At 39.0% G+C, this 72,089-nt stretch overlaps 1 protein-coding gene across 4 annotated transcripts; it reads left to right on the forward strand.

Moving 5' to 3' along the window:
* Nucleotides 1-18,605: 18,605 nt before the first annotated feature.
* On the forward strand, nt 18,606-54,862 carry Plscr4 (phospholipid scramblase 4). 4 transcript variants are annotated; one of them, XM_031344231.1, is made up of 10 exons: nt 18,879-19,175; nt 26,006-26,194; nt 31,005-31,032; nt 32,192-32,302; nt 41,917-42,147; nt 45,534-45,576; nt 46,620-46,846; nt 50,881-51,042; nt 52,258-52,416; nt 53,063-54,862. In XM_031344231.1, exons 4-10 carry the CDS (start codon nt 32,267-32,269, stop codon nt 53,108-53,110), a joined length of 906 nt encoding a protein of 301 aa, XP_031200091.1. In that variant the 5' UTR covers nt 18,879-19,175; nt 26,006-26,194; nt 31,005-31,032; nt 32,192-32,266; the 3' UTR covers nt 53,111-54,862. The 4 variants fall into 4 exon arrangements, with proteins under 4 accessions (XP_031200088.1, XP_031200091.1, XP_031200089.1 ...); XM_031344229.1 differs by having other exon boundaries at nt 41,924-42,147; nt 53,063-53,110; XM_031344230.1 differs by lacking the exon at nt 18,879-19,175 and adding an exon at nt 19,224-19,294 and having other exon boundaries at nt 41,924-42,147; nt 53,063-53,110.
* The last annotated feature ends 17,227 nt before the right edge of the window (nt 54,863-72,089 follow it).

Here is a 72,089-nt window from a genome sequence, read left to right on the forward strand (position 1 = left end):
TTTTGATGGAATTGTATTGAATATGTAAATTACTTTTGCTAGAATGGTCATTGTTATTATTTTAATTCTACCAATTCATGAGCATGGGAGATCTTTACATTTTCTGGTATCTTCTTTAATATTTCTTCAAAGACTTCAAGTTTTTATCATATAACACATTTACTAGCTTGGTTAGAGTTACTTCTAGGATATTTTATATTATTTGAAGTTCTTGTAAAACAGGTTGTTTCCCTAATTTCTTTCTCACTCCCTTTGTTATTTGTATTTAGGAGGGCTACTGATTTTTGTGATTTAATTTTGTATCTAGCTGCTTTGCAGAAAGTGTTTTTCAGCTGTAGGAGTTCCCCATTAGAATTTTTAGCATCTCTTGTACATATCAGAGGCAAGTAAGGATACTTTGACTTCTTCCTTTCCAAATTATATACTCTTGATCTTCTTCACTTGTTTTATTGTTTTAGCTATCAAAGACTTCAAGTACTATATTGAATAGACAAGACGAGTGTGGATAACCTTTGTCTTATTTCTAATTTTAGTGGAACTGCTTTGAGTTCTCTCCACTTAATTAAATGTTGGTTTAAGCTTGCTGTAAACTGCCATTATTATATTTAGGTATGTCCCTTGCATCTAATCTCTCCAGGGCTTTTTTATCATAAACAGGTACTAGATTTTGTCAAAGACCTTTTCTGTATCTAATGAGATGATCATGTGGGGTTTTGTCTTAGGTTTGTTTATATGGTAGATTGCATTGACTGATTTTCATATATTAATTTATCCTTGCATCTCTGGAATAAAGCCAACTTGATCATCTTTTCTATGTGTTCTTGGATTTGGTTTCCAAGTATTCTATTGAGTACTTTTTTATCAATACTCATCAAAGAAATCAGTATCAAAGAGAATCTGTAATTCTCTTTGTTTGGGTCTCTTTGTGGTTCAGGTATCAGGGTAGCCGTGACTTTATAAGATTGGGCAATGTTTTTTCTGTTTCTATTTTGTAGAATAATTTGAGTAGTATTGGTATTAATTCTTTTTTAAAAGTCTTATAGAATTCTTCATTAAAAACACATGATCCTGGACATTTTTGTTTTGGGAGAATTTTAATTACAGTTTCTGTTTCACTAGGGGTTATAAGTCTATTTAAATTGTTTATCTGATTTTGATTCATCTTTTTTGAGTAGTATCTATTATAACCATCTCTTTTAGATTTTCCAATTTGATGAAGTACACATATTTAAAGTATGACTTAATTCTTTGATTTTTTCCTTGGTATTTTTTGTTATATCCCTGTTTTCTGATTTTGTTTATTTGGATATTATTCCTTTGCCTTTAGTTTAGATAAGGATTCATCTGTCTTGTTAATTTTCTTAAAAGAACCACATCTTTGTTTTATTAATTCTGTGTGTTGTTCCCTTTGTTTGTATTTTAATGATTTCAGCCTTCAGTTTGATATTTTTGTCATCCACTCTTCTTGGTTGTGCTTACTTCTTTGGTTCTAGAGCTTCTCTTTCTTTCTTTCTTTCTTTCTTTCTTTCTTTCTTTCTTTCTTTCTTTCTTTCTTTCTTTCTTTCTTTCTTTTCCTAGACAGGGTTTCTCTGTATAGCTCTGGCTGTCCTGGAACTCACTCTGTAAACCAGGCTGGCTTCTGCCTCCCAAGTGTTGGGATGTTCTAGACCTTTTAAGTATGCTGTTATGTTGCTAATATAAAATCTCTCCAGGAAGAGATTTCTGCAGGAAGTTAAATCGATTCTCTGGTATCTGTTGAGACTTGCTTTTGTCTGAGTATGCAGTTAATTTTGGAGACAGTTCCATGAGGTGAACATGAAAATTAGTCAATATAACTGTGGTGGTTTGAATATGCTTGGCTCAGGGAATGGCACTACTTCGAGGTGTGGCCTGGTTAGAGTAGGTGTGACCTTGTTGAAGTAGGTGTGGCTTTGTTGGAGCACTTGTGTCAATGTGGGTGTGGGCTTTAAGACCCTCATTTTACCTGTCTGGAAGCTAGTCTTCAAGCTGCCTTAGGAAAAAGAGGTGGAATTCTTAGTTCCTCCAGTCTGATGTCTGTCTGGAATCTGCCATGCTTCTGCCTTGATGATAATGGACTAAACTTCTGAACCTGTAAGCTAGCCCCAATTAAATGTTGAAGCCCCTCTCAGGAGAATGAAATTAGCATCAAAATACAAGCAACCCCAGGGCTATTCACAACAGATAAAAGCCCTAAAGAGATTATGTATACAATGGGTATACCTAAACATAATAAAGACATTTACAGCAAGCACATATCATCATCAAATTTTGTGTTTGGGTAAAATGTGCCATAAATATGTTAGGTCCATTTGGCTTTTAATGTCTGTTAGCTCCAGTATTTCTCTGTTTAGATTTCTATGTCTGGCCTGACCATTGGTGAGCATCTCCCTATATTAGTGTGTGATGTTTAATATGTGATTTATACTGTAGTAATGTTTCTTTTACAAACTTGGGTGCCCTTGTATTTGTGTTTGGGGTTTGATATTAAGAATTCAAATGTCATCTTTGTGGATTTTTTTATTAGTATGTAGAGTCCTTCCCCATCTCTTTTGATTAGTTTTGGTTTGAAGTCTATGTCATTAGATATTAAAATGGCTTCACCAGCTTGCTTCTTCAGTCCATTTGCTTTAGATATCTTTTCCAACCCTTTACCCTGAGGTAACATTTATCCCTGATGGTGAGCTGTGTTCCATGTATGCAGCAGAAGGATAAATTCTGTTTTTGTACCCATTCTGTTAGTTTGTGGCTTTTTATTAGGGAGTTGAGCTCATTAATATTGAGAGACATCAATAACCAACGATTGTTGATTCCTATTATTTTGTTATTGTTCTTGTTGTTAGTGATGGTGGTGGTAGTGGTAGTGGTGATGGTGGTAGCCATGGTGGTGATGGTGTGTATCTGTGTGGGATTCCCTTCCTTTGATTTTGCTGGTCTAAGAATATTTGTTCTCTGAGTTTTCATGAGTGTAGTCAATCTTTTTGCATTGGAGTTTTCCATCTAGCACCTTCTGCAGGGCTGGGTTTATAGATAGATAGTTTTTAAATTTTACTTTATCATGGAATATCTGATTTTCTCCATCTATGGTGATTGAAAGTTTTACGAGGTGCAGTAGACTAGGTTAGCATCTGTGGTCTCTTAGAGTCTGTAACATATCTGTCCAGGGTCTTCTTCTGGCTTTTAGGGTCTCCATTAAGACCTTATTGCTTTGTCTTTATGTTACTTGGCCTTTTCCCCTTGCAGCGTTTCCCCTTGCAGTTGTTCTTTCTTTGTTCTGTATGTTTAAGATTTTGATTATTGTGTATAGACAGGACATTTTTTTGGCCCAATCTATCTGGTGTTCTGTATGCTTCTTGTATCTTTATAGGCATCTCCTTCTTTAGGTTACATAATTTTTCTTCTATAATTTTGTTGAAAATACTTCATGGTTTGGTCTTTTCATAGTGTCTCTAGTTTTCTGGATGTTTGTTTCGGGTGTCTTTTAGATTTAACATTTTCTTTGATGGCTATGTCCATTTCTTCTATTGTATACTCAACACCTGAGATTCTTTCTTTCATCTCCTGTATTCTGTTAGTGAACCTTACCTCTATGGATTCTGTTTGAATTCCTAAATGTTTTATTCCCAGAATTCCATCAGCTTGGATTTTCTTTATTGATTCTATTTCCATTTTATGTCTTAAAGAGTTTTATTTGTTTCCTTCCACTGTATTTTGCTGGTTGTCTTTAAGGGATTTATTCGTTTCTTCCAACTGCATTCAAATGAACTGTACTTAATGTACTGTACTTACTTGCCCATTCTCCCAACTCAATTGGCACTGCTGGTAAGTAGCCTCTCTTCTGTCTCATGATAGTTCTCATGTTGGGTGAGTTGGGTGTATCCTATCTCTGACTCATTCTGTCAACACTGATTCATCACTTTGTCTGCTCCACAATTAGAAATCACTTTGAAACATGGCTGCTTCCTTCTATAATCTATTTGGGATTAAAGGTGTATACTAAGGGTGTGTTTGTATTCTAGCCAGAGGGAATAAAGGTATATCATTCTAGCTGGATCACACAGACCTAGAAGGTCTTTGGATGTGATCCCTTGCCAGAGCACCCATGTTGCTGGATTAAAATTCCTCATCAGTTGGGGGCTGGGAAAAGGCAGCTAGGAGGGGAAGATGTATGGGGTCAACCAAAGATGGGAAAAGGAGGATCAGGGAAGACTGTCACAGGTATTCTGCTACAGAGTTGGGGATGAGTTTAGGGGATTGGAACATGGGAGACAGAGGGAGAAAGAACAGAATATCTGCAGGCAGCGGATCTGGCTTCCTGGCACGCACGACCTGTGGGCTAATACGGGATGTCTGCTAGAGTTAGGGGCTGGGTTAAAGTGTCTAATATATAGAAGAAGGTTTGGAGGGGATGGTTTGTGAGAACCTCAGGAGATATAGGGCAGTAGGGAGCTGTGGGGGGGATGAAGGCCGCTGCCAGTGCACGCTTTTGCAGTGCTAGGAATAAGACTAGGGGACTAGATATTGAGGGGAGAAGGAGGATGTTCAGATCTTCAGTTAGCTTACCTGTTTCCTTAGCCTGCTTAGCTGGTGTGTTCCCTACTGGGGTTGGTGGCTGGGGTAATGGCATGAGTTTGGGAAAGGAAAGTTGGAGGAAAAGAGGTTTTGGATCTGTTGAGAACAGAGTCAGAGAGGAAAGGAAAACTTCAGCAGGTTTTCCATTACAGAGCAGGAGATGAGATGGAGCATTCTTACTTGACTTTTTTTAACAATGATTTTTCAATATCATGATGTTAACAAACCACAGTTTTACTTAGATGATTGTCGAACCAAAAAGCCTGATTCCTGATGTTATAACCAACCTATACTTCAGTTCTTGATGGATCTGTCCTTAACTAGAATTCCTATTGCTTGAAATAAGAATCACTGAAACAATGACAAGCTCTTTGGGGTATTCTGTATTATATTAAGTTCATTACACACCTAGTATTCTCAACAGTCAAACTGATCTTGTCTGACAGCACTCCACCGTGTCTGCACCATGCCCCTCAGATGCTGAAAACATCAAAACCTAAAGAATATGAAGCATTTTTAAAGATGTAAATCTGTGTTACAAAATCCTCCCTTCTGGTTGACCTACTGGGCAATTCAAGACTTGCTCTACTGAGCACCATTCAGCTTGCAACAGAGTTAGGCAGACACAGCTTGATCTTCTCATCTCTGCCAGGATGGCACAAGACAAGCATTGTAAGCATTAGCTCCAGGGCTCTCTTTCCCTTAAAGAGGCAGCTTTTATGTTGAGGGTATTAACAAAGTTTCTGACTTTCATTTTGTCTTGTGATCACCAAAGGATATTTTGAAACAATGGGATGTATTATATTAATTTGAATTGCTCATTAAAAAAAATGAGAGAAAGAGCAGGAGAGCAATGTACTCTCTATAACTTCTCAACTGTGGGAAAACACGTTTTTTTTCTACTTTACAATTATCATTTTGCCCTAGCTTAATTGTCATTATCATTTGTAGACAAGCTCTTCTCATGATAAAAGAATCAGATGTCCTATATTAAATGTCTTGGTTTTCATGATCACGTTAAACTGTTGTAAGGTGAATAGGAACAATGTATATGTACAGTCACCTTCATAGCAACCCCATGGAGCTGTGTGGAAGCCCATTAAAGCTTCTGAATATTAGGAAGTTATATATTGAAAGGGAATTATTTGCTTTCTCTCTGGAAATTCTATTACTTATTTCTAGCTATAACACATTGAGATTCAAAGTTGCTTCTAAATAGTTCTTCTATATCTCATAGCAAGTGACTCACTTGTTTCCTTCCTAAGTTTTTATTTTTCTGGCCTCATTATTCTCACTGTAGCATTGTTTGAACTAAAACATTTGTTGATAGCTTCTTGCTTTAATATCCTTCTTTACAGCAGTTTCATATTCCACAGTTCTGTCTGCAGTGAGGGCCCAGAAACTAAATGATATTCCCAAACCACTCTTATCATTGTAGAGTGCATAACAAATAGGACTTTCTATACTGGGACAGTGGATCCTAGCTAATGTAGATTAACTTTGTACCAGCTTCTTCAGCAGCTACATTCAGTGACAGTGCCATGTTGAGTATAGTGGGTAATAACCATGATTTTTGATTATATGTTGTGTATTCTCATCAATGCTAACTTTTCATCTTTAAATTATGATTTTTCATGTTTTAGTGGACATTATATGATACAGTAGAAAATATAGCTCACTGTAAATCAGGCTTTGAGCTCACTGTTATAACAACCCTCTTGAATTAATACCAGAGTCACCAAACTACTTTATGACAATTGTCACAGTTAGGTTTATTATTTTTTTCTTGATAAAACTTAAGTTTACCTGCCTTGGCTTAATAAACTATTAATATGTCAATATAAGCTTATATCTGTTCAATCAGTAATTATTACTAATTTAAAAACATAAATGGAGCAGTTTTGTTAGTTCCTGTAATACTGTGAATTCTTAGATGAAGTTTATGACTGTTCTTTTAAGTTCTATATCCTGAGTTCTGTCAATGTAACTTCATTGAAAAACATTTTTATAGAATTGTAGGTGTGGGAGGAGATATACTGTGTTGGCTTTTCATGTTGTTGGTGTTCTTGGATGGGCCTTCTCCATGTGGACGTCTTTCATGGTTGTGTGTCTGATGATTCTAAGATGCCTCTGTTGTGTGGGAAATTAGTTTTGTTTTTGTTGTTTTCTGAGTGTACCGGCTGGTTTTGTGTCAACTTGACACAGGCTGGAATTATCACAGAGAAAGGAGCTTCAGGTAAGGAAATGCCTCCATGAGATCCAGCTATAAGGCATTTTCTCAATTAGTGATCAAGAGAGGAGGACCCCCTATGGGTGGTACCATCTCTGGGCTGGAAGTCTTGAGTTCTATAAGCAAGCAAGCTGAGCAAGCCAGGGAAGTAAGCCAGTAAGGAACATCCCTCCATGGCCTCTGCATCAGCTCCTACTTCCTGACCTGCTTGAGGTCCAGTCCTGACTTCCTTTAGTGATCAACAGCAGTGTAGAAAGTGTAAGCTGAATAAACCATTTCCTCCCCAACTTGCTTCTTGGTCATGATGTTTGTGCAGGAATAGAAACCTTGACTAAGACACTGAGCTTGACTGTTTTCACATCAGGTATGAGGAGTTGGTTGGTCAAACATTCAGATTCTCAATGAAGATTTGGGATTGGAGGACTTAGGAGTCATCTCACTTAGTAATAAGCCAGAAAATATACAAATGAAACTAATGGCTGGATATGTTTGAGCTAGTGTGTAGGCTGCGCTACCTGGCATGGTATGACTATATCAGAGCCCTAGGATACTGAACAAGGTATATAGCAGGAGTTGGAGATAGTATAGGCAGGCAAGGTTCCAGAAACTCATCACACTGGATCCATTCTCATATCTGAGTCCCAAGCTAGACTTGTAGATTCATTATGGTTCAGGCTGGCTGATGTTTCGACCACTCACCAAAGTGATTCAGCACAGAGATATGCAACTAAGGCCAAGCATGGAGTTTAGGGACTGTACAGGTGGGGCAGATCACACTGGGCCTATGCATAAATTGAAAAATTAGGTCCATTCCTGGATGTTAGGAAACAAGCAGGAGGAATGGGTCAGTGCATAGGATGTACTACCAGGGTAGGTCTGGAAATCAGGGTGACTGCAGGCGAGCCAGAGATTAGAGTTCACCAGACTGCACCTTGAAAAAGGATGAGGATCTGGAAAAAGCCTGGATCTTGGGTGTGGTGCATGCTGGCAAGCTCACCATCTGGGTTGATGTAGAGGATCCTGACTTAAGAATTGTAGGCAATGGCAATCAAGTTACAAAAGCCAGGCAACATATGCCATTCCAAGCCATCCCATGTTGCATTTTAATCAAATGGGTCAAAAAGAAATTAACAGCAACTTCAAAGTATTACTCTTCTGAAGGGGATGGAGGAAGGAGATAATAATAGCAAAAGAGATGACTTTTTTCTTTGGTACAGATTCTTAAATACAGAGTACATCTGTTAATCACAATATAACAGAAGATTAGATCCAGCATCCAACCACTGGCACAAAAATCTGGGACTGGTCAAAAAGGTTACATGCAGGAACAAAAATGTTTGCATATAGCAACATACTCATATATTTTAAAATTTCTATATTACAAATAATACTGAGTACAATATAATGCTGTGTAAATTCTTTTCCTATTGTATGATCGAGAGAAGACTAGCAGAGGTAATGAATGTCTGTACATATTGAGAAAGACTTTTTTAAATAAATATTTCTATTTTTCTTTTTTAAATGAAATAGAAACTTGTTTCCTGCCAGGCAGTGGTGGCACACACATCTAATCCCAGCACTTGGGAGGCAGAGGCAGGTGGATTTCGGAGTTTGAGGCCAGCCTGGTCTACAGAGTGAGTTCCAGGATGGCCAGGGCTATACAGAGAAACCCTATCTCGAAAGAAAAAAAAAAATAAAAGAAACTATTTTTCCTTACCAATATGTCCTGAATATGGCTTCCCCTCCCTCTACTCCTCCCAGTTCATCTCAATCAACCAATCCAAGCAAGTGACCCTGAATATCTCAAGCTGTTTTTATTTATACAATCCCTAGTCTGCTCACCTGAACAGTGTTATTGTTTTTTTTATTTAATCAGAATACCAGCAATAGAAAAGCCCCATATGTTTCCCAATAGTTTCCTATCCTCCTTCTCTCTCCCAGTGGGTCAATCACCCTCCAATCTGATTTTGTACTACAAAGCACAATTTCAGCAAGCCAAAAATAAAGGTCTAGCCAGGTAGGTCCTGTGAACATGAGCCTATAACTAGCTGGCAGCAAATGCAGTTACACACTTGTACAAGGTGATTAACCACTTGTGGGTATAAATCCATCTCTTTCTCTCTTTGAGAGAACAATTTTAAGTCAGTTTTCCCCCAGCCACCAAATACCACCTCTTTGTTATAATGCTTTTCTTTGATTACTGAGATGGACACACTGTACCAAGCAACTTTCCCTGATATGCACCCTCAATTCCTGATAGCGTCTTCCCAAGTACGATTTTTAAGTCTCTGTTGATGAGACACAGCTTCCCCAGAACAGTTATGTAAGCAGGACTCATTGCTCTCCACAACTGTCATAGGCTTACACAGTGTGATGATAGCTGTTTCTCTAGGGACATGATTGCATGCATGTCCCCAAATACTCAGGATTAATGGTCAACAGAGGTAGAGGAAGGTTTTTACATATCGAGAGTTTCGAGAAAATCATTAAGTCATCCACGAGGCTTTCGGAGAAAGCAAGGCGAGCTATAGCACATGGGATCCAGGTAACAGGCATGGGGTCACCAAATTCACCCACAGGTCCATACCAAGTGGGAAGAGGTTTCCATCGGCCTTGCCTTTTAGAGTCTCGTCAGCAAAGCACTCATACAGCGGCCCCTGTAGATACCCACCACTTCCTAACTGGCCAGTGTGCCAAGACTGTTCTAATCCTTCGAGTGTCAGCAATGAAGAAGTTGTCCTCTGTAGTCATTTTCTCTTTAATAGATGAGGGGTTTCTTTGAAATAGAAGGTCTGACATTATTAGGCCAATAATGCATAATTGTTCAAAAACTCTTTTAAGATCAAAAATGGTTTTTAAATCCCCATGTCTGTTTTCTCTAAACTCTAATATTATTATTTCACTCTAATTTAAACCATATTTATTATTAAGACAATGAATCAAATTTTAACTACAAAGAACAAATTATTCTCTTACTATTTTTTTTTTTTTTTAGCTTGAAAAAATCATAGTTTGATGGTTTGGTGGCTTCCGTGATATCACCCTCTTTTCTAAGCAAGATGTCTTATTTTAAGTGGGCATTCTTACTTGCCTCATTCCTTCATTTTGTTAACAGTTCAGGGCCATTGTATGTCAGCTCTCACACAAACATTTTCCAGGTTAATGGATGAACCAGGGCACGCTTGGTGGAACCTAACAGATATTCTTCCCACTAGAGCTTTTGGTGTCTCCAATAGGTATGGCTCACCCTATCTAAACTGATTGTCAAGAGCTCAAAGTCTCTTTTATATAAGCAAGAGAGCATATTCACTTAAAAAGGAATTAGATTACACTTAAACTCTATCTTTCATAACCAATCCTCCTATATTTAGGATTAGAGAAGTACCAAAGAAAGGCAAAGACAAGAGAAGAGAGAAAGGAGGGGAAAAGGGGAGAGGGGCATCTTGAAGTATGAATAAGTTTGTGTAAGAGTATGTAGTTACTATGTATATGACTCTGTGTTTACATAAATGATGCTATAGTGTATGAACTCAAGAAGTCAGTCTCATTAAATTAGTATATCATAGTAAAGACTCAAGGAAAGCTTATGGCAATAGTGTAGATTTAGGAGTTACTCTGCTTCAGATCTTGGTCCCATTGCCAGTGTGGCCACATTACTTTACTGTCTCAAGCCACACTGTCCTTATTCCTTGCCATGCTTCACCATGGCTACATCCCAGATAGTCTGTTTTAAGAATTCTTGTCTATTTTCTCCTCATTAGATCCCAGGGGCCAATCCGGGTATTATTCCACCCTAGGGAATAAATGAGTTTATCGGACTTACTTACAGAACAGGGGTGAGGGAGATCACATTGTAAAGTCTCACCCCAGGTAGATGATGGTCTCTCATAGCACCATAGATGGAACCCATTTCAGTAAACCTCCCTTGGCTATTTTCTCTGGTATCTCCTGAGAGCAATGAACAGTTTTCAAAAACTGGGTTATGTATGAATGTTTGGGAGTAATTGTAACCTCAGGAGAGTCCAGTGATCCTCTTCAAACCCTCCTTTTACTGAGAGGGTGTCAACAGTAAACAGCCTCATAATGAGATCTTCCATAGCCAGGCACAGCTGCTCCTCTGAAGAGAGTGGCTGTTTTGCTCAGAGAAATGTGATCTACAACATACCCTGTATTTATAACAGTGATTTATGCTTAAATTTTTATGTTCATATGAGTAAAACTATTGTGCAGATGTTTTAATCTTTTATTATTAGCATGTGAGTGTATATGTGTAGATGCTACATGTACATGTATACTGCACACATTTTTAATATTTTATTTATTATCATGGGAGTGTATAAGTATAGATGCATGTGTGGCATGTACCACAATGCACATATGGAGGTTAAAAAACAACTTTCAAGAGTCCATTCTCTCCTTCCACAGTAGGTTTACATGTTTGTGGCAATTAAACTCATCATCAGACTTGCACTAAAAGTTTTTTTTTAACCACTGACCCATTTCACCATCCCTGTGTCTGTACTCCTCACATGTGATACTTACAAAAAGTATCTTAGAATGAATATGCTGAAAACGCAATAATTTATGACTCCCAGCTTTGGGGCAAGAAAATCCAAGATTGGGGTGCAAGATCATATCCATCAATATTACCTTCCTCGAAACTCATCTTGGTGATCCCTACCCTACCACCCTCCCAACTTCATGTCCCCTATATCCTACTAATCCCCCAAGTCCAATTAATGCTGCTGTATGTTTGTGGATGTGGGATCATTCACAAGGAAATGCACAACCTATCACCAGCCATGTCCCCCCAAAAGTGACTCTTATTCCCTTAACAACCACCCATCATAAGTAGCTACTGTGCCAAGGGTGTTACTCTGGAGACCGTCTATAACTCATGGTGGACTTTAGACTGGCTTGAGATTGTTCAGGTCTGGTGCAGGTAACCACAGCTGCTGTGAGTTATATCAGCAACCACGTCCTCTCTAGAAGTCAACATCTCACTGGTCTCATCTTCATCGACCAGCTCTTACTTTCCTTTCACCTATTCTTCTGAAATGGTCCATGAACAAAAAAAAAAAAAAAAAAAAAAAAAAAAAAAAGAGGAAGACCCACATCCCAATATCTCAATCAAGGGGATAACTTCAACCACTCTTTCCCCACTAGGCCTCACTCCCAATAGCAGCAGGGCTAGGGAACACGCATATATTCTCAGCCTCTTGCATGGTGAGGTTTGGAGGGACAGAGAAAGGTTAGCAGCAATTTTCAGAGAGACTCCTGTGATACGTTCAGGAAATAGAAAACAGCAGATGAAAGGACTAGACTGAGATTTGAAGTCATGTCTCTTACAAGGGAGACAGAGTTTGGGATTTGAGAAATTATAAAGATGGAGAAGTTTGGTCTCACCTTCAGGCACATAGTAGACCTGCCTTACCAAAGTATATACAGAGGGCTCCAGAGTTAATGATTAGCCTATGATGACCTGATGACTAACTCTCTTTAGAGGCATAAGGTAGAAGTCAAAATCTTTATTATTCACAATATCTTGTACACAATAAAATTTTGCAGTGCATCCTAGTAAAAGAGGAACTTATGACTCTCTGCCAAAGATCAATTTCAGCCCACAGAAACAGAGGAAAAAATATTGGAATATAGCAGAAAACAAATGGTAAAATGATGTTCAAGAACTCAAAGAAATGGTGGTTCTAGTTTATTAGTGGTTACAAAATTCCATCAAGAGACATGAAGGAATCTTGACGCTATACAAATCCATTATTTTGCTATAGGCTTCCCAGCATATTAAAGTTCATATAATTTAACAGAGAAAAATGTAAATAAAGACTTGTTAGACAGTCAGTGAGTCTAACACATATTTAATTGGATTGACAGGAAAAAAGGAAAGAAAATATTTAAAGGACTAGGTTAAAGAAAAAGTAGCTAGAGGTGAGATTACCATTTTCTCTCTGGTGACTTCCTAAGGTGGGTCCAGCTGGGAGGCACAGGCCTCAGAAGTGGCAGGGTAGCTGGTGCAGGATCCTTTCTACCTCCATCTACACCTAGGAGGGACTACTAATCCACAGCACTCTCTGCCCCTTCCACACAAGTGGGAAAGTGGAGAGCTTGCCTCCAGGGAGTGTTCCAACCCAGGGACTGAATCCAAGGACTCAGGCCGGTCCAGTTGGGAGATATAGGCCTCAGAAGTGGCAGGGTAGCTGGTGCAGGATCCTTTTTCTACCTCTGTCTAGGAGGTACCTAGGAGAGACTGCTGATCCACAGCACTCTCTGCACCTTTCCCACAAGTGGAGAGCCTGTCTCCAGGGTTTGTTCTGACCCCAGGACTCAGGAAGGAGGACTGATCCACAGCCATCTGTGCCTGGGTTTTACCAGAGGAGAGCTGATCTCCAAGAATGCTGCCACAGGCTTACAGACCCACAGGAGGAACAAGCTACAGTCAGAGATAGGAAGAACATCTAACCCCAGAGATCAACAGATGGCAAAAGGCAAACACAAGAATCTTACCAACAGAAACCAAGACTACTTGACTTCATCAGAACTGGTACTCCCACCACAGCAAGCCCTCGATATCCCAAAACACCAGAAAAGCAAGATTTGGATCTAAAATCATATCTCACGATAGTGATAGAGGAATTTAAGATGAGCATGAATAACTCCCTTAAAGAAATACAGAAGAACACAGGAAAAGGTTCAAGCCCTTAAAGAGGAAACACAAATATCCCTTAAAGAATTACAGGAAAGCAAAACCAAACAGGTGAAGGAATGGAACAAAACCATCTAGGACCTAAAAATGGAAGTAGAAACAATTAAGAAATCACAAAGAGAGACAACTCTGGATATAGAAATCCTAGGAAAGAGGTCAGGAACCATAAATGAAAGCATCACCAACAGAATACAAGAGATAGAATAGAGAATCTCAGGTGCAGAAGATACTAGAGAAAAGACAGACAACAGTCAAAGAAAACACAAAACACAAAAAGTTCCTAACCCAAAACATCCAGGATATCCAGGACACAATAAGAAGACCAAACCTAAGGATAATAGGTACAGAAGATGGTGAAGACTTCTAACTTAAAGGGCCAATAAATATGTTCAACAAAATTATACAAGAAAACTTCCCTAACCTAAAGAAAGAGAAGCCCATGAACATACAAGAAGTCTACAGACCTCCAAATAGACTGGACCAGAAAAAAAATTCCACCCGCCACATAATAGTCAAAACACCAAATTCACAAAACAAAGAAAGAATATTAAAAGCAGTGAGGGAAAGAAAGTTCAAGTAACATATAAATGCAGACCTGTCAGAATCATACCAGACTTCTCGCCAGAGACTATGAAAACCAGAAGATCTTGGGTTAATGTCATACAGACCCTAAGAGAAGACAAATGCCAGCCCGGGCTACTATACCCAACAAAACTCTCAATTACCATAGGTGGAGAAATCGAAGTATTCCAAGACAAAACCAAGTTTACACAATATATTTCCACAAATCCAGCCCTTCAAAGGGTAATAAATCGAAAACTTCAATACAAGGTGGGAAACTACATCCTAGAAAAAGCAAAAAATAATCTTACAGCAAAACTAAAAGAAGATAGCCACATGAACAGAATTCCAACTCTAAGAACAAAAATAACAGAAAGCAACAATTACCTTTCCTTAATATCTATTAATATCAATGGGTTCAATTCCCCCAATAAAAAGACATAGACTGTCAGACTGGGTACATAAACAGGACCCAACATTTTGTTGCATACAGGAAACCCATCTTAGTGAAAAATACAGACACTACCTCAGAATAAAAGGCTGGAAAACAATTTTCCAAGCCAATGGTCCCAAGAAAAAAGCTGGAGTTGCCATTCTAATATCGAATAAAATTGACTTTCACCCTAAAGTGATCAAAAAAGATAATGAGGAACACATCATACTCATCAAAGTTATGATTTACCAAGATGAACTCTCAATTCTGAACCTCTATGCTCCAAATGCAAGGGCATCTACATTCATAAAAGAAATTTTTCTAAATCTCAAACCACACATTGCACCACACACAATAATAGATTTATTATTGCACCGCACACAATAATAGTGGGAGATTTCAACACCCCACTCTCTGCAATGGACAGATCATGGAAACAGAAACTAAACCAGGACACAGTGAGACTAACAGAAGCTATGAAACAGATGGATTTAACAGATATCTATAGAACTTTTTACCCTAAAACAAAAGCATATACCTTCTTCTCAGCACCTCATGGTATCTTCTCTAAAATTGACAATATAATTGGTCACAAATCAGGCCTCAACAGATACAAGAAAATTGAAATAATTCCTTGTATCCTATCAGATCACCATGGACTAAGGCTGCTCCTCAATAACACATAAACAATAGGATGCCCACATACATGTGGAAGCTTAACAACACTCTACTCAATGATAACTTGGTCAAGGAAGAAATAAAGAAAGAAATTAAAGACTTTCTAGAGCTTAATGAAAATGAAGCCACAACATACCCAAACTTATGGGACACAATGAAAACAGTCCTAAGAGGAAAACTCATAGCTTTAAGTGTCTCCAAAAAGAAACTCGAGAGAGCATACACCAGCAATTTGACAGCACACCTGAAGGCGCTAGAACAAAAAGAAGCAAATTCACCCAAGAGGAGTCAAAGGCAGGAAATAATCAAACTCAGGGCTGAAATCAACCAAATAAAAACAAAAAGAGCTATACAAAGAATCAACCAAACCAGGAGCTGGTTCTTTGAGAAAGTCAACAAAATAGATAAACCCTTAGCCAGACTAACTAGAGGGCACAGAGATAGTTTCCTCATTAACAAGATCAGAAATGATAAAGGAGACATAACAACAGACACTGAGGAAATCCAAAATATCATGAGATCCTACTACAAAAGTCTATCCTCAACAAAACTGGAAACCCTGGATAAAATGGACAATTTTCTAGACAGATACCAGGTACCAAAGTTAAATCAAGATCAGATCAAGGATCTAAACAGTCCCATGTCTGCTAGTGAAATAGAAACAGTCATTAATAGTCTTCCAACCAAACAAAGCCCAGGACCAGATGGGTTTAGTGCAGAGTTTTATCAAACCTTCAAAGAAGACCTAATACCAATACTCCTCAAACTATTCAACAAAATAGAAACTGAAGGCACTCTACCCAATTCTTTCTATGAAGCCACAATTGCTCTTATACCTAAACCACACAAAGACCTAACGAAGAAAGAAAACTTCAGACAAATTTCCCTTATGAATATCGATGCAAAAATATTCAATAAAATTCTTGCAAACTGAATCTAAGAACACATCAAAATGATCATCCATTATGATCAAGTAGGCTTCATCCCAAGGATGCAGGGATGGCTCAATATGCAGAAATCCATCAGTGTAATTTACTATATAAACAAACTCAAAGAAAAAAAACCATATGATCATCTCACTAGATGCTGGGAAAGCATTTGACAAAATCCAACATCCCTTCATGATAAAAGTCTTGGAAAGATCAGGAATTCAAGGCCCATACTTAAACATAGTAAAAGCAATATACAGCAAACCAGTAGCCAACATCAAACTAAATGGAGAGAAACTTGAAGCAATCCCACTAAAATCGGGGATTAGACAAGGCTGCCCACTTTCTCCCTACCTATTCAATATTGTACTTGAATTCCTAGGCAACCAATAGTCCTACCCAGCTATGATTCCTCTGAACCACAACAATGGCCAGTACAGGGAGATAACACTGAGATTACAACAGTAGCACACACACTTTGTTGACACACATCATCTCTCTATTGGATGTAAGGTCTACTCAGCAACACAGAAATCATGCCTGGTACTGGTAAACAAGCCAACTACCTGTAGCTAGTGAAGTCAGGGATCTTGAAAGCAAACCTATCACTTTACTCTAATAAAAGAATATCTGTTTACATTCTAAATATTTATCCTTATATTCACAGGTAAGTAAGTATAGGTCTTACCATGTCTTCCTTCTCTTCCTCCTCTTCCTCCTTCTCTCGCTCCCTCTCTCTCCATCCCTCCATTCCTCCTTCCTCCCCCCCCTTAGCACCCCCTGTACCAGTAGGGTCATGGGAGGAGTAAGTCATGGGAGAAGTAAGGGGTCCATGTAATGGTTATTTTATTATGTGCCATTTATTTAAATATGTGCCATTATTTTATTAGAATTAAGAATTACAGAGGAGAAAATCCTTTGGTAATATCTGTGAAGGATGTGTGTGTGTGTGTGTGTGTGTGTGTGTGTGTGTGTGTGTGAGTTAAGTTAACCTCTGGGCAAGCCTGTGGCCTGTGGGAAATCATCTTAATGAGGTTAACTGAGGTGGGAAGGCCTTCCCCTGTGGGTGGCACTATTCCCTAGGTTGGGTTGCATTAAAAAGGGAAAGCTATCTGAGCATCACTATGTACTCTTTATTCTCTGTTCTCTGATTGTCAGGGTGGCTTGACCTTGCTGTCTTGACTTTATTCATGGTGGACTATAACTTTGAACCATGTACCAGAAAAAGTCTTTTCTCTTTTAAATAGCATTTGCCAGAGTACTTTATCATAGCAACAGGAAAAGAAACTAATGGGAAGAGAGGTAAATAGAATATAAATGGAATAGAACATGAAACCAGAAAGGGGTGAGAGGGGGTGGCTCTTGAGGACAAAGGGGACCACAAGAAGAGAGAAGGCAGAGGGTATTGGGAACGGGGGAAGAGGAATGGAGAGTGTAGTTGGAAGAAGCATGGATAACAACAAAGTATATTGACATATATGTAAGATGCCACGATGTAATCCATTACTTTGTGTGTGTAAGTATCCACTTTAAAAGTCAACATAATATACAGAATAAAATATGTTAAGATTTTAGAAAGGCTGTGAAATCATCTTAAGGGTTGCGCCAGAAAAGAAAACCACACTTAGAGACTCAAGAGAGCTGAGAAATACAGATAAAAGCAAGCAAGCAAACAAACAAAACCAGTAAAGTACAAGAAATCACACACATGGGGCATTATAAATGCTACCTTATTTTTTTTTTTTCTCTAAGTTTTGGCAAGACCCAAGCAACTGATTGCTGACTTACTCTGTATTCTATATAGTTTCACAACTTGTGCGTTTGTGAACATTACAGTAAAAACGCAGGATTGTGGCAATGGACCGGAGGAAATTTTAATTTTACTGAACTGTTCCAATACTGATATTAAAACTGTTGTAAACACAATACCCCCCCCCCCCAGAATTTCAAAGAGATAGAGACTGGGAGCAGTAGGGATTCATAGAGAAAGCATGCACCAGGCCCCTACCCCCAAACCCCCAGGAGTTCAGGCTGGAGGGTCACCTGCTCTGGAAATGCAAAACCCTTGAATTTGGCTGTGGCTCATGGCTCCTGTGTGCCTGTGTGGTTCCTCTCCTACCAAGCAATGCTTCACAGACATGTTTTGATCTTGAATGTTTTTGGTATCTCTCATGTGGCCAGTATAGATATTCATATTCACAAGCTCAATTTCTTGGTCCTTCTAAACAAACTGAAAGCATTACATCTCGCTAAGACTTTGATGTCTGTTTCTTTGTTTCATGCTTTCAATAAAATACTGTACTTCTTCATTTGAGAAGTATTCTTGGCAGTTATTACGAGAACATTATTAATTGTTAAATCTATTCTGACAAATCACATGCGAAGTAAAATGGAAAATTCCAGAACTCCACTCCCAAGTGCCTACCCCCATGTAAACTCCTCCCAGAGCACAGCCTGCAGGGCCGAAAGTTCTCTTCAGCTTCTTCAGGTCAGGCTGTGTCCAATTGTGGTTCTGAGTGAGGTCAAAGGACATATGGGTTCTTCGACTTCCTTCAGCTTCCTGTGCAGGGCTGAACCACTTTTGTTTGTTAAAAGTATGTGTGCCTGAGAGCAGCAATTAACCAAGTAACCAAAGTTCTCTTTAGAGAGTCAGAAATCGTAAGCAGGCCTGCTTCTGCCCCACCCTCACCCCATTCCTAGTCTCACCCCACCCCCACCCTCCTAGATCAAACTGTCTCCTCCAGGGTTCAGAATAAGAGCTGAGAAGTGAAGCTGGGAGACCAAAGAGCAGCTGCTCCCCACCTTCAGCAGAGGAGCGGTTCGGAGCTCAACCCAGCAGGCTTCTCTGGCTCCCACAACTTGTTTACCCTGTGCTTGGCTGGGTTTCAAGACGCCGGCGCCCCACCCTGCAGGAAGCCCTCCCAGGAAGGCTCGCCCCGCTACGCGGCTGGATCGTCCCAGCTCCTCGTCGCCTCCCGCGTTCCCCTCCGCAGGACAGCGAACACGGCTGGCTGGCGACGCCTGCAGCTGCGGGCGGTGAGAGGGGCCAGCGGGAAGCGGGACTCCGGGAGTTTTGGGGGATGCGGGATGGAGGGCGCGGGATTCACGACAGTGGAGGAGGCGGGGCAGCGCCCAAGGCTGCAGCTCAGCCGCAGGTGGTTGCACAACTTTCGCTTCGGGGGAGCGGGGCGGGGTTTCTTGTGTTGGGGTCCTCTTAGTACGCCGCGAGCTTTGATACGACAATGGGATGCCGGGTGAACGCTCTATGGGGGTGTCATTCGGCCCTGGTGACATGAACTCTCAGGGGTGCAGGCCCTTCCCGGGAGACCCTCTCCACGAGTTTCCCTCTTGCACCAGTAGCAGCCAGTCTTCAGATAACTTTGCAAGGTTTTGTGGGCAGAGGCTATAAGATAGAGCCAAGTTTTTCCCCCGTTATTTTACAGAGTGCACTATTAGCCTCTAAGGACTTAGAATTTTATATCTTTTATTGTGTAAATGTATGTACTCTTAAGAACCGCAGTATGTTTGGGGTTTTATTTTGTCTAGAGTATTTTAAGTGGAGCCAGCAAGAGTATCAGAAGTACATTATGAAGACATTATGCAATAAGGTTGTTTTCAAAGATACTTCTGGGATACAGATGCTGTTGTAGAAGTAAACACATAATCTCCAGCTTCCAGCTCCTTGTTATGGGAAATAAGGAAGCAAGGCATTATTAAATTAGTCACACTGTCACATTGTATGGGCCAGTGACATCACCTGAAAAGATGTCACATTATGCATAATTTAAGAACATACTTCAAATGTCCACAAGGAGCCAGCTGATACACTGGTAGGGACAATAACAAAGTTAATAAGCTTTCCAGTTCCATCACACTTTGTAAGTCTTTTGAGGCTCAACTACAGGCAAACTGGAAAGTTCAGTGAAAAGACACTTTAGTATAAAATAACAAAAAAATTGACAAATCCACTTAAACTATGGATTGTGAATAAAAAATGAAACTCTAGGAATTAAAATTATGCTACACAGGAGAGTCCAATAAAATATATTTTCTTAGGTGAAAATATCATGTCCATAAAATAATATATAATTAAACGGAATCCTAACTGATACATAGTTTTTTAGCTAGCCTATTTGAAACAATCACCACACTACAATTTAAATACATGGCAGCTCATTTTTATAAAAACGGGCTTTCTAAAGAATGGGCAGGCAGTAGAATGCTCCCAGACATTACAGTAAAACTGCAGAAAGGGGTTTAAGGACAAAATAAAAACGGGTATTTAATAAATATACCTTTTAAGTCAGTAGTAGGGGACCGATGGATAGCATTTAAATTGATCATGCTTGGACCATTTGGCATTTATTTGGGTAAACTAATAATAAAACTGTTATTATAGTTAATACAGAATATGTTAATGTAAAATGTAGTCAGAATAGCTTACTAATTTGAAACCAGTTGTACAAACCCTGAAGGTTTGTGTACATTAAAAATGGGAAGCATCATGCAAAACCTGGGCCCATTAAGAACATGTTTGTGAGTATATGTACCATAAAAATTAGATATGAATGAGCGACACTGATGTTAGAAAAAAGGCAAGGTAATTTAACCACAGCTTGTACTGGCAATTAGCAGTAGCACAGTTGAAAAGGAACTCAAGGAAATGATAAGCAAGATTCCTAGACACAAGGATGATCAAAAAAATAAAAGTTATGCAATTAAAATACAATGCTAACTTTTCCTAGACCTGATTTTGAGTATCTAATCATTTTGTTGTTGCTGACATAGCAGAAGAAATGTACACACATAAACTTCCAGTAGGAATGTGAGTTGGCAAATAGTATCATAAAGAGAGAGCTGTGAATATTTGTATTCATTAGTTATCTTTTGTTATTTGTCCTATGACAATACATGCCCAGGAGAAAATAAAAATCTCTGTCAAACGTCTGCCTTTAAGGTGCTCATGGTAGCATTCTCTCTAACGCAGCAAGCTTTGAAACTGTGTGGAAATCATCTGTTAGGATTTAGTTGTTTAATTTGATGCATCAGGGGATAGAAGATACGTTCTCCTAAACTTTGTCAAGGCCTAAATGTTCTAACATGAAAGTGTGGCAAAGTTCTAGTTAAAATACAGGCAGGAACTACAGGTACACAAAGAGTGTATACACACAGTTACAGCAGGTATGTATGCTGCAGCCTTTGAGACATTTTTAATACAGAATGAGTTATTGTTATTTTGGGTGTTGATATATTCTTACATATTTCTGTGTGCATGTTTATAAAGAAAATATTATAAGAAAAATAATAAAGTTACAGATTATCCATGGTTTGTTGTCCATGTGTATGTTTCCTTTACAAATAGAGTATCTATCAGTTACTATAGAAAAAAATGTATTATCATTTTTAAATTATCATTTCTTCTTTTAAAGATCCTTTGGAGATACTCCTGGAAAACTCCATTCTGTCCTTCATGAATATGAATGGTTATGATGTTTATTATAGAGACAAAAGTACAAAATTTTGTGCACTGTCATATTCATTAACTTTGCTAAAAGAAAATGTAGGCGAGTTCATATTCCTATATTTTAATAACATTGTGCTAAAACACACCTAATAATACACATTCTTCTGGATTAAATACATAGATATATTCTTCTTCAAGAAGAAAAATATCTATTGAGATAAACAGAAATTAAACCATTGAATAAGAAAAGTGAAAACTCTGGGAAAAATCTTAACATAAAATAAAAATTTAATACCCTTCATATAAACAACAAAGAAAAGAAAACTAATAAACAGAAAATGAGCAAATGACAAATAAGGCATTTCCAGCAGAGGAGATGTAATGACTTCCAGATGAGATTGCAGCTACTCACCCTCATCCATTACAAGACATCTGAGAAGTCAAGCCAAATTTTCTTTTCCTGCAAGATGGACAATAGCAAACTCTGTGAGAACCCACTGTATTGTCCATGTATTTGTCCACTGTGTGAACTGATTTACGTTCCTTAGATAGCTATTTAACAATGTTTAAAATGCACAGATATTGTACCTGCTGGCTTTACTTCTGGGATTCAAAATGTTGATATACAGAGCTATCTACATTAGTGTTTACAAATTGTTTGTGATATCATAAATTGTGTAATAACTTAAAATTTCAGTGTTAAAGAGCCAAGCCAGGCAGTTGAATATATTCAGTTTCTAAATAAGAATAGACATTTTAATATGACATGATATGGAAGGCTCCACTCCACTAAAAGACACACACACACACAAAATATTACATAAACAAAAACTACACAGAAGTATATATAGTACAATATACAGATGAGAAGAGGGTAACATCTGTCTTTTTATGTAGCTGCTTAACTGCTTTAGTAATATTTAGTAATATTCACTTTCTACTTTCAGACAATGTATGCTTTCAAAATTCTCTTTAATAAGTATATCTTTCAAGCTTATCTAAAGTAAGCCACAGGCCTTCTGTTTATCTAGCAGAAAGATGGCACAGTCCTGACTTGGCAACATTTTTGATATTGCACTAGGCTTGGTAATGATCTATATAAATGTAGTCTGAATAATTTTGTATATTGTAAAATAAAAACATTTCCTTTTTGATAGATAAAATAAAGATATCAAATCATCTTTTTAAACAGTTTGGGCAGGTATAATGTTAATTGTCTGTAGGTTTGCTGCTCACTCTGGTTCCATTTTAATCCATCCTTTATTTTGGAATATAGTCCCACATGCAACCCAGAAGATCTTAAGGAAATAGTCAACTGTACAGTTTTTCTTTGGAAGGATTCATGGTGTGACTAAAATAAGGAATAGTTTAGGTTATAAATGCAACAGCCAAATCTGTTCTGGGTTTTGTAATGTGTTCATTTGTTCATTGAGAAGTGTCTTCTCCAGTTTCTTGGAGGGTTGTGTTTATGCAGAGAAGTTTTACAAACATATGTTTTACATATAGGTCTGATGGATTTATCTGCATGACATTTTTTACTCTCCCACTTATCTTGACAATGAAAAATCCTGTCTACACTGCTGGCATTGGGTACTTTCCTACTGCCAGCCTGTGCACCAGCACCACTTCCATTGAAGAACTGTGGAATATGGCTAACTGGGTCCTTAGTGACCCTTTATAGTCAGCCTCTCCACTACTGGTTCTCTGGGCAAGAAAAACCCATAAAAACGAATCAGTGCTTCACACCACAGATGCCAAGAATCTGGCTTAAGATCTATGCACAGAGTTACATGCATTCAACTTTTATGTCTATCAAATTTCAAAGTCTCTTTCCTTATGAATTCACTATGAAGAAGTACATTGCCAACTTTTGTTTATAGTTGATAATTTTAATGTTCAGATTATAATATGCCTATTATAGAAAATGTAAGGAAGAAAGAGAGTTGTTTCTTGACAAATTTTCTCCTTTTTGTATTTTAACAAACTATATTGTAATAGTATTGATTGTACTGTAAACATTACATGTTTCTGGCAAGACCATTTGTATCTATATTTCCCTGGATTATTAGTTTATGATGTTCCATTGTGAGGCACTCTCCCAGCCAGCACGCTACTGCAGCATGTAGTTTACAATTTCATGCTAGTAGCATGTACTTTACAGTTACCACTGCTTGCTTGTCATCTGCATGTGCTTACAGAAAATAAAAATGCCACTTAAAGCAAAACTATTAACAATCTTTGGACTTAAAACAGAAAAATTACTTAGGCTCAACAAAGAGACTTTAGAGGACGGTACATTAGTATGGTCTCTTTGGTTGTTCTCTTCCCTGTCCTCGTGTCCTCTCTTGCCCCCTCCCCCTTTCTTTCCTCTCTCGTTCTCTTGCCTACTGGTCTTCTGTCCCATCACATTTTGCACAGCTTTCTCATTTTGTTCAGGAGTTCTTATTGACTTTCCAAGAAACCATTATACAGAGAAAATGTAGAAATGTCACACTTTTATTTTTAATCTGCTTGCCTCATTTCTTTTTCTAACACAACTGTCCCGGCAGGAAACTCCAGGAGAATTTTGAACAGAGAGGATGCTATGAACACCTGGTGCTTTTGGTCCCAGAGGAAGCGGTCTTTCTTGCTGCTTCTTTTGCTAGCTATGGAATGCTCCATAGGGGTCTTGCTTGGCTAGGTTAAGGAAATCCCATTCTCTTTCTAGGTTTTCGAGTGTTTGGCTTTCTACTTTTAACCAAAAGAGGAAATTGGATCCCTTTGATGTTTTTCTAGGGTCTACTGAGATTAAATGAAATTTTGCTTTTTATTTTACTAGTATGTTTCTTGGTTGATTTCTATATGAAATTCTATTATTGGTTATAAAATATGCTAATAAAAATTTTAAGAAAAGGTAAAAAAGAAATACATCGAAGTAAGTAAAATCCTATATTCCTGAGACAAATCCCGCTTGTATACAGTGTACATAGAGTGATATGGCCTGAGTTTGTTCTGTAGTGTTTTGTTAGCTTCTAGGGTCAAGTTCTTAAGCAATGTTAATATAGCTCTGTTTTCACAGTGTCTAAGTCTGGTTATATCAAGGCTACTCTGACCTGACAAAGTTAATTAGGATTCACTCTTAACTTCTGGGAGATTTGTGAAAGCTGAGCATTCATTCTTTTTTTTTATAAGAATTTTGTAGTTTATGAGAGAAGTTCTGTGTTCTTAGTCTCTCCCTGTGGGAACACTCTGCAGCACTGACTCATTGTCTTGCTGTAATTCGGTTCAGGTTTTCTGCCTCTTACCAAGTCACCTTTTGTTGCTGTCCAGCAGCAACGTTAAAGGGGGTAGGGTACCTGGAATATGGAGTTAGAAAGAAATAGGAGGAGATAAAAAGAGATAGGAGGAGGCAGGCTAGCCATACTGTACCTTACCCACGTGGGAGGATAAAAATTAGACAACACGAGCTGTGGTCACTCAGCCATCTTCAATTTAATGTGCTTCCTTTGTTCCCCCAACAGGTAGAATAATCGAGGCAAAACCACTCCCCCAAATACGTCAGTAATAAAGACCCAATCAGCATTTTCTTAGTCTCTATAGCAGGCGGGATTTCCGATGTGACTGGGGCCAGTAACGAGGTGTGGCAAATAGCCAGAGGTGGGCAGAGAGGTGTGGTTATGAGAGGCAGGCAGGGTCAAGCAGGAGGGTTACACCTTTAACGGTGGGTCCTTCTAGGAATCCCTATGTTACTTAGTTGATTTAAACTGTGTGTGTGTTTTCTATAGGAAGGACATTATAATCTGACCTTTAAAAAATGAACAAAAGAAAAATTACAGAATATGTGGTAGGGCTCAAACCCAGGACCTCACCCATGTTAAGAATTCATTCACCATTGTGTTTCATGCTTGATCACGTTCCTTTGTTTAACTAAATTCATCTCTTTGTTTTTCTATACTTTCTCTGTCTGACTGGATAATTTTCACTGACTTGATATTAACCTAGCAGCTTTTTGCAAAGTCTCCATTTGTCTATTGATTTAGTCCAGGGATGTTTAGATTTCTGTCATTGTATTTGCTCAGTTCTAAAACATAATCTACTTTTTATATCTTTCATTTCTTTGCTGAGGCTTTCAGTATTGGGATATTTTTTAAAATCGTTTATTTTATTTTAGTATTTGTGCACATGATGCCTGTGTGTGGGTATGTATGTCCAGGGCATACATATGGAGGTCAAAGGACAACCTTGAGGAGTCAGTTCCTTCTCCCATCTTGTGGGGGTTCTGGAGATCAAACTCATGTCAGAACGCTTATATGATGGCAATTCCTTGACCCAGTGAGCCGTGTCTTGGCCCTGGAGAATTTTTTTTTAAATACCTAAATTATTTGTAATCCAAGCATTAACATCTTTTGATTTTTTCCCCTAGGAGTCGACCTTTTTCTAGTCTTTGTGTGTGCGTGTGTGCCATAATTTTATGTGGTTTCCTGCACATTTTGAGTATTACTGAAGAGAACCTGATTCTTGTTTAACTCCACGGAGAAAGCTGACTGTCTCACTGTTTGGCCAGGCAGTGCATGTACTTGGTTTGAGGCCTCCCTTCTTGGCCAGCAACTGCGTAAGTGACTTCAATGGCAGCTTTCTTGTCTCTATCATTCAGCTAGCTCTTGAGTGGACACAACCCAGCACTCAGTCTCTTACTTGGGCAGTGTTCTCTCTTGTTTGGATCTGCAGGTTTTTGTTTGGTTCTGGGAAACATTATTGAGAATTCCTTAGCGTCACCCTTGCCTACCCATGCCAGAACAACAACAACAACAAAAGCATACATGTCCTGATGCCACCAAGTGCCTCCCCCATGTGTTTCAGGCTATTCTGAGGCCAGGAGTACCAGAAACAAACTAAAAGCTTCTTGCCCTGTGCTCCTGCTTCTCTAATCAAAATGGTTACTAACCTTTTCAGTACATATTTCAATTTAATTCCAACATTAAATTCACTACCTAAAGTCAATACAGACTCAGCAGTCTCACATTTGCCAACAAGAATTTCCTCGTATCAGGCATTTGACACACACGGGTGTGAGGCTTCCAGATCACCAACACTCTGACAACCTAATTATGTATAAGGAAAAAAAAACCCCAGCCACATAGGTAGCTTAGACTGTGTGATGTTTAATATGTGTTCTGTTGCTGCCAGACATCATTTGAAGTAGCAGCTGTAGCTGCTTTACAAGGAAGCAAATCCTTGCCCCACCTGGCTTTGTCTGTGTCCTGACTCCCATCTCTCTTTGTTATGGTCCAGTCATCTGTAGATACCCGGGGTGACTCATATGTCCTCAAATGCCAGAAAGTCCTGCTGAAGCCTTGGTGTACTAACCTAAGATGTGCCTCAGTTTCCAGAATTAGTTCCCAGAAACGATGAAGGCCGAAGCCAGTCTCAATGCTTCAATATTGCTGATTGACAGAACATCTGAAACAATTTACTATTAAGAGAGGATTAAGATGACAGAACTCTTACTTGTACCAACTGGAAATTATTGTGCTTACATAATATTGTTGGTAAGAATTGTATTGCAAAACTTTATAAGAAGAGAAAGAGACTCTAAGTTGATGAGAAAAGGCCCCAGTGGCTAAAAGGGACGGGGTACAAAAGGAACCTTGGCACCTACAGCCTGTGAGGCGATATGTATGCGTACTCTGCTTTATTTCATTAGTATTAGTTTATATCTAAAGTTTTATGGATTTTGCAGGGAGGGGCAAGGGACATATTTAAGCTCATAATTCCGTATCATAGCTCATGGCAGAGACCACAAGGGAGTGCTAATTACTGGCTTCATCTCTTCCTTACAAGGGGTAGCACTGCTCACAGTGATCCAGATTCTGCCTCCATCAATCACCAATTAAGATGCCCTGTAATCCAGTCTGCGGGAGGCTGTTTTCTCAGCCGAGGTTCCCACAGGATTCTAGCTTGTGTCAATTTCATATGACACTAGCGATTTATACTCAGCTTATAGACCCAGAACTCCTTGACAGAAGAGAAACCCAATTCTTCTTGAGGAAGACCCTTATAAGAATAATACTGAAAGTTTTCTTATTAATTTTTCTTATCCCCTTTCTTCAAAGTATCTTTGAAATGTGACTTTTATTTCATGATTGCTATGTACTAAAGGAAATGAATTAATCAAACTATTAAAAAGCTGCTACACATTGCTTGGATTTGATACTATACTAGGAGGCCATCAACATCACTATGGCCAACCAATCACAGTAAGGGCATATAGAAACCAACCAATTAGAAAATGTGGGTTTATGGAACCCAATTATTAAGAGTAGAGTCTTATAGAAACCAACCAATCAGGGCTGGTGAGATGGCTCAGAGGGGAAGAGCACCGACTGCTCTTCGGAAGGTCCTACATTCAAATCCCAGCAACCACATGGTGGCTCACAACCACCCATAATTAGATCTGACACCCTCTTCTGGTGTGTCTGAAGATAGCTACAATGTACTTACATATAAAAAATAAATAAATCTTTTTTTTTTAAAAAAAGAAACCAACCAATCAGAGTAGGGGCTTATGGAAACAAACAAACAAAAAAATCATGGTTTATAACTGAAACCCTTCTTCCAATCAGTGTGTGTAAAAACATACTCCCTGGAAACCCCCTTCTTCCACAATGCAGGAATAGACGTGTTTAGTAACTAACAAAATATATACACAGATTCCCTGATCTGTAAGAGAAGTGATGTTAAAGTGTAATAGTGCATTTTGTTTTGTTTTGTTTTGTTTCCAAAACTACAGGGTTTCTCCATGTAGCCCTGGCTGTCCTGGAGCTCACTCTGTAGACCAGGCTGGCCTCAAACCCAGAAATCCCTCTGCCTCTGCCTCCCAAGTGCTGGGATTAAAGGCATGCGCCACCACTGCCTGGTAATAGTGCACATTTTAAATCTCAGCACCTGCAGTCTGTGGCAGGTGGATGACTGGGAGTTTAAGGACAAAGCTAGCTACATTGCCAGTGTCAGGCCAACCAGGCTATGACCATTCTCTACTCCTCACTAAAGAAGGAAAGAAAGAAAGAAAGAAAGAAAGAAAGAAAGAAAGAAAGAAAGAAAGAAAGGAAGGAAGGAAGGAAGGAAGAAAGGAAGGAAGGAAGGAGGAAAAAAGGAGGAAAAAAAGGAGGAAAGAAAGAAAGAAAAGCAGACAGAGGGAAGGACAGAAGGAAGGAAGGAAGAAAGGAAGGCAGGAAGGAAGGAAGAAAGAAAGAAAGGAAGAGAAAAGAAAAGAAAAGAACAGAAAAGGAAGGAAGACTGCAGAAGGTCAGTCCGAAGCTAGGACCTAGGCCAGGGTTATACTAAAGCAAAAGCAATACTGAGTTCCTGGAGTCGTTAACAGGAATTATTTCCAATCTCAAGTACTTGAAGAATGTGTTATTTCACTACATCTACCTGCACAACACCTGTTAGGCATGTACAAAAGACTGCCAAATCTTGAGTGTGTAATTATGTTGGTGCCTTGAAGTAGATTCCGTTGACCAGCATGTCTGTTTTCACGCCAGTCCCAGGCTGGTTCTGTTGCTATAACTCTGTAATAGAGATTGAAATCTGGGAGAGTGAGAACTTTGACAGTTCTGTGGTTCAGGATCGTGTTTTCAGCTATCCCGGTTGCTTTGTGTTTTCCACATGAAGTTGAAGATTGCGTTTTCAAGTTTGTGAAGAATTGTGTCGTATTGCGCTAGCTAAGACTTCAGGTACTATACTGAATAAGTATAGCAATACTGAAGAGAGTGGCCATCATTATCTCGTCCTGATTGTAGTGCTATACTGAATGAGTGTAGCACTACTGAAGAGGGTGGCCATCATTATCTCGTCCTGATTGTAGTGCTATACTGAATAAGTATAGCACTACTGAAGAGGGTGGCCATCATTATCTCATCCTGATTGTAGTGGAAATGCTTTGTTTTTTTCTTTTTAGGATGATATTGCTGTGGGGTTGCTGTCATTCACTTTTATTATGTTAGAAATGAGTGCTGTATCCATAGTATCTTCAGAACTTTTATCAGGACATTGAATTTTGTGAGAGGCCTTTTCTGCATCTAATGAGATAATCACATGCATTTTTTATACTTTAGTTTGTTTATATGTGGCATTGCATTTATTGGTTTGCCTGTGTTTAACCACCCTGCGTATCTGAGATGAGGCCAACTTGGTCTTGGTGGATAATCTTTCTGATGTCTTAGATTCTGTTGGCAAGTATTTTATTGAGAATTTTTACATCTGTGTTTATAAGGAATATTGGCCTATAATTTTCTGTCCTTTTTTCAGGTCTTTGTATGTTTTAATATCAAGATAGTAGAAGCTTCATAAAAATAATTAGGGAGTGTTCTTTCAGTTGGTATATTTTGAGTAATGTGTTCTTCTAGAGTATGGTAAAATTCTGCACTGAATCAGTCTGGCCTAGGTGTTTTTTTTTGTTGTTGTTGTTTTTGTTTTTGTTTTGTTTTGTTTTGTTAGTGTTGATGGTGGTTGGTTGGTTAGTTTGGGGCTTGGATGGGAGAATTTTATTTACTGCTTCTATTTCACTAGGGGTGATGGGTCTGTTTATGTTGTTTATTTCATCTTGCCTTAGCTTTGGTAGGTTGTATATATCAAGAGACTCACTTATTTCATTTAAGTTTCCCAGTTTGATGGAATATAGATTTTTAAAATGTGTTACCACAATTCTATGAATTTTGTCAGTGTTTGTTATAGTCCCCTTTTATCTCCAATTTTATTAATTTGCTTCTCCTCTCTCCATCTTTTAATTAATTTGGCTAAGGATGTGTGAGTCTTGTTGATTTTCTCCAAAACACCAATCTTTATTTCATTGATTCATTGTATTGTTCTTTGTTTATTTCGGTTTCATTGATTTCAGTTCTGTATTTGATTGTTTATTCTTTTCTACTCTTTTTGTTTATTAAGACAGGGTTTCTCTCTAGCCCTAGCCATTCTAGAACTAGCTCTGTAGACCAGGCAGGCCTCAAATTCACAAACATCTGCCTGCCTTTGCCTCCTGAGTACTGTGATTAAAAGTGTCTTTTGTGGTATTATTTCTTGTTTTTTTCTGGAGCTTTTAAATATGCCACTAAATTATTATTATTATTTTTTTGCCACTAAATTATTAATATACAATTTCTCCAGTTTTTTTTTAATTTAGGCACTATAAATGTGCTTCTTAGACCTGCCTTCATCGCCCCATAGGTTTGGGGATGTTGTGTTTCCACTTTCATTCAATTCTAAAAGAGTTTTTCATTTCCAACTTGATTCCTGTCTTAATCCATTTTTCATTCTGTAGTGAGATGTTCATTTCCTTTGAGTTTGTAAACTTTCTATTATCTCTGTTGTTGTATACATATGTGTATATATACATAAAGGCATTAAAATATTTTCTTTTATAGGAATAATTAGAATCCATCAAAATGTCAGGTAAGATTTTATTAATTTCCTAAAATTTGCTTTTTTATTTTAACTTAAGTGTCCGCGTGTGAAGTTGGAGCTACAGGCGACTGTGAACAGCCTAATACAGGTGCTGAGGTCTCTCTCCATCCGGGTCCCCCGCAGAAGCAATAAGCACTCTTAACCGCGGGGCCCTCACTCCAGTCCCAATTTTACTATTTTTAAAATATTTTGTTTTCCCATATGAGTTATATGATTTTTCTTTGAAGCAGTATATTTTATTCTGATATATTTGAGCATTTACACCATTTGACCCTTAGATATAAGTGCATGTAAGCTCACTTGGACATATTAATGCTCTGTAAGAAAAGGTGTAAAACCAGCTCATATTTGTACGCAGGCCTGAAAGGTTTCTAAGTGTTGAGCGGAAGTAGACAAAGCAAAAGAAAGAAAGGAGAGCAAATCCAGACAGACGGGAGCAGTGAGGGGATGTGGTGACCTTTGGCCTGGAGGCAAAAGAGTCAGGGGGTGAATCTGCCTCACAGTTAGGGTCTTTTGTTTCCTCTGCTATAAAATTCAGCCATTTATTTATGAAATTGAGACCCTTTCTCATAGTGAGTCAAGTAAGGATTTCCTTTCATCACAACAAGAGAGCGAGACATAACACAAGGCAGTGGCTTCTGTAGCATCCTTCAGCAACCTCTGTGACACTGGGACCAAGTGGCTTTTAGGAAGAATGCAGTAAGAGTCACAGCAGACACGAACCACATGCTTACGGCTGGATTAGGTCTAGGAACTACTGAGAATTTATTTCATGTTTTCAGTTTAGATACCACATTTTCAAAAGACTATGAAAAATCAGCTTTATATGTCCAGTGTTTCTCAGACAATAAGAGAAAGAATCTCTTTTTTATGCAGGAGATTAACTGTGTAGGTGGGAGTCGGCAGGTGGCCGGCTGAACCATGAGCATTAAAAGCTGAGGCTGCAGCTACAAGCACAGTGTGACGTTTAGTTTCCTTTTCAAAACTTACTTTCAGCCTAACATTTATGAGATTTATTAATAGGTGTTTTTCATAAGAAGTATGGGTGTATTTTCTGGTATTTATAAGAGACCAAAAAAAAAAAAAGACTGTATTTTGCAATCATGTTATCACTTACTGTGTGGGTCATGTCCCTCTCTTCCTAAAGGTATGGTCCCTACAACCCGTGAGCAGCCCACAGAAGAAATGGAAAATCAAATAAAATCGCCAACCGCTGTGCCTGATGCTCCCCCTGACTACAATTCTCATTTTGTACCAGGTAATGTGAATTTTCAAGAATCATTCTCTTCCAGAATAGCATAGCAATAGTTAAGGTTAATTTTCTCAGTTAACATTTGATTCAACAAGTAAGTACCAAGTGTTGATGGAGGGCCAGCTTAATATATTCCTGTGTAAAAGTAGGGGTAATAGTCTCTATGTTCTTAGTGGACAGAAAAAGAGAACATCATGGAGGTACAGAACATGGTGTTATCTGTTACTACCACGATTTGGAAGAAAGCCGTGTGGCTGAAACGGGCTTTGATAGACTGGGAAAATGACCCATGTCTTACACAGTGTTCATGAAGATCTGGTATGAGGCATGCATGAGCAAATGTCAGGAGGGACAGAGAAGGGGAAGAGCATAGTTGTAAGTGCTGACTACAACACCATGGCACAGATTTCTCTGTCTTAACACTAGTGGTGGAGAGCTGGGAGGAGGGGCTCCCACATAGTTCCAGAGTAAATTTAAGAGATTAGAGTCATTTTAGGAAATAACCACACCATTTCCAAGGAGCAAACACTGTTAAAAATCAGGTTCTGTTCACTATGCAAACTTCTTGGTTTTCTCTAGATCAGAAAAATAGGCAGGGTTAGGGACTTAGCTCCATCGTAAGAGACTTTGTCTAGAAAATGAAGGCCCTGGGCTCAGTCCCAGGGGATATCTTTCAAATTAAACAGGTAAGTTAAAAATGGATTGAATGTTAAATGCACTGCTAATGAATTGTCCCTAACAGTGAAAAGTCACTGTGTTCTCCACCTAGTGTCTAGACCATATCTTTAGAAATAGTTGGCAGTTTCACACATGTATATGGTTACTGTCACTCCTATCTCTTCTGCTGAAACCCTCATGCCAGGAAATCCCTTCCTACTTCAGTCTCTGTCTCTCTGTCTCTCTGTATCTCCCTCTCTCTGTCATCCTTTCTCTGTCCTTCTCTAGCTCTTTCTGTGTGTCTATGTCTCTCTGTCTCCCTGTCTCTGTCTTTCTATGTCTCTGTCTTTGTCTTTCTCTGTGTGTGTGTGTTTCTGTCTCTGTTCCCTGTCTCTTCCTGTGTGTCCCTCTGCTTTTGTGTAGTCTGTTTCTCTCTCTCTGTCTCCGTGTTTTTGTCTCTGTCTCTCTATGTGTCTGTCTGTCTGTCTGTCTGTCTGTCTCTCTCTCACTGTGTGTGTGTCTCTCTGTTCCCTGTCTCTGTCTCTCCTTGTGTGTCTCTCTGCCTTTGTGATTCTGCCTGTGTCTGTCTCTCTGTCTCTGTCTGTCTCTCTGTCTCTCTTCTGTGTGTGTATGTCCCCCCATAGAGTTTAATTATCATTGCTTGCAGGAACATGGGCTACAATAAAATGATACCGTCTTTCCCAGCAACCATTAACTGCTACTAGTCCTCAAGCAGATGTGAAGTCTCATGAGCAGATGGCCATAGCTTCTGTGGGTTCATGAAAACAACAGCTGGGGCGTGTCCCCAAGATGTCTTTTTGCACCATGCCGCCTTCATCCTCATCATAATTATGCCTCTGCATTATAACCGGGCACATTTTTCCTAGAAAGTCAATATTGTAGCTCACTGGGAACATTGCTCCATGGCTTCCCCATCTCAGCAGCCTGTATAGTATCTTCTAGCACTGTGAAAAGCAGCCACCAGGGAAGAAGTTTCTAGTTCAGTTCCAGCCTGATTTCTGTGTCTGTGTCCGTATTCAAAGTGTATGCTTTGTGTTTTGAACAATAAGACTGTGCCATCAAATTTAGTTTGGGGACCAGGAACAATGGCAATAACTTATCTTGTTTTTGGAGCCTGTGGCAGCTCCATGACCAACTTAGGGAAGTGTCAATTCTTATGAATTGTATTCTTCTAATTCGCAGAAACCAGAAATAATATTCTTGCAAATTTTGGTTTAATAAAATTATTTAAATTCAAATAGAATTTAATTTCCATTATATTTCTGAAATGTATTTTCCCAACCAAAAACAATGGCCTATATTGTTTATTAAAGGCATAGTTAATAAATAAACCATGGTTACAAGGAATCTGTTTAAGAAGACAAAATAGTATGACTTTTTGAAATAAAAAACAATAGTAATACTAAAAGTTATTAGGAGTGAAAATCCCATAGGCAGTTTCTCACACTGGCATTGGGAGAAAGCTTCATCCTAGAGTTCTCTGTAAATTAATGTGAGATATTGTGTTTATACAAAGTTAAACATGTATTTTTTTTTCAGTGTGGTTTCCTACAGAAACAGTCAAAACTATTATGGGCAATTTCCAACTCAGAAGGAAACATAATATGCCAGTTTCTCACACATAACTTTTCCACTTTTTCTTCTTCTTCATTTTTAACATGGGTTAATACATACTTATAATAAAAATTACTCATTTATGTAAATTAGTATAGAATTTTAAAAATTTAACCATTGTACTGAATAAGTCCTTAACATAAGTTCTACTTTTCTTCTGGCTGTTGATCATCAACTTTTATTACTTCAAGTACTTTTATAGAAAAAGTACAAGATATGGTAATTAAGTCATTTACATACTATAATGATTAATATTCTTTAAACGAGGGCTTTGAGAATCTGAGAAAGGATCCCTGACTCCTAGTTCAGGTGAGCACTCTCATAAGAGTTCTTTCAGGAATTACAAAATATTCTTCATGTTAAGTTTAAACTCGAAATGTCCCTCATTCTGCTTCCATAGATACTCTTCTTTGTTCTCATTTAGTTTTAACAGCATTTTAAATTACCATTATCAATCATTTAATTATATGTACTTTCAGTCTTTATCAAGTGAGGAGAGAATATCTTGTGTGTTCTATGGATGCATTACCTGTCCATTAAAAAAGCCATTGACCAATGGCTTAGTCAGAAAATAAGAGGTGGGGCATCTGGGAGGAGAAGGAATTCTGGGATAGAGCCAGGTGGGAGGCTTGCCTGGGAAGACTTAAGGAGAGAGACACATGGTACCTGAGCACTGATAACCAGTTACAGAGCAGAATGTAGGGTAAAATAAATGGGTTATGTAGCTCAAGTAGAGCCTAGCTATAGGGCCAACGTCTTTGTAAATATATTTTTCAGTCTGGATCTTATTTCTGGGAGCATGGGGATTGGAGGAAGAACCACACCTAACTTCTCCAATCAAGAGCTCTGTCCATCTCCTTAAAAACTGGTTTTCTCAGTGTTCTTTGGCATTCTCTCGAGTCCTGCCTGGCTCCCTGTCTCTTCCATCCACTCTTTTTCTTTTTTTTTATACTCTCTCATGAAGTGATATTGACAATCCAACCAGTTTTGTGTACTTTAAGGCACTTATAAATCCCATCCTGATCCATTTTATCACATCACATTTCAGATTTTCAATTGCAGCTACCTGTAGACCATGTTCTTTGCATAGATACATATCCTCAAACATAATCTTTGAGCCAAATTTGATATATTACTCCCATATTCATACTCCTATTTTCCATATTGCAAAGGCATGTTGGAGCACAAAGCAGAAACATTAGAATCATTCCTTTATAACCAGTTCACAAATGAGTCAACACATTTTTTTAAATGCCAGTTTTAATGATTTATTCTTTGACACAATTAAACTTTCTTGCCTTATGTCTGGATGCTAGCAAGCATCTCTTGCTTAATGTCACGTTGTGTGCTAAGGATTGCAAATGTGAAAGCATCTGCTCTTCATTCTCAGGGCACAGAGTTCAAGCTGTAGATACAAAGCAGAAGGTTTGCCCATATTCTTACCTGCCCTGCTCTCTGCCTTATCTGTGAGCACCCCCTCCCCCACAGTCCTGACTTCTGTGACTTCTGAACCTACTTTGTCCATTTTTTTTTGTTCTGGTTTGTGTCCTCATAAGATAGCCCCTTGCCATGGTGGGCCAGGTTGAATGAGTTAGCATTTATGCCATAGCTCGTCTTGTCTTCATGGGCTAAGAGCCACTCTTGTCCTCCCTTAGTACTCTACACATCTCTCTGTGATTGCAGCAGTTACATGCTTTATAATAGCCATCTGCTTTTCTTACAAGCACTAATATGCTCCAGGATATAGAAGACAGGAATGAGTGTGTAAGTGAAAGCAGGGCGGCGTCAGTCAAGGCAGCTGTTTCCTAAGGCTGATGTGATTAATGCTCCCTAGATAGAGGAGTGTTTACCTCATCACCTCATTCTGAGGTAGCATTAGAGAACTGATTTTGTAGTTCATGACTTTATTAACAAGCTTTTATCATAGATTGAGATGTCGCAGATTCAACTTAGTTTAAAAAAAAAAACGAATGTCTAAATCGCAGGGATTTGATTCTCCTGCACAACTGGTTTTGCAGAAAATGGCTCTCTTTTCCCTATTTTTCCTTCAAAGAAACTTCTTCAAGCTCTGAGGTTGTATCTTTTCTTGTACTAACTGATTTTTCTCAGTGGTGGTTAATACAAGACCGGCTTGCTTCTGTGACTGAGAGCGTGCGTGCATGCGTGCGTGCATGCGTGCGTACGTGCATGCGTGTGTGTGTGTGTGTGTGTGTAATTGAAATAGTTGATGGCAGTAGAGTTACTACATCTACAGAACCTCACAGAATCCCCTAGTGAGTGCTCCTATTCCTTGCTAATAATGCAGTAGGGATATTGATGTAATGTAACTAATAATATAGTAAATGTTATATAATGCAGAAATATAGATGCAAAAAGGCTTCTGACAGTTCAACATCCTTTCATGATAAAAACTCCAAAGAAACTAAAAAATAGAAGAAATATATCCTGATATAATAATGGCTATATAGGTCCCATCTATAATTTATATTATACCAAGTAAGAAAAAAATTAGCCGGGCAGTGGTGATACACGCCTTTAATCCCAGGACTTGGAAAGCAGAGGCAGGCAGATTTCTGAGTTCGAGGCCAGCCTGGTCTACAGAGTGAATTCCAGAACAGCCAGTACTATATGGAGAAACCCTGTCTCAAAAAAAGAAATAAAAAAAAAAAATCAGTGAGTTTTCTCATTTAAAACAAAGGTGCCCACTCTCTCCATTCTTACTCAGCCCAGTGCTTGAACTCTTAGCTAGAGCAGTAAAACAAGAGAAAGGAATAAAGACTATAAAAAAAGGAACAAAGCTCTAAGCACTCCTACTTGCAGATGACATGATTCTATACTTAAAGGACCCATAGAACTCCATCAGGAAGCACTTAGACCCAATTCAGCAAAGTGGCAGGAAGCAGAAACAGCATAAGAAAGCAGTTGCCTCAGTATAGACCAATTATAGCTTGCCAAGGAAAACTCTTTTCACAGTAGCTTCCATATAATAAAACACCCAAGAAAGTCCTAAGCATAAAGGTTAAAGAAAGTTAGGAAAGAAGTGAAAGAAGACACAAGATCTCTCATGCCCATGAATCGGCAGCTGTGGTATAGGTGGCTGTATTACTGAAAATGATCTTCAGATTGCACACAATCCCCAACAAAATTTCAACTGTATTCTTCATAAAACTAGAACATATAATTCTAAAATGCACACAGAACAACAACAAAAAAAGTCAGCATGGCCTAAAGTATTCTAATCAGGGAAAAAAAAAAAAACAATAAGGAAAATACCGAACAAGGCCTAAAGTATCCTAATCAGGGAAAAAAAAAACAATGAGGAAAATACCCAAATGCTAATCTCAAATTTATTAAAGAACTGTAGTCACCAAAAAAAAAAAAAAATGTAGTGATGCTGGCACAAAAACAGACATGTAGACTGCTCTCGTTTGCTGAGCTCAAACACTGAACAAAACTAACTTAGATATGGAAAGGGTTTGTTTGTTTGTAGGTCGTAATCCATCCCATCACTGAGGGAAGCCAGAGCAGGAGCTCAAGGCAGGAGCTGAAGCAGAGAGATTGGAGGAATACTGCACACTGCATCTGGCTGGCAAAGCTACCTCTGTCCTTGTCCAAAGCCTCTGAGGTCCCAGGTCCACAGTGAGCAGGGCTATCTGACGTCAACATCATCTACCAGCCAAGAAAATGGCCCAAAGAGAGGCCCGTGGGCCAGTCTGATGGAGGCAGTTCTTCAGAGAATATTTCCTTTTCCCAAATGTGTCTACTTAACAACCAAGACTGGCCATCACATAAGCCAGTAGGACATAGGATTCAGAGATAAATCCACAGTGAGTTAGCCACCAAATGTTCAATAAAGTCACAGTCATACACTGGGTGCAGATGGATACAGCCTCTTTCAACAAATGATGCTAGGGAAACTGGACACTCGTACATAAGAGAATAAAATTAGACCTATGTCTCTCACCCTACACACATACACACACACACACACACACACACACACACACACACACACACACACACCACACCACACACACAATGGATCATAGGTCACTGTAAGACCTGAAATCCTGAAACCGCTGTAGAAACACTTCAAGATAAAGGCACAGATAAGATATATCAAAAAAGGACATTAATAACACAAGAAAACTCCCAAGAATGGACAAATGGGATTGCATGAAATTAAAAAGCTTCTGTACAGTGAAGGCCAAAAGCAGCATGATGTGCCAGCTTACAGAATGGAGAAAACATTGCCAATTGTACATTAAATGGAACATTAATATCTAGAATAATTTAAAATGCCCTACAAAAATCAACAAAAACCTAATCTGTAAATGACTAATAGGCAGTTTGGAAGAGGAAACGCAAACTCCCCGAAACACTTTTAACGTTTCATTACACAGTGGGGAGGTGCACCAATACAAAAGGTCACAGTGAGTGTGTGGAGGTCAGGGCCAACTCTGGAAGCTGCTTTTCTCTTCTTACTGAGTGCTAAGGATTGAACTCAGGTTATCAGACTTGTACTGCAAATATTTGAAAAGGTGTCAACATCTCTACTTTCAGGGATATACAAATTAAAATTTGTTGATGTTCTGTCTTACCCCAGTCAGGGTAGTCATTAGTTTTAAAAAGTTAGCGCATGCTGGAGAGAATGTGTAGAGAAAGAGGAGTCTTTAGTCAAGGTGGGTGGACTGAACGTGTAGATTCATGCAGCTGCAATAGAAATCATTGTGGACTTTCTCAGTAAGCTGAACAGAAAGAACTGCCATACGACTCAGCTATATCATTCCTGGTTGTGGGCTTGAAGAACTCTAATGCTATAATAATGCTCACCTAGGTGTCCACCAACAACGGATCCAGTCTATGTGTTTATCAACAACAGATCTAGCCTAGATGAACGGACCAGCGGATGAATGGGAAGGGCAACCAATGTAGTGTAATAGAATACATATGGTGTGGAAACAGAAAGAGAGATGCTTTGGAGAAAGGGAAGACCATCTAGGGAATGATAAGGATGAAGGAGCTTAGAAAGGGGACGAGATGACTAGGGGCAAAATTAAAATAATGCATGTGTGAAAATGTCCCAACAAAAGCAAGTCGTATGCTAACTTTTAAAAACGCTTTAAAAGGAGGACCTTCGTAGTCAGAGTGTTTGAATTCTCCATGTGACATATATTAGCTAGGATCCTTCAGCAGCTTACTCAGTCATTGGCCCAAAAAGAACTACCAGTACCTATGCCTTTAATCCCAGCACGAGGCAGGCAGAGACAGATGGATCTCTGTAAGTGTGAGGCCAGCCTTGTTCCAGGCCAACCAGGATGTTCATAGACTGGTGAGATGGCTTAGTGGATAAGAGCACTGGCTGCTCTTCTTCCAAAGGTCTTGAGTTCAATTCCCAGGAATCACATGGTGGCTCACCACAATCACATGGTGGCTCAATAAGGGGATCTGATGCCCTCCTCTGGCCAGTGGATGTATATGCAGCAGAACACTCAGACATAAAATAAAATAAAATAAAGCAATGGGAATCAAGCCAGTAAGCAGCCCTCCTCCGTGGCCTCTGAGCAGTTTCTGCCTTGAGTTCTGCCCTGACTCCATGATGGGCTTTAAGATGAATTAAACCCTTTCCTCCCTAAGTTGCTTAAAAAATAATGTTCATACCAAATGTGTACATGAATGATGACAACACTGTTGTTATAATCATAAGTGAAGCTAACCCAAGTGTCCTTGAATTGGAAAACACAGATAATGCTATACATTCCACATTTCAGAATGCTAATTTACAGTAAAAAAAAAAAAGAATGAAGTATTGCAAATGCAATGCATGTGCTATAACATGAATAGAATCTGAAGACATACAGATGGAGAGAAAACTGATCCCCAGGTTACAAACTGTACACTACGGGCTACACGGCATGCCCACCTTAGGGAATCCACAGAGGAAGAAATAAAAGTGGCTGATACTGGATGAAAAATCATCTCAATGTAGTCAGTGGGAAAGGTTGCTTAGCTTTACGAGCAGAGAAAACAGCAACAGCAGCAGCAATAACAACAGCAAAGCCCACTGAATGATACATTCAGGAAGAAATCATACTTTTCTTCATTATGTTTGACTTGGACATTGTGTTTGATTAATGGAAACTGAGCTAGGAATCTCTGCTTTGAGAACTCCAGGCTATTTTTGAAACACTTGCTATATTGTGGCACAATTAAAGGAACAACCCCCAAATGATTGTCTTACACATTTGAAAGTGGCACATTTAAACAACCAAGTTTTGAAATTTAGATCCATTGTTTTTGTTTTTCTTTACCCCTGTCCTCTGTAGCAGACATGGCGCAGCCACCCTGGTTGGAGGACAACTTTGGGCACTAGTTATTTTGTAACATTTTATTATTCTGAATACCCCTCTTTAAAACCCATTGACAAGTGCTGTTCCTGGGGGCTTGAATGATTTAGAATGACAGAGACAGAGTTCATCAGATGTTGGATGGTGGTGGCATGTGGAGAATTGGCCATAGATATGGACAAGTACTCTGGACTCAGCATCTTACACCCCTACCCCAAGTTCTCCAGCTGGAACCTATAAGAAAGGCTGGGGAGGTGGTGTGTTTTTTGAGGTTTGCCCAGGTCATGAGAGTGAAACTGTTGGGGTAGAATTAGTGGTCTTTTGAGAGATGACATGGGATTGATGGCCTGAGTATCCCTGAAGGGTACCCACCCCAGGCCACGAAGAGGATGAGCACAGGAGAGGTGTGCAGCTGACCTTGGCATGCCCAGCTTAAAGCCCGGGAAAGGAATACTTGTTGAAATCACTCCACTTGTGGTAGTCTGATGAAGAAACAAAACTTAAGAAACTGACCCTGAGAGAAACTGCCTGAAGACCAGATGAAAGGACAAAAAGAAGCGACTGAACGGACAACCCAGCATAGACGGTTAAGGACCCCTTTGAAATAAGCTGCAAACTGATAGTGATAATTGCATGTTAGACCTTGTGCTAATTCCATTAGAACCAATGAAACGCATCTATGATTCCCCCCAAGAAAATGCCCCATGCAGTGAGAGGCTGTCTTGTTTCTCAGTGTGTCGAACTTTATTTCTATATCCGTGAAATGGCCATTTTAATGTCACCAGTTTTCAGAGGATCATGTGAACTAATATGTGAACAGTCTCCTTAGTACATGGTTGGTATTTGGGTACACAGAGTACAGCAGGGCTCACTTTTTAAAAAAAAACAAAAAACATGTTTCGTGGTTATTTTCTCATGTAAAAATTATGTAACTTCTAATACACTAAATTGATAAATGCATATTACTTTCCTCTGTTTGAGAACACAGGCCCTGCTGGACCAGCTGCCCCTCCACCTGCAGGCTTGCCTATGGGGTACTACGTTCCTCAGCAGCCCGGGGCCATCCCTTTGTACCTTCCCACTAGTGGCACCCATCCAATCCAGTACCAGCCTGGCAAATACCCTGTGATGAATCAGCCTGCTCCCGTAATGTGGATGCCAGGGCCAGCTCCTGTGCCCAACTGCCCTCCTGGTTTGGAATACTTAGCCCAGGTAATCTAATAGATCCAAAGCATTTTTCTATGAAGTATGACCATGGGGTTTAAGGAGAGGGAATAAGATGTTGGCTAGAGCAAACAGGAAAATTAAGTCACTGACCTTACCAGCTGGTGATAGTGGATTTGCAGGTAGACAGTGAATACAAGAATGTGTTCATAGGGCACATTTGTTCTTCTTGAAGCAACAAAAACAACTTTTAAATTATTCAATATGGCTTTCTGAAAGAAATTAGAAAACTAAGAATGAGAATTACTAACCTGATGCTATGCCACTCACTTATGCTGGGCAGTGGTGGCACACGCCTTTAGCCTTTAATCCCAACGCTTGGGAGGCAGAGGCAGGTGGATTTCTGAGTTCGAGGCCAGCCTGGTCTACAGAGTGACTTCCAGGACAGCCAGGGCTACACAGAGAAACTCTGTCTCGAAAAACCAAAACAAAACAAAATAAAACAAAACAAAAACAAATGAGAAGAGAAAACAAGAGAAAGGGAGAGAGATCATTGGCTGTTCTGCACATGGGTAATTGTCAACATTTCAGACTCTCTTTAACACTCCTGAACCCCAAGCACATACATCTAAGTAAGTATAAGTTGTTGCTTCAGACTAAAATCCATGACCCTTTCCTAGGGCACAGTAACTCCCCGGTTTCTGTGTGCACGTAACTTGTGGTGCTAGAATAAAAGCTGGTGTGGTATGCGGGTTTTGTACAAATGATATTTAAAACCTGTAAAAGAAAACTTGTTGGTGAAAATAAGATAAAGCTAACTGTGGAAGTGCCTTCTGAATTTCTAAATCTTGTTTTGATTTTGGGAAAGGGGGTATTTTCAGTACATTAATTATAAGACCATCTCAATTTAGTGTGTTCCATGTCGCTAACTAAATGTTTCTGGAGCTGACGTGTCAGTTTCCAGTTCTCTGTGCGGAAGGGATTTGTTGGTCTTATGTATTGGAAATCACAGGTACATTGTTGCATTGCAGATGCATGAAGGTCAACAGTTAGAGCAGAAAATGTTGAACTTTATGTGACTGAACTTTATGTGAATGAAATTTCTTATTGAAGTTGTCTGTGCAATCCTAATGCATTTGTTATTCAAGAGGCTTTCAGAAGTGAGTATAGTGAACCTCATTAGAAATCCCCATTTCTGCACCCAAGGAAATTTCAAAAGATTTCGAAATCCGAAATCTTTTAGAAAAGGTATGTCAATTTATGCTTTTACTCTGAGAGTAAATCAAAGCATTTCATGAGTTCTGTTTTCCTTTTTAGGAGTTTAAAATAAGTGAAAACGAAAGAGGTTTGGAGCCAGACAAACCTGGTTTTTATTCTTCTCTACGTTCACTAACTCTAATCTTGTAGTCTTTAATTCTTAATATCTATGAAATGGTGTGGTCAACAACAGCCTGTAATGTTGTTGTGAGGAGTTTTAGTGGGTAAATTTGTAATGGTCATCCTGTTATTGGCCAGCAGGGCATGTCCTACTGATGCTGGCTCTGGACACTATTAGTTACTCTTGTGTCGTTTCCCTGTTAGGTGGTTTGAGATCTCACAGATCACATGATACTTTGTTAAGACTACAAAGAGCCCTTACCTATTGCAGCTTTAGAATATTTCCAGAGTTTTGTCTTTGCCAGTGACTCTGCCTGTTTGTCAATTCCTTGCTGACGCAGCCTCAGTAAGATAATTTTGCCCTGTGGTAGATACTTTTACCACATAGTGAATATTTTTATATTTCTATATTGTAAGTTCCTAGTATTTTACAGAAGAAACTGCAAACAACTTTAGCAGCCATTTATACCTTATATGAAATGACCCTCAATGTCTCATTATTTTACATCAGTTTTATATTAAACATGGATCATGTCCCCCTATATCCTCTTTGATCTAATCACCCCATACATCATCCATGACCAGTTGTTTTAAATCTTGTTACATCCATGTAGCTTTCATTATCTAATGAATTTTGTTGAAATGCAACATTTTAGGCAGCATTCCGTGCTTAGAGATTATGAGTGGCCTTATGATTTAAATGACTTGGAATTATGTTGATAATGATCTCTCTGTCCTAGAGGGTACTCATTATCTTCTGCTGGGATGTTATGAAGTATAACTGATAATAGAACCATCAAACTGTCCATCCTCAACGTCGTGATTCCAGTTCCATTCAAGTAGAAGTTTCTTTAATGATGGTTTTTTTTCTTTTTCCTTTTCTTTTTCTTTTTTCTTTCTTTCTTTCTTTTTTTTTTTTGGACTGCTATCTTACAATGGTTCCCCTCCCTTCAAATCTTACTCAAATGGTGCTACCCTCCTGGCACTGATATTAAAGTGTACACTTCAGCAAGAACCTGGTATTGGTGGCCACGGTGATTAAGCACTGGGATAAGCAATCAAGAAACCATGCCGAAAGGAGAGTCCTAGAGTCCTATTCAAGGCTTACTTTGGCTTGTTTATCTTCTCCAAACCACAAGAGAATCACAACATCTCTGTCTAGTTTATGCTGGGTCATCCTGACTTGCTACTATATGACCATACCAGAGAAGTTGATGGAGAAACAAGTTATGCCTCTCTGCATGGATATTGCTTCCTCAACATGCCATTACTGTGGCAAGCAGATGTTTTCCTGATGTCAGTCAGCTCTGTCTTTTCATGTGAAACTGTTTTTCTTATTTAGACACCTCTGCTAATATCCATCTCATTGGATGCAGATGAGATCATCTCAACTGATTCCATTTTTAGATTCCATTCCATTCAGTTTTCAAAGAGATGCTTGGCATCAGTTGATACATTTTGATTATTTTTATTTTATTTCATGCATATGGGTATTTGGCCTTCATATCACCACTTGCATACCTGGTACCCAGAGAGAAGAGAGTGTCTGATCCCATGGACCTGGGGTTACAGATGATTGTGAGCCACCATGCACATTGTGGGAACCAACTCACTTCCTCTGGAAAGAGCCAGTGCTCTTAAAGCTGAGCCAACTTTCCAGACCCTGATTGATTTGTTTTAATCCTGGGTCATCACATTCTTTTCTCTTTTTTTTTTCTTTTTATTAGATATTTTCTTTATTTACATGTAAATTTCTCCTTTCCCAGTTTCCCCTCCAAAAAACAAACAAAGAAACAAACAAAAACAAAACAAAACAAAAAATCCTGTTGCCTCCCCCCTCCCCATGCCTACCACCCCACCCTCTCCCACTTATTGGCCCTGGAATTCCCCTACACTGGGGCACAGAACCTTCACAGGGCCGAGGTCCTCTCCTCCTATTGATGATTGAATTTGCAATCCTCTACTATACACGTGCTGCCAGAACAACCAAACAATCTTGCTAATAAATATTAATTCTGGCTTCCTGTCTTCTAATTACTTTTATCCTGTCCCCACAGCTGGACAACATACATGTTCTTCAGCATATTGAGCCTCTGGAACGTACGTATAACTTTGTTTTGATTCACATTGTGTTTTGATTAGAGATATTTTAATCAGATGAAAATTTAAATTACTTCATACCCAGTCCCTTATTTTATGTTGATGGCCTTTTTTTAGCGATTGAAAGAGGGAAGACATAAAAATAATAAAGTGAATCATTATATATTCATAAAAATAATAAAGTGAATCATTATATATAGTCTTATCCACCGATACTGCATACACTGATGATCTCTCAGACTCCAAAAGGACTTATATCTAACCTGGTTAGTTCCCTTGTAGCACTTGCCCTTTTCCTTCCTCTGCAGTCACCTTATTTAGATGAGTGCAAAAAGGAGGGGAGAGGTGGGCTGAGCTAGCTAGAGCCCCACAGTTTACTACAGTCAGTGCCAAAGAGAAAACAGAATCTAAAACAGCTGAGCTCTCACCTGGCTATTGCTATGGACTGGAAAGATGATCGCAGTCAGGTGGCTCTGTTCTCAGTTCCCTGCAGGTCCCTCATGCTCAGGGTAGGAGCTGGCCACGCCCCTCTGGACACAGCACAGGGGCTTTGGTCACTCTGGATTTATTTTCATATTTGCAAGTACCATCTCTCCAGTCATTTTGTCCATTTCATGAGCTGATTAAATCATAGTCTGATGTGTGATTCCATTAAACTGGTTTTATTATTATTGTTTTCTGAATTCTGATATTTCAGGAACATTGTATTAACTATTACTTTTTTTGTGGGAAAACTGTTAAAAATAATTTCGTATTAAACTTAGCAAAGGTTTGACATTTTGAAAGTGCTTAATGGCTCACATGGTTGTATTTTACCTTTTCACCTGAAATTTTTAAAAGTCTTTTTGGCTTTCAGCTCCAATCATTCTACTATCACTACTACTACAACAACTACTACTTCTCCTTCTCCTCCTCTGTCTCCTTCCTCCTCCTCTTCTTCCTTCTTCTCCTTCCTTTATCTTCTTTCACTTAAACAACAAGGCTGTCTGAAGCCTGTCTCAGCTGGTTCTAACTTATGATCCTTTTCTCATCCCAACTTTTAGTGATGACACGTTTTGAAACTAATAATAGATATGATATAAAGAACAACATAGACCAGATGGTTTATATCGTAACTGAAGACACAGATGACTTTACCAGGAATGCCTATCGGAACCTACGACCCTTTGTGCTCCGGGTAACTGACTGCCTGGGCCGAGAAATCATGACCATGCAGAGACCTTTCCGATGTACCTGCTGTTGCTTCTGCTGCCCCTGTGCGAGGCAAGAGGTCAGAGAACAGGAGTGGGATTCACAGTTGCTTCCTGATCTGCCCTTTACACAATGGTTGGTCTTCTTCCTAAACATGAAGGAAAGCTTTCTTAGCCCTACTGCTCAGAATGAAACTGAAACTAGTGGAGAGGGAGGAGGCTGAGTTATATCACAAGACAGACCTTAAAAGTTTTCCTGGGGGCTGGTGAGATGGCTCAGTGAGTAAGAGCACTGACTGCTCTTCCGAAGGTCATGAGTTCAAATCCCAGCAACCACATGGTGGCTCACAACCACCCATAATCAAATCTGATACCCTCTTCTGTGTACTCATTTATAATAATAAATAAATTTTAAAAAAAAAGAAAAGAAAAGAAAGTGAGCGGAGACTCAGCGTTTCGTTCTATCTTATTCCTAACTGTGGATGCAGTGTGACCCGAAGCCTCCAGGCCTTCACCTCCGTGACTGACTGTACCTTCAGACCGTGAGCCAAAACCAAAGCCCTTGGAAGCTAGAAAGATGGCAGTTAAGAGAACTGGCTGCCCTTCCAGAGGCCCAAAGTTCAATTCTCAGTACTCATGATGTCTAACTCCAGTTGCAGGGGACGTGATGCCCTCTTCTGGCTGTTATGGGCATGCCAGGCACAGTGGTGTATAGATACCTGTGCAGGCCAAACACCCCCACACGTCAACCCAACCCAACCCAAACAAACAAAAAAAAAAATAGTTTTCCTTATCTCCTTATGTGATAGATAGATGGCAGGGTTGGGGTGGGAGTGTCAAGTATTACAACTTGCAGCTGTTTTAGTGGTAGTTACTTTCTGATGAACTAGGGATGGGTGGTAATCACATGTTATATACTGGTATCAACATATTCTGCAGATGACAAATTGGGAAGGTCTTTTGATGGCAGGAGCCAATCATAGCCTACAGTTTTCTGAAAAAAAAAAATGAGTCTTAAAAGTAGATGAAATGCCAGCCAGGAGTACTCTGCAGATGATAGAGTTAGACATACAATGTACATGTTCTGTGTTGTGCTTTGCACTTCCTGTGCTATAACGCAGGTGTCCAGAAAAAAAAATGTTACAGAAAAGAAGTAACCAATCGAGAAAAAACCAGTAACAAACCTGTGTGTGTCCCAGCCTCTGTGAGGCCATGTGGCTGGAAGATGTTGTTTCCTTAGAGTCATTTATCACCCCTGGTTCTTAGAACACTTCTACCTCCTCTTCTGAACAGATCCTGAGGCTTGAGATTGTTGGTATTGATGGACACATTCCATTTAGGGTTGAGTGTTCCTATATTCTTATCTCTGTACATTGGCAACTTGTGGGCCTCTGTGTTATTTCCCCTCTGCTTCAAGAAGCTTTTCTGATGAGGGTCAAGTGGTGCTAGAGGTATAGCAATAGGTCCCTGAGCGTCATTTTATTGCTATGTTCTGTTAGCACAATCATAGTAGGTTTTCTTCTATACCCATGACCTATCTGGTCCCAGGTTCTTGGCCACTTGTATTCCTGAGATGGATCATGAAGTATAATTTCTGGTCATAGAGTATGATCTTCTTAATGAGTCCTTGAATTCAGTTGCCAGTATCTTCCTGAGAGGTTTCTGTCGGGTGCTCTGTTGGTTTCTTTTATGTTCTGCCATTATATGGTTTTGATATCAAGGGATTACTACCTTTGCTCAATTAATCTTGTTGGTTATTACTGATCTGATTAAGTTACCTATATCCTCTTGATTTAATTTTGGCAGATCATATGCATTAAGCTGTTTGGAAAGTTTTCATAGCATTGCCTAAAGGTACTTTTGGATTACATTGGACTTTGTTTTAATTCATCTCCCTTGTCTGTAATTTTGTTAATTTTTGCCCTCTTTTTATGTTGGTTCCTGTGGCTAGGGAATCTTCCAATCTTGTTTATCTTTTCAGAAGTAAAGTATTTTAGGTGATTTTGTGTATCTTTTTAAGTCATCAGTTTTCTGCCCTAATCTTTATAATTACGTGCCATCTATGTCATTTGTACTTGACTTGCTGTTAACTTTTTAGAACCTTTAGGTGAATCATTAGATTATCTGAGAGCTGACCTTTAATGAAGGCCTTCTCAGCTCCAATATTTCCTTTAGAACTGCCCTGTCTGCGTCCTGGTTATTTGAGAAGCTTTGTTGTTATTTTAGCTTGAAGTATTATCGTTTTAGTTTTCTCCTTGATTTCTTCAGTGATCCAGTATTCATAGAGAGAGTGCAAGCACTGGTGTAATTTCTATAATTTTCCTTAATGTTGTTTCTAATGTTATTCTGTTGTGATCTAACAATATAAGGAAGTGTTTCAATTCTCTTGTATCTGTTAAGGCTTGCTTTGTGGCCTACAATGTCACCAGTTTCTTAACTACAAGGATGATCTCCATGAACAAACTACCCGCCCATCCTCATTTCACCCCTAGTTTCTGGCAGCCACTATTTCATTCGGAAGCCCTGCGGGTTGTTCCTCAAGAACGTCATGAAAAGTGAAGCACATATTAGTCACTTATGCATAGCACAATACTTCACGAACGTGCAACCTTTGAGAGTTTTTTTTTTTTAATTTCATAGGCTTAAACATTTATGAAAACTTGATTCTAAGGAACTATCCAATTTAACCCTTTGTATAGGTACAAATATATATTTGTATAATATATATGAATAATATATGTGTGTGTATGCGTGCGTGCGTGTTTGTGTGTGTGTGTGTGAGTGTGTGTGTGTGTGTGTGTGTGTGTGTGTGTGTGTGTATAACGGCTCTGACAATGCAAAGCTTTGCGGTCTTGGCCGATGTTGTATAAAATCCACTCCCAACATACTTCTGAAAGTGCAGAAGCAAGCAGGAAAGCAATCACACCTTCACATTGGACTTCGAAAGAATTTAATCTACATAACTCTTGTTATTAAATGAGAGGGTCTCATCTCTTAGAAAATTGTAATGTACAGATAATTAAATAGAACAGGATAGTGGACAATATTTTAAAATCTTTAATAAAATGCAGTTATCTACTTCTATATGGAAGTTTTTAACTGTGATAGCACAGCACCCCATCCCACTGGCAGTTTTACTTTCTGTGCTTTTAGCTACCATCGACAAATGTAGTCTGAAGTGTCAATGGCAAGTTCCAGAAATAAGCAGTTCATAAGCTGAATAGTATGGTGAATTCTGGAACATGAACTATTCCTTTGTGCAGAGTGTCAAATGTATATATACCATGCACACAATGGAAGTTGAAAGAGGACATTCATATGATTTCTACTATAGGACAGAGTGTTGTTACTGTTCTTTTGTTAGTACTGTACTGTGGCTAATTGAGCGATTAAATTTTGCTATAGCATATGTTTATTGTAAAGCATGGTATATATTGGGTTCAGATCTCTTTGTACTTGAGGCAACTACTAAAGCCTTGGAACACATTCGCATCCAAGGCAGGGGGAGGGGACAGTCTTCCAGTTTTTCACAGTGCTTCATTCTCTTTTGCTTTTGTTGTTTAGTTGTCTGTAAGAGATTTAGGTTTGCTGGCTAAGATCTTTTAAGTTAACTGGCCACATTTAATGGAGTTAGAAAACATGAGAGTCCTATATGAAAAAAGGCCATTATTATGGTCCAGACACATGAGCACCAGTACACTCATTTAGGGTGTTCTTTGCCTCAAGTCCTTCAGGGTTGGCTGAGAGAGGCGGTGTATCTGGCCAGACAGTGCTACGTGTCCTGTTAGGAACACTAAGCTTAGATAACTGGAATCTTATAGCAAGCAATTCAGTGGGTAATTAAACCCATTCTTTGTCCCACAATGAAACATGACCTCACCTCTTTAGAGTGCTTTCTGAAATACATCCCGCCCGACAAACGGCCCCCAGGGAAACACGAGTCTTCTCTTCCTGACATGAATTCTCCTTGCCTTTGAATAACTAAGAATATATCCAGATGTGTGTGTGTGTGTGTGTGTGTGTGTGTGTGTGCGTGCGTGCATGGGTGAGTGCATGTATGTACATGCATAGTGCACATACAGCATCCTAACCAGTGTCACTGTTTCGTATGCAGCTGGAAGTGCAATGTCCTCCTGGGGTCACCATTGGCTTTGTTGCAGAACACTGGAATTTATGCAGAGCCTCTTACAGCATCCAGAATGAGAAGAAGGAGAGTATGATGAGAGTGCGTGGTCCGTGCGCAACCTACGGCTGTGGCTCCGATTCTGTTTTTGAGGTAAATATATGTCAAAATAGTGCTTCTACTCTCCTCACTTCCTAATTTCTACATCTTACCCCACCGTGTTCTTCAGTGGATTTTCATGTGAATGAGTCAGGTACTAAGAAGAAAGAATTAATTATGAGTTGACATCAACTCTTTTCATGTGGTTCCTCATGGTGACTTGACATTTTTCAAAATGCGAGTGGCATTGCCTTTCTAAAAACATTTTTTTTTTCTGATTTAGAACATGAAAACTTTTGGGAATAAAATGCCTGATTTATTCTTGGTATATGTCATCTCTTTTCTTTCTAATGATTTCTAGAATGCATATATGTATTTTGAAAGGCAAAAGTCCAAGAAATGTAGCCCTTAGTACATTCATAAGGGGATGGATATAATGAATGATAGGGTTATGTTCTAACATTTTCTCAATAAAGAAGGACATTTTGTTTTGCATTTATCCCAGGAATGCCAAAGATGATGTTAGAAAAGAAGCCCTGAGGTTTGGAAGAGTGGGGGTGCTTTCTCAAATTCCTTTAACAGGATGAGGCTTAGTGTACACTAAACTTATTCCTTCTCCTATTTCCTATGATAACAGAAAGCTTTCCTTAGTTTTTATTTCATATCACCATGTAGTGAAACACTGCTCACTTATTAATAGTATTGTAGAAAATAACACTAACCAGATTCCTGGTGTGGGCTGTGTGTGATCATTCCGTCATGAGTGATATCAGCAGCTGTGTTTGCGGTATTTCTACTGTGTTCATTGTCAGTCTCTCTCTTTTAGAAGCTGCAGCCAATTCTTAAAGCACACTCGCTCTGCTGAAGTAGGTTGGGCCTGGCCCACAAAGGCTTGAGCGAGTGCTGTGCAGTGTATGGTACAGACCCCTTTGTCTGGCTGATAGGTTCCCTTGGTTGGAAGCAACTTTGTATTCCCCATTTCTCTTCCTCTGCTACAGAAAAGAATTTAATTATCAATTCAAATTGTGCCTTCTGACAGAAATCCCCAAAGGATGTATTCAAGGATTAGGAAAACTCACTAGGTTGAGGATTTTAAGGCATACCTTCAGCTCAGTTACTAAACAGTTTCAAGACACTTAACATAAAAATTTCTCATTTGAAATTATGTTTGTATCTGCATTAGATATTATCACTGCACAAACTGCTTCTATGATAGGGATAGACACACCTCCTGATGTTCTTCATAAAGCCCTGTTCTTGGCATTGCAGATCAACTCTCTAGATGGCGTGTCCAACATTGGCAGTATTATCAGGAAGTGGAATGGCTTTTTATCAACGATGGTCAATGCTGACCACTTCGAGATTTGCTTCCCTTTGGCCCTGGATGTGAAGATGAAAGCAATGATCTTCAGCTCTTGCTTCCTCATCGTAAGCCCTTCATTGTGGCATTGAGAGAATCCTTCCTTATGATGGGAAGCAGTATGCTATAGCAGAAAATTCATTTTGAAACCTGGCCAGCTTCTGTCTGTGCCATTTCTAGGCACACAATTGGCACTGGGTGACTGGCTTTACTCATTGGTAGCAGGGGAAAAAAATTACTGATCTTTCTAGGGTGAGGGATCTTAGCTGAGTAAAGTCTGCTGGGGCACACCTGGAAGGTGTCGGATAGACAGTGGGTACAGTCAGCTTCATCTCCTATTAGTTATCATTCTCACTACTTCAAAACAGCTGTCCTGTGAAAATTAATATAACACAGTAACAACAAAGCAGCTCTCCCTTTTTCTCTTGCATGTCAACTGCAAGCATGCTCACCGACGTCCCATCATCCTTTGCCTTTGCTGAGCTTTTCCTTCAGTTCATGATAACATTTTAATTGGTGCTAAATATGAAAAGCTTATTATCTGTCTGCATTCTCACACATTAGCTGTGCTCATAAATATTTCATTAGATTTATTTACTGGAATAGGATGGTCCCATGATAAATTACAAAGGCTATTATATGCATTAACATAATTATTTCTATCTATCTGCCATCCGTCTCTCGATCTAAATATAATTTCTTCTCCAATTTCAGGACTTCATGTACTTTGAACACGCTCCTCCGCGACGTACATCAAGATAGAGGATCAAACAAATCATCCATTGAAAACAGAGTTAGAGAATTTTGCATTCGGATTATACAAAGCCTTCAGTTGCTGGGCAGTGGTGGCTCACGCCTTTAATCTCAGCACTTGGGAGGCAGAGGCAGGTGGATTTCTGAGTTCGAGGCCAGCCTGGTCTACAGAGTGAGTTCCAGGACAGCTAAGGCTACACAGAGAAACCCTGTCGCAAAACAACAACAACAACAAAAACAAAAAACAAAACAAAACAAAAAAACAAAGCCTTCAGTTATTAGAAAGTATACTTCTCTTGCTTGATGTGTTTCAGTTGAATATTTAGCTTCTTGGGACACTAGGTTATTCTGAAATCTCTGCTTCATTAACCAAATAAACATATACAAACACATATACAAATACAAGCATTACAACTATAGACATGTGAGCTACGGGAAAATGAAACCCTTTGTTCTCAACTTAACAGACTATAACATATCTTCTGTATCTGTCCCTACCTTCTTTACCAGGACAAACTTGATTCCTAAAGAAATAATGTGCTTTAATGTGCAAAGAAAGCATCTCTTGTGTACATGCATCAGCTTTCAAGTTCTCAATGGGGAGTTTTATTTTATTACAAAATAAAATGTATTCTCTTTGTAGGCAGTTCATATTTTCTATGCATATTTCTTCATACCCTCAACTGGGAAATGTGGAAGGTAGGATGAGGGTACCAGGGAAAGTTGGTCAGGGACATGGCCAAATAAGGTCTTGGCATCTTACAAACGTTGTGTGTTTGCTTACTCAGCAGATTTAGTGTGGATTCTCTTATTTACACAAGCCTTATATTTGAATGTTTCCTGCTGTCTAGAATTACCTATTGTATTTTTGTATCTCATTTAATTTTTTTTGAAATCCATCTAATGACCAGGATGTCCTTGTGACAGACAGTTTATAAAAGCTACATGTATAAATTTGGTCATTGCTTTGATCTGGTGGCTGCTTTACATGCTGAACAACTCATTATATACAAAGTGTAAGAAAATCCAGTAAATATGTTGCTTCCATATTTTCTACATATTCATAATGAGGACTATGGAAGACCAGCAGAGTACTTATTTGTACTAAGGACAGTGTATGTATGAATCCACTGATTAATGAGTTTCACACCTTTGCTTTCGACCTCCACATAGATTGTGTGTGTGTTTTCAATGGACATATTCTTTTAGAGTTTATTTAAAAAGGATTAAGTGCTCTTGGGTTGAGTTATCCTGAGAGAAGAGATTTAGCCAACAGGTCTTTTGGAAATGACAGACCAGTGCTTCAGCTTTAATTATACTAATGTTTTTATGAGAAAGATTATTTTCCTCAGTTATTTACTTGCTGCTGTTGGGTTTTATTAAAAAATCGTGACTTCTCAACTAAAAACTAGTTACCTTATATCTTAAAATGCACCTCCAGTTTTAACTAGACATACATGTTTTCTGTATGATATCTTGTATGTTGCATATAAACCAGATAAATGTCATTCTGAGAGCTCAGGTATAAACCTGTCCTTTTACCCCCATACCCATTATAACCTTGGCATCTCATTGATAATGAAGGTCAGAATACTCTATATCTCTGTGCTCGGTACTTCAGTGTTGATGATGCCAATGCTTCTCTAATAGCAAAATTCTTTGACATAATTCATGCAATTTCTGTAACTCAGTAGAATTTCATTGTATCAAGACAACCTACTTAACTAAAAAATAAACAGAACTTGTTTTCTAAAAGTTGAATGTTTTCTTGTTTTCTTGGGTTTCTTAGATTTTTGAATAAATATGTGATAGAACTAATAGATGGTACTTTATTTTATTTTCTGAAATTATTTGTGACTGACTCTGAACACTTTCTAGAGAGATTTTTAGTGAACTTCTTATTTACTAAGCAAGTTCTTTGCATTCTTGTATAGATTTACTAATAAATCAATTACACAAATACAGTAACAATATAAGTACAGTTATAACTCACACTTCTTTTGAATATATTGTCAATAATTTGATAATTTTATAAGTGTCTTTTTATCATGCTCACCTTAACCCTTCCCACTAATTTCTCCTAGGTCTACTTCCACATCTCTGCACCCCTACGTAAGACCAACTTCCACATCCCTGTACCCCTACTTCATATCCACTTCCATGTCCCTGTACCCCAACTTCAGAACCACTTCTACGTCCTTGTACCCCTACTTCATATCCACTTCCACATCCCTGCACCTCTACCTCAGGTCCACTTCCAGGTTCCTATACCCCTACTTCAGATCTACTTCCATGTTCCTGCATCCGTACTTCAGACCCACTTCCACGTCCCTGAACCCCTACTGTAGACCCACTTCCATGTTCCTGCACCCCTACTTCAGGTCTACTTTGATTTTGTACTTTTCTATTTTTCACACTTGTTTTGTTATATTGAGAATTTCATATGAGTTCTATATTTTATCATTTTTACCTCATATTCTCCCCTCCAATTTCCTTGCTTCTCCCTCTCTCAAATTCATAAGCTCTTCCTTAGTCAACAGACACTCACAGAGCTTGATAAATCCAGTTAGCATTGTTCTTATATGTATGACTTTAGGATTGACCACTAAAAATTGGATAATGTGCCAGGTGGTGGTGGCACACATCTTTAATCCCAGCACTTGGGAGGCAGAGGCAGGCGGATTTCTGAGTTCGAGGCCAGCCTGGTCTACAGAGTGAGTTCCAGGACAGCCAGGGATATACAGAGAAACCCTGTCTCGAAAAACAAAAAAACAAACAAACAAAAAAATAGGATAATGTATTAGGAGCTAATTGCTGGAGAAAACTGTATATCTCTCTTTACTGCCATTAATTGCCAGTAGCTCTTCATCTATTGGAGAGGTCCTATGAGCTTTTTCCCATCCAGGCAGGAATGTTCCTTAGTATTTGCCATTGTGCAGGTTCATTTAGAAGACCATGTTATGATCTCTGGAGTGCTCCCTGTCATGCATAGAAAATACTACCTCACTTCAAACCCTGCTCTTCTATGGTTTGTACGATCTTTCTGTCCCTCTTCAGAGATGTTTTCGTTCCCTAGGTATAGGGGTTGTGTTGTAGCTGAATCAATTGAAGATGGACTCCCCATGGTCACTTCTCTGTTCTCTGAATAGTTGTTTTCTGCAGGGACAGCCTTTATTTGTTGCAAAAACAGCTTCTTTGGCAAGTGTTTATATTAGTTTCCATTTGCTTAGAATTCCCTTCACATCTGTATCCCTGAAGCAGCTTCCTCTTCTTCTTCTTCTTCTTCTTCTTCTTCTTCTTCTTCTTCTTCTTCTTCTTCTTCTTCTTCTTCTTCTTCTTCTTCTTCTCCTTCTCCTTCTCCTTCTCCTTCTTCTCCTTCTCTTCCTTCTTCTTCTCCTTCTTCTTCTCTTCTTCTTGCAAGAGAATGTCACAGAAATCCACAAGTGTTCAAAAGTCAGAGAATAACTGAGAGTCTCTTGTCCAACCTCAATTAAAATCAACATTTATTCTATTGAGATTTTCATATGTGAGTACTAAATGTACATCATTTCCACCATAGTCCCACCCTTCTCTTATTTCTGAGTCATTCATATTTCTTCTGAGAACTCCTCAGATCCCTAGCCAATTTAAATTTTTCCCATTTATTGTAAATGGATTTTTTTTCTCACATAATATATCTTGGTGATGGTTTCCCCTCCCTCTATTCTGCTCAGTTCCTCCTCCCTTTCCCTCCAATCTGGACACACTCCCTTTCTGTCACTCATTAGAAATAATATAGCATAAGGTAATATTATATGATAAAATAAAGCAAAAGGAAGAGAAAAATCCCAAGAGAGAGCACAAGAATCAGAGACTCGTTCACACACTCAGGAATCCCATAAATGCACTAAACTAAAACCCATAATGTATATACGGAGAACAGCACAGACTTTGCATGTCCTGTGCATCCTACCTCAGTCTCAGAATTCACTGAGCTGTGATTGTGTTGATTTAAAGGGCCTTGTTTTCTTTCTGTCTTCCATTCTCTCTGGTTCATACACCCTTTCTGCCTCCTTTTCCACGGGGCTCCCTGAACCCTAAGGGGAAGGACTAGATGGAGACGTCCCCTTTAAGGTTGAATGTTCCAGGGTCTCTCATTCTCTGCATAGTATCTGGCCATGGTCTCTGTATGTGTTCCCATCCACAGCAGGATGACACTTCTCTGGCAATAGCTGGGTAAGGCACTAATCTATGAGCATAGAAAAATGTCATTAGGGGTTACTTTATTGTTACTTTTTTTCTAAAAGAACAATAGTATTTGGCTCCCCCTAGGTCCCTGAACTAACTAGGTTCTTGGTCACCCAGGTAGTGTCACTGTGAGTTCCATTTCTTGATCTGGGCCTTGATGAGATATCTGTTACTCCCACAAGCATTGGACCATTATCATGTATTGCAGGCAGAACACCATTGCAGTTCAAATGTTTCTCTCTAATCAATTTTTTAATTAGGTTATTTGTTTCCTTGACTTAAAAAAATCCTCTATTATATGTATTGTTGGAAAATATTTTCTCCTACTCTGTGGGCTTCCTGTTTATTCACTTGATTTATTTTACCCCAGCTTCTTTTCCCAGAGCTTTCTACCTCGATACCCAACCTCAACTTCATATCCATTTTTTTATTTACACTTTAAATGACCTATTATCAAATTTATGTTGCCCTTGTCCTCCTTGGTGTGAGGCCATTCACTAGAGTATAGTTGACCTGTCAGAGGCCATATCCTTAAAGAAAATTGGATTTTCTCCCCTAGCAGAGATCAATTGTCTATAACAACTCAGGTGTTCCACTCCAGGCTAGAATGTTAACCGACTTGATCTTGTATGGGTCTTGTACAGTCCATCACAATTGCTGTGAGTTCAACAGTAGAGTAGTCCTGTCATGCCATTATCCCTGTTTGACTCCATTATCCCTAATCTTCTGGTCTCATACCCAATCTGTTCTCTCTCTATGATGGTCTTTAGGCCATGGGAGGAATATCCCATCTATGGCTAAGCACTCCACTGATACTTAATCTCCCTTGAACTTTTCCCAATAACTCACAATGCATTTCCTATGTGCCTCTAGACCTGTCTTCCATGCAAATCTCATGAAAGATAGAAATAGAGTGAGACATTCATGCAAAGTGGGAGTGAGTAATGTGGTACCTGGCATCACCAAGCATGTTTAAGAGGAGCATGTGTTATTAAAAACAATGAATTTATGAAATTCTTAGGGAAATGGATGGATCTGGAGAATGTCATCCTGAGTGAGGTAACCCAATCACAAAAGAACACACATGGTATGCACTCTCTGATAAGTGGTTATTAGCCCAGAAGTTCGGAATATATGAAGAACAACCCACAAGCCACAAGAAAGTCAAGAGGAAGGAAGACCAAAATGTGGACATTTCATTCCTTCTTAAAAGGGGGAACAAAATACCCATGGAAAGAGTTGCAGAGACTAACTATGAAGCAAAGACTGAAGGAAGGACAATCCAGCCTGATATAGCTGTCTCCTGAGAGGCTCTGACAGTACCTGACTAACACAGAAGTAGAGGCTCACAGCCATCCATTGAACTGAGTACAGGGTCCCCAATGAGGGAGTTAGAGAAAGGACCAAAGGAGCTGAAGGGTTTGCAGCCCCTTAGGATGAACAACAATATGAACTAACTAGTACCCTCAGAGTTCCCAGGGACTCAACCACCAATCAAGGAGTACACATTGTGGGACTGATTGCTCTGGCAGCATATGTATAGTAGAGGATTGCAAAGTTGGTCATCAATGGGAGGAGAAGCCCTTGGCCCTGTGAAGGTTCTGTGCCCCAGTGTAGTAGAATGCCAGGGCCAATAAGTGGGAGAGGGTGGAGTGGCAAGCAGGGGGTGGGGGGAGGCAACAGGGGGTTGTTGTTGTTGCTTTTTTTTTTTGAGGGGAAACTGGGAAAGGAGAAATCATATGATATGTAAATAAAGAAAATTTCTAAGAAAAAAAAGAAAAAGAAGAGGCGCATGTGTTAGATGTCCCATCAATATTTGCAGAAAGACAAAAAATAATATATGTTTGTGAAATATTATTAGAGTAGCCGTTAGTAGAATAAGCATGGGTCAATCCTTCCACTATCTTATCTCATCAATAATCATTTCATTGGTTATCTACTAAATTTAGGCACTGAACTGGAAAGCAAATGGAAGCACACACACACACACACACACACACACACACACACACACACAAATACCTAACTACTACTGTTTGGAGGGGTTTGTGGTCACAGCAGATCTTTAGAAGATACTCTTCTGATGTCTGCAATAGACATTGGCCCTGTGAAGAACTGGTATAATCACAAGGATGTACTACTGGGAATGTGCCATACAACACACCACTGTCCTAATCAAACTGTCAAGGCTGCCTGCATCATATGGCAGAGAAAGTATTCAGAAGTGGTGGAGATAGGATAAATTGTGCAGCCACATGTATCTGCAACTGGATTTCATTGTGGTTACCATTTAACAAGCCAATCTGGCAATTTTCATGAAGAAAATCGAGGACTGGCTATTTGTCATAGTAATGCACGAAGCCCAGACATTGTCCATCTTACTTAGTATGGTTTTTTAGGAGGTTTTCATTGTCCAATAGTGACCCTTGCCATTGCTTACACTAGGCCAGTCTGATAGGCACTATGAGACCTTTGCTGTAGGGCGGAGAAGACCAAGTTGAGAATTCTGCAAATGTTTACACATGTTACTGTCCACACAAGGTTACACCTTAACCACTGTGCTCTGTTCTTCTGGATAATGTTTAGTCAATTTGCACTTTAATGGTTTTATAAGAAAACAGAAGCTGAACAGAGTGGCAGCATGTGTTCCTGTGGTTTGAAATGCTGGAATACAGCCTGGAAGAGCTTGGGGCACACAGGAGGACTTGTAGGACTTGTATGAGACGAGCTCTCTTTGGAGTTCAGTTTCATTCCTGCTAGTGCCCCAGGGACACCAAATGAACACCCTTCCTGTGATAGTGTATGTTTTTAAATATAAAATCCTAAACAATGAGGACAATATGTGGTTTTTAAATTCTCCAAAAGTAATTTAATTTTTCCTTCCTGTAGTATGAGTGGTAATAATATATTATTAATTATACATAATTAATATAAAATATTGCATCTGTCTCTCTGGACTGATGCCCTGAGCAGACCTTGGGCACAAGCTCTGCACCCAGTCCCATAACACCCAGAGGAAGCTCCACTCCCAGGCACTTTGACACGCCCAGGATCAGAGATGAGGAGGACCCAACATCTGTCCCAACACTGGGAGTAACTGGGACCAGCAGGACCAGGCACAAAAGAACTCTGACAGCCCAGTGGCTCAGGTTCCTTCAGGTCTCTCTGAGCTGGTGTTCTGAGCAGACCTTGGGTGCAAGCTCCTCAGCCAGTCCCACAACACCCAGAGGAAGCTCTACTCCCAGGTACTCTAACAAGCCCAGGATCCCAGGATCCCAGAATCACAGGATCTCAGAGACAGCTTGACTCTGAGGAGCTCTGACACAACCAGGATCACAGGAAGGACAGGCTCCAGTCAGATTTAGCAAGGACAGGTAGCACTAGAGTTAACCAGATGGTGGGGGTGGGAGGGGCAAGCATAAGAAAATAAACAATACAAACCAAGGTTACTTGTCATCTTCAGAACCCAATTCTCCCACCAGAGCAAGTCCTGGAAACACCATTACACTGGAAAAGCAAGATTCAGATATAAAATCACTTCTCATGGTGATGATACAGGACTTTAAGAAAGACATAAATAGCACCCTCAAAGAAATACAGGAGAACACAGGTAAACATCTAGAAGCCCGTCAAGAGGAAACACAAAAATCCCTTAAGGAACTACAGGAAAACACAATCAAACAGGCGAAGGAAATGAGCAAAAACATCCAGAATCTAAAAATGGAAACAGAAACAATAAAGAAATCAGAAAGAGCGACAACCCTGGAGATACAAAACCTAGGAAAGAAATCAGGAGTCATAGCAAAAAGCTCCTAACCCAAAACATCCAGGAAGTCCAGGATGCAATGAGAAGACCAAACCTAAGGATAATAGGCATAGAATAGAGTGAAGATTCCCAAGGCCAGTAAATATCTTCAAGAAAGTTATAGAAGAAAACTTCCCTAACCTAAAAAAAGAGATGCCCATGAACATATGAGAAGCCTACAGAACTCCAAATAGACTGGACCAGAAAAGAAATTCCTCCCATTACATAGTAATCAAAACACCAAATGCATTAAACAAAGAAAGAATTTTAAAAGCAGTAAGGGAAAAAGGTCAAGTAACATATAAAGGCAGGCCTATCAGAATTACGGCAGATTTCTCACCAGAGACTATGAAATATAGAAGATCCTGGGCAGATGTCATACAGACCCTACAAGAACACAAATGCCAGCACAGGCTACTATACCCAGCAAAACTCTCAATTACCTTAGATAGAGAAAACAAGATATTCCATGACAAAACAAAATTCACACAATATCTTTCCACAAATCCAGCCCTACAAATAATAATAGATGGAAAACATCAACATAAGGAGCAAAACTATACCCTAGAAGAAGCAAGAAAGTAATCTTTCAACAAATCCACACAAACCTAATTCCACCTCTTACAACAAAAACAACAGGAAGTGACAATTACTTTTTCTTAATATCTTAATATAAAAATTAATATTACCAACATATCCTAATTGATTGAAATCCAATAATATGAGGAATTAGAAATTTGTTGATTGTCTCTCTAATTTGGTAATTGTAGAAATAGGTCCAATATTGTACAATCTATATACACTTTCAGCTTGTTTGTTCGTGACAGTGTCTGGCTGTGTACAACATAAGGGTCTTGAAATCTTTCTTCTCCTATCTCAACCTCTCTATTAGTAGTATTGTTTATTTCATGTTTTTACACTATACTATGGTTTCCAGAACAGCTTATATATTTCAAAAGTATTTATATACCCAAAAGAAACATAGACGATTAACTAGGGAGGTTGCTTGTAAGAGAAAAACAAAGAGTGAGACTGAATGCTTTGATTGACGTTTGTAACTCTTGTATCAAGTTTTAAGAAGAGGACTTTATAAGTTACTCTTTCTCTGAGATGAATGCTTTTCCAAATTATCACAGCTAATGAACCAAATTCTTACCCTCACCTAATGTCCGCGCCACCCTCCAAGCAGAACCATTGTTCACTGAAACAGATGGTGAATAACTTTATGGATAGACCATCTTAATGCATACACTATTTCTTAAATGAATGTAACCTGTTCTTTGTGGGCTGAGAATAAAGTCACTCACTCAAGTCAAATAGTTTTGACCATAGCAGGAAGTCTGTATCCAAAAATCGTGCCTACATTTCATTTCTTGGTGCAGCAGAACTATCAACTCTCAGCTACAATGGAAGCAAAATCCTTTGGTAATGTGAGGGTCATTGAAGTACAGCCTTATTATAATGAAATCCAATGTCTAAAAATTGTTCTTATTTTGGGCTTGCACTACAGTAAGAGGCAAGATTTTAAACTCTACTAAATACAAGACAAACAAACAAAAAGACTTTATATATTTATGTTCATTTAAGAAAATACTAATAGTGATGTATTATTTTGAAATATATAGTTAATATGTTTGGAGGTATTTAAAATTTATATTGACAAAAATGTATTTTCCCTATTGTTGTAGATGAACATCTACATAAGACTGTTAAATTGATTGTTGTTTTATATCAAACAACTTTTATAATACTTATTTTTATTGTTATAATATTGTATAAATTTTAAGGAATATGACAAAAAAGATATTGTAGGTATTCAAGGGGGGTCTCTGGGAGGAGTTGGGGTACAAAAAGGAAACAAGAATGTGATTTAATTCTATTTACTTAAAATATGTTTTTAAATGTTAACAAATTCAGATAAATTGAAACTATGTAACTTTTCTCATCATAATGCAATAAAAGCTAAAAAGAGAAAAGAACATAAAATATTGCATATACATACAATATAATATACTTTGATATGATATAATATAATATAATATATGCATGATGCATAATTGTCTTCGTGGCCACTTAGTAATGGATAAATTTCACCCTTAGTAATGGATAAATTTCACGGCCCTTTAGGGCTTTATGTTTTGGTGGAGAGTCTCTGTTCTAAAACCATAACTTGGTAAGCCCAAGGCTGACCGTCTGCCTCATTCTGGATAGTGAATCAGAGATAGGGTAAAACTTACCCTATTTGTTAAGGAGGACTGTGGACACCCAGGCAGCCTCTTTTCATAGTCAGGCATTGTGATTGCTTCTCATTTTTGGCCTCCACTAAACCCTTACTCTTCCAGAAGTGAGCTGCACTTTGCCATAAATATGTTTGGCTTATACTACAGCCAGACTTTGTAGACTTCTTACAGCAAGAGAATTTTAAGATTATTTAGTTTGCAATTGTAGCAGCATAGAAAAGAACTGTTTAAAAAACAGTGTGAAGCTCCCGATATGTAGGGAAAGTTCTATAACATAAGCATCAAACTATTGCACTGTGTCTGCAGACTATTGCAGTTTGTGAGTTCTGTTTCAACTTGAGAGAGCATCATCTTTGTAACCATCCCATGATTCCACTCTAGATTGTCTTCCAATGCTTAATATTTCTAATATTGCTGTTACGGAAAAGGTGGTTGATGTTGAAACACAACTCTCACCTCAAAGAAAACAAGAAACAGCTGGTTCTGGAGCTAAATATGTTTGATCGTGAACAGATTTAGGAACCCAAATTCCGTATTCAGTGCTGAAGCAGTTTCATGGACAGCAGCCAGAAAATCATAAATCATAACCCTTTCCAGCCACACTGGTGGGGACATCAGAGAGGCAGGCTACAGCAAAGCGGAGAACCTGAGCCATGCCTTCAGATGCTCTGTTGAGCTCTTCATTTCAGAGTTGGTAGAAGCTGGTGTTCAGCTAAATTAGCGTGCCCCACATGCTTTTATGGGTCACAGGATGTTTGCTCCATGAGGTGGGCAAGATGTAGCTATTTAGGTGGATGTAGCTGGCCCAAGGTAAATTGTAATTGAGCTCTAGACCTGCACCATTCCAACCTCACGACAGTCGAAGATGTTGTAAGTTAGTCAGCCTTGCAGAAGATTCACATTGAAGATCCAGTTTCTAGGAGCTTTTGTTACCGCCCCCCCCGATTCATTTAAAATTCATTTAATTTTCCAGCTCCCCACTTCCTGAGGCTCAGATAAAGTTCATTTGTCAAATTCTAGGATGTCCTCACTGAACAACTTCTTAAAAAGTTTGTCCAAACTCTCTTTACTTACAGTGAAGGATCCTTGCGTAATATTTAACAACCGAATTGAAATTAGACTGACTTTCATACTGTTGGGTTTTGTGGGAATACACAAAGGGGGATTACTTGGGAGAACTGACCTAAGAACAAAAGTCCTATCTGGTTTTGTAGCCTCCCACCTATGGTGTCAGAAGACTGAATATGGCACTGCGCGGTAGGGGGCAGCACAGGCCTGTGGATTTCATGAGTGAAGCACAGTTATTTTTCTCCGCCAAGACTCCATCTGTTTGGATCTATGAGATGCAAGGATTTGAACCTAGAAGGAGCCTTTAGAACCACTTGGGCTACATTGCAATTTACAATGAAGGATTTTAAAGAGGCAGAGGCCGAACGTCTCAAGGACCCTGAAAACTCAGAAGAAACCAGGAGAATAACCGCAGGTCTCTTGTTTTGTTTGTTTGCTGTTTTGCTTTGTTGGTATTGTTTTTGTTTTCTCTGTTTCCTTGCTATAAAATCAAGACTTTCCCAGAGCTTTGTAACATTTAACATAACGTGTTTTACAACATTGGTATTTTGAGTTTATTCTTAGTTTTCAAATGTGTCTTTTAGTACTCATGAAGTCAGTGTACATAAATAGACTAGCCCCCGGAGAGATACACTCTCACTGCTGTGGGGGAGGGGGTGTCCAACCTGGCAGGGCACAAATTACCAACCTCAGCAACTGCTATGTTCTTCCTTCATGGGGCTCTGGAAGTCAATTTCTCACTGGGCAGTGAGAAAAACCAGACATCACAGTTGTCTGTCTTAGTCACTTGGTGGGAAACCACACATGAAGCTTACCCAGTGATTCAGTAGACAGATCCTTTAATGTGGATCCTAAGAAGTTCCAAAGAACACCTTGTCCCTTCTGAGAAAGAAGTCGTTGGGTTTGGCTTTCTTTTGGATTAATCGCACCCCTGCTATAATGAGCCCCGTGGTGCTGGGAGCTCTGGGGTTGACATTGACAATTCAAAACTATGCAGACAGACTAGTTGTATGAAGAAAAAAAACCATGGTTTTGTAAAAGGAAGCAAACATGTTTCCAAATTGTGGTGTTTTTTTTAGAATGGTTTTTACTTATTTTTTGTGTATATGAGTTCGCACATGTATATATAAAGGTCAAAAAAACCATCAGATGTCTTGGAACTGACTGGAAGGTACCATGTGGGTGCTGAGCTATCTCTCCAGCCCCTGTAATAATCTTAAACACTGAAGATAATACATCTATTCCAGGTAATTACTGCACAAATGATAACTTTTATTTTAAAAGTTTAAAAGGGTATGTTTTATTTGTGTGCATGTGCGTGTGTGTGTGTGTATGTGTGTGCGTGTGCGTACGTGGTATTTCAAAGCAGTAAAATCTATGCACATACTTCATGCAAATAAATAAATAACCATTTATACATCCCTAGCCATGTTCTCTAGCTGTTTAAAAGGGAGTATCAGACAAGTCAAAACACGATCAGGTCTTTCGCCAATGATCTATTCCATCTTCCTCCCCACGTCCTCCATTGCCTATATTATGCATGGCAGAGACAGTTTCTTACCTTGTGAGCAGATCTCAGGAAAGGGAATTCTACAAGATACCAGAAATATGGACTAGTACCCAGGGCTTCTTAGATGAAGTCATGCTACCATAGCTATCAGACAACCCAGTGGTAACTCGAAACATGTAAAACATGAAGTATATGTATGTTGTTTGAACTGGAGGACTCCTACAACTACAAAAGGCTTACCCGACAACACAAATGCTTTTGAAAAATGAATTTATATACGTGTATGCTATCTGTGTGGATGGAGCTATCACTAAAGCAGTCATTCTCAATTTATGAGCTCAAAAGACCTTTGCACAGGGGTCACATATCAGATCAGACCCCAGGAGAATCGATCCTGCCATTAAATGTGCAAATATCTGCTCATGGCATCAAACCTCCAGGAAAATTGCACCTAATTTGAATATAAACTAATAAAATATACTCTCTTGCTGTTATGAATTTTAACAAAATTGCTATATATATAAGATGTATAGTTAATCACAAATTTCAAACCCAGTGTGTTGCCCATGCCTGTAATCCCAGCCCTGTGGAAGGTAAGGCAGGAGGAACCCTGAGTTCAAGGCCAGCCTATGCTACATAATAAGACCCTGTCTCTTAACAATCACCTACATAAATGTTGATTTCAGGCATCAATATTTTTAAAGTATTTATTATTTTCAATCATAAAAATGTAGGGGAGAGTGTTTGCACAGGGGAATAGGTGTCCTTGGAGTGTGGAATCACTCACCCAATCATAAAGCTGTCTCTACAGACAGGTGTGAGTCAGCCAAATAGGAGTTGAAAAGAAAATCGGGTCATTTGAAAGAGTGGTCCATGCTCTTAACTCAGCCATCTCTCCAGGCGCCACACATCCGTTTTTAATGCAGGCATGTTGTAGAAACTATGTGAGACTTAGTTACTCTCACAAAAAAATAGCCATTGCTTTTCTGAATATCTTTGGTGAAAATCCAGTCTTACTGGGAAAGAATCCAGTCATATTTCCTTAGGTATTTATCTGTGAAGTCTTGTAACCCTACAAACACATCACTGAAGATCAATGCTGTCTGCAAAGGAGGAGAAAGGAGACAGAGTCTGAAGGGAAATCAAAGAAGAGTCTCTTAGCTGATGTCCACTGAAAATGTCCCTGGTATAACCTTCTACACAAGCCCTGAATATTAAAACAAGCCCGATTCCTCTGCTCATTCCATCACTCAACTTGAAAAAATAGGCAAATGATTCCCAAACCTCATATCTCATATCTCTTCCAGTCTAACTTCAGTTCTTCCTTCTCTAAACCAACTGAAGTTGCTTGAGTTTTTGCTATATTGTGAATCATTCAAGTGTTTCTAAACCAAGACGGTACAGGTGGGTTACCACAGTGTGTGTGTGTGTGTGTGTGTGTGTGTGTGTGTGTGTGTGTGTGTGTGTAGAACTCAGGTCCCCTTTTCTTGCTACTTCTTACTCATATGGACATGAACTTTCGGGCACAGTTAATTTATGTACATATACCTCCTGACTACTGATTTCAGTGTCATTCTCCAATAGAAACTATGCAATCTCCTTCTGAAAGAAAAAAAAAAGATTATTATCACTGCTAAGGTACAAACTCTATCACACAACAAATACACAAACACGACTGAAAATAATAACAAATGCTTATGCTGCAGCTGAATGATACTCAACCGTGAATGTGGTACGTGTGCCTCTTGGGGAGAAAGTTCTTTACTCTCCCTTGCTGTTTCTAGAGAATTCATTCCACAGTGACCTAATAGCTTCGATGACAGCATTATTGTGAGACTTTGATAGATAAGACCTTGATGTTAGCAGTGATGCTAAAATGTAGAAACAGGTTTGCCTTGCTCTGTGCAAGATACGTGTGTCTAGGCTTTGTACAGTGTGTCAAAACTCACTAACCAAGAAATATCCCAAGAGGTTTAAAAAAGAGTCTGCTAAGCAGGCTAACTGTAAGTACTGATTTTCTGAGAGGGGAAAAAAAATAGATGAATGCCAAGCCGCATGCTTAGTTCCCCCAAGGCTGCTGCCATCATAACAGGGGATCACCGACTGAGTAAAGAGTCATGTTCCCATCCTGGGTAAATGGAAGCATTAAGTCATCGGAACCTACTGCTGAGTCACAGACAAAACTGGGAAGATCCTTCCAGTCAGAGAAGCAAAGTAAAGGAAATTTGAGAAACTGTGTTAAGAGCTACGTTCTTTTAAGTCTCAGCCAGCTCTTTATTTCTTTTCCTTTCTTTTCTTTTCTCTTCTTCTTTTCTTTTCTTTTCTTTTTCTTCTTTATTTTTCAATCATTTATTTATTTATTTATTTACTTACGTGCTTACTTACTTACTGACTTACTTACTTACACTCCAGATTTAATTCCCCTCCTGCTCCACCCTCCAACTGTCCCACTTCTCATACCTCCTTCCCGACACCCTTTCTCCATGAGGACATCCCCACCACCCACCACCCACGCCTACCAGGCCTCTAAACTCCAACATTCTGTTTTCAGAGCTCAGCTTACTTTGGGGGTCTTCCTAAGTGATAATTGAATCATTCCAGACTTAAGATTGTTTTTAGAGTCTTCACAAACTAAACAAATCACAACACATGCAACCATTCAAAAGAAATATGAACAGCCATATCCTCTGTCTAGGTGTACACATATATTCACTGTTAAATCCTAAAGTTTTTAACAAATGCGACCATCTGCATGTGTGTGTTTATTTTAAACTAAATATTTATTCCTGGTAGGGAATGGCTTATAACAAGACTGGTTAGAAGAACGCCCTATATTCTGTTTTTGCTGTATTGTTTGAGAACCCATCTTTTAGGAGTGAATCTCAACTCCTCAAACTACAAAACTCAGCTTGGTCCAGAATCTCTGACTGACTTGAATCCTTTAGCCTATTCATGCATTTATCACAGCCCCACTTTCGGGTATTTAGCAAATTGAGTTAATTCCTCTGAAACCACTCTGGATTCCCATTTACCTGTATGTGAGAGAAAACAACTCTACACTTGGCTTTCCCTATCTCAAGGCAGCTTTCTTCTTTTCTTCAGAGGGAGTCACCCCAGAAAAGCATGTCTTGCCCCTCTGCCAAGAAAAATTTCCTTTCATGAGATAAAGAACTGCAGTATGTCTTTCTGAGTCTAATTTCACTTAACGCAATGTCCTCAGTTACATCAGTTTGCTGACAATGCCAGCATGTTTGTGGCTAGATAATATTCTGATATGTGATGCAAACCATATTTTCTTCCTCCAACCACCCACTGGTGAGGAGTTACCTAACTTTCTCTTAGTCATGGTGAATTATGTAGCAATAAGCTCAGATGTGCAAATGTTTCTTTGACTGATGGTGCTATTTTCTTTCAACAAGCACCCAGATGTGAAAACCAGAGGAAGGCTATTCTCAAAGTGGTGACCCAGATGTGGAGGGAGAAACAATGAAAGATTGCTTAAGTGCTATGAGAAAACAATTGAAGGAGAAGTTGTGGCATTCTACAGCCCAGCTTAGAACTGTCCAGAGTAACTTAGGCTCTACAATAGGGAGAAAAGAGGAGTTCAGTATGTCCAAGCACAGAGCAATGCTAAGGAGGTGGAGATATTGGCTACCCCGATTTCATCAGTACATATTGTAGATGTGTGTTGGAATACGACACCATACTCCATAAATAATTATGATTATGATTTGTTAAACAAAAATTTAAAGTATCTGTGGAGGTGGGAATGCTCACTGTTCTGAGTTGAGCTTTGCACACTATACAAGTATAAAGTTGACACTTTGTAACTCCAAAAATAAAGGAATAATTAATTGAAAAAAAAGCTCCAGTTCTCTAAAGTCATTTTATTCTTATTCTCAGAAGACAAAATCATTAGAAAGATAATTTGTTTACTTGCTTGTGACAGCTCTAAAGGGTCTAGAGAGATGGCTCAGTGGTTAACAGCACTCATAACGACCTATTAACTCTTGTCGTCCTCTGGCCTTTGAGGGCACCTTTCAGACATGTATGTATGTGCACATACACCAGGCGTGCATGCACACGTGCACACACACACACACACACACACACACACACACATACAAAGAAAAGAGTCACTTATGTGGAATTAATGGCCGCATTGGCAAAATGGAATACGGGTCACTATGAAGAGAATATTAAAAGAAGACCTCTTAAAAGCACAGACAGGATGGCTCCATTAGAATTATTGTGTTCCTAGACAGGATCATTGCTCGGGATCACAGTTGGCTACCCAGAAATATTCATTGACCATAAGAAACATGACTATGTTGAACACACTTCATACCTACATATATGAGGATAGAATGTGAACAGCATTGAATTTCCACTCTCATTCTCTGCTCTTAAACTCTTGACAGTCTTTCAGCTAGAAGTGGTGCTTGGCTTGTTCCAGAACTCATATCTCCTAAGAATTTTTTGGCATTATTTTTTTCCCAAAGCAACCTGACTTGCTTTGGGAGCTTGCAGTTAAGCATCCAATAAACGTCTTTGAGGTAGGCCCAGGAACCTAGGCAGATACAAGCTGATGCCCGGGAACCTAGGCAGATACAAGCTGACACCCGGGAACCTAGGCAGATGCAAGCTGACTCTCCTTCAATCCCCTTGCAGAATCATCAGTTTCTAGTCAGGAAAGATGCTGGATGGGGAAGTGGGAATCTGTTACAGTGTTTTAGATATTTCTTTCCAGAAGAAAAAACAAAGGAAATCTAAGATTGTTAGACTGCTAACCTGTAGTTATCATAGTAGCCTCTGGAAAGGATTAATAGTGCTAATCAAGCAGGTTTTTTTTTTCTTCTTTACTGTTGCAGCTGTATTGGGAGTGGTGGTTGCTGGAAGATAATAGACAGGCTTGATAGGATAAAGGCATTGGCTTTAGTTTTTTGGTTGATTGATAGAAGTAATAGCAACTTGTAGCTTTCTGATCTAGGAAGTCTTTTTTTAAATTGGTAAATAACCTGAAAATCAATAACAAAAAAATCCAGAAACAAGTTGCCTGGACTGAACAGACAAAGAAATAAAAGCAAAACCAAAAACTTAGTTCCAAGGAAACTGTACCATGAACAAGTTAGTTTACTTAGCAGAAAGGGAGATGGCTGAAATCCAACCTCTCCAGAGTGGAAAGCCAGTGACAAATTAAGTTCTCTATAGATGGGGCATAAAACTAGTTAAGTAATATATTGACTTAAGCACATATATAGATTTCTGACAGCCATCAATCATCTGTGTCCACACTCATTACAAAAAACATGACATGTGACCTTTAATTATATGTGCTCTTTTCCTCCTTTTTTCCCCACTATTTTTCCTCATTTCCCTTGACAGTCTTTCTCACTCAATGTCTTCATGCCCATCTTTGTGACCACAGAACCATGCCCTTCAAAATCCTGACCCTCTGGGCTCTCAAGCCCTTGGTTTCTTCTCTTGTTTGTTTTATGTCCCTGGAACCCGGCTGATAAGATTAGTCTGTTCTTCAACTTCTAAGGCACAGTTTGGTGCATGGAGCATAGCCATAATGCTCTGGTTCTCCTATGGACAGGTGGGCTCTGTGTCCGCTCCACTTGAATGTGAGCAATATTTCTTTATGTCTGCTTCAGTCAATTAAGGAAAGAAAGAGTAACACTATATGGCCTGTGACTTGGAGATATGAACAGCACTGCTGTCTGTAGTTTCTTTTCTGGAATACACATGCTCAGAGCCCTAAACTGCTATGTAAAGGAAGTGCATCCTGAGGCTATCAGAAAATACCTACAGTTTTTCTCACAGGGCTTTAAAATGATCTTTTCTCAGCTACATATTTTTATGAGGCAAGATTTCCTCTATGTAATTCAATCAAAACTCAAAACATCATAATAGCATGAATGCATATGTTATGTCCAGGTGTGTTTATTAAGATAAATATTAAAGACATTTAGTAATCTTTGTACTAATGCTTCTAGGGCATAGTTATTTATCACATAATTTTATTCATAGTAAAATGCTAACATTGCTATTTTAAATTGATACATACTATTACAGTACTGCAATTTATTCTATTATACATTGTATTTTATTGTGTGCCAAAAAGCAAACCCAAGA

Source organism: Mastomys coucha, unplaced genomic scaffold, assembly GCF_008632895.1.
Source record: "Mastomys coucha isolate ucsf_1 unplaced genomic scaffold, UCSF_Mcou_1 pScaffold23, whole genome shotgun sequence".
Taxonomy (NCBI): Eukaryota; Metazoa; Chordata; class Mammalia; order Rodentia; family Muridae; genus Mastomys; species Mastomys coucha.

What these genes read in the sequence shown, in the direction of transcription:
- Plscr4 (XM_031344228.1), top strand. An exon ending in GCATATTGAGCCTCTGGAAC is followed by an intron (nt 45,577 to 46,619) that starts GTACGTATAACT and finishes CCCAACTTTTAG; the next exon opens with TGATGACACGTTTTGAAACT. An exon ending in GCCCCTGTGCGAGGCAAGAG is followed by an intron (nt 46,847 to 50,880) that starts GTCAGAGAACAG and finishes TTTCGTATGCAG; the next exon opens with CTGGAAGTGCAATGTCCTCC.